A 62,917-nucleotide genomic window follows, 5' to 3' on the forward strand; every position below is an offset into this window, starting at 1 on the left:
GATTAACAGTCATGATGATCTACCCACAATCCTCTCTGATGAGCTCCTGTACGCGTCTGTCAGTTTCCAGAAGCATGAAGAGTCTCTCAGTGAAGCTTCAGTCGCTGTCAGTAAGAATGAGATTTACTGTGATTACGCCACGGTCATTTACCACACGAGACTCAACTAACTCACTTATAACTGATCACAGATCAGCACACATTACAACAGACCAGTATTTGCTTATGTTTACAGTAAGTTGATAAAATTCTCCTTATAATCCATAGTTTAGTGTAATGTTTTATAGACCAGGGTCATTCAGTCTGTTAAATCACGAGGTATTTTAAAGTTTCCACTGCAGAACATGTTGCTTCTTTCACACGTTCCAAATGTGTCAGATGGTGAATGGTGTGCATAAAGAGTTTGTCTCTGTTCATCTCAGTTTATGTGTGACAAAAACAGGAAATACAAGCCTGAAGTGACACAAAATGTTATGTAAAGTTTCCACTCCAGATGCAAAGATTTGTATAATAAATGCAGCTCTTGGAAACTCTTTAATAGCAGCTCAAGTTCAAAAAGGTTCACAGCAAAATCCCCAGTTAAATTAACACTGATCAGTGTTTATATGAGTCCACACTCATAGAGTTACACTAAGCAGTAATAACGTTAATGAGATAATTAAGTGATTAATTAAGTGATGATTGAGCATTAGTGATGAACACCTGCTGTTAACAAGCAGAATCACTGAAGGAAAGAGAAACTCAAGAACTACAACTGACTTCAACCACAGCCTTAGGCTATGTTTACACGGAAACGATCTATAGAGAACGCAAAAGTGGCGTTGCGTTATCACTTTTTATTCTGCGTTTAGACGAGCATTATGGGGGGGAAATCTGCGTGCATATGGTGACGCAAAAGTGTGTGAAATTGGATGTAGCGTGTGGCTCGCGATGGTGGAGCGTTTTTAAGATTTCCACTCTGGAGGGTGGTTTCCACATCCACCAGTGTTGCTTTTTTGTATATTTTACTGTAGAATCCTTTTTTTTTTTATTCCCAGAAAATTTTATATTTTATGAATGCAGGTTTTTGTTTTTTTACAGGCTGTTTTTGTTTTTCGTCCAGCTCAAAGCCACAGAAACGGGTGAAGGTTGAGGGTCTCAGTTCAGTTTAGTTAAACACACTTACTCAGGAAACCCACAGAGAGACACACGAGACTGAACAGAGAGACAGAAGATGAACAGAAGACAATAAAGACTAACAGATGATCATTCAGTAATTTGATATTACCTGTGAGATTCTCATCTACAGCAAACAGATGAAACATGGTGATATGATGAGTCTGTATAGTTGTGTTAGAATGTTTACATGAATATTTTAACGAGCAAACATCATTTTGATAAATTAATGATAAAGATTCTAGGAAAGAGACTTGCTTTATAGATTGGTGTGCTTTAAATCAACAGCTATAAGTGCTCTTCCGCTTGTGGTTTTCTTGTGCTCTATGTATCTTTGAGTTTTTTTTATCACACCTGCACCTGATAAAAAAAAAGAAAAAGAAAAAGATATATATATATGTAAAGATGGGCACCAACTTTCCACTCCATAAAAAGGTGTGAATTTGTTTGTTGTATAAAACATTATAATAATTTAATTTGAATCTGTGATGAAAAGATGTAAACATTGTCTGTAAACAACATTCTGAATAAATAATGAAACCTATTTGCATCTGATTTTCGTCTGACTTGGTCTATTTCACCCACGGTTGCCTTCAGTTCTTGTTCTAGATTCTGAATATTCAAATATTGTGCGACAAAGACTCGAGAGCCAATTAGGTTAAGGTGTAGTTTCAACTCCTCCCTTTTCTCCTTATATCGCGCTGACCGTCCGTTTGAATGTAAATAAAGTTTGCTGGTGAATCTCATATGAACAGATCAGAGAGTAGCCTGGGAAAACCCAGACCACTCTCAGTTGTAACTGAGTAAGGGTCTGGCAAAGCTCCATAGACAATTCATTTCCACAGGGGCGTCACCAACGGACGTCGGATAGATCTAAAACCAATCAGAGCGATGAATGACATGACGTATGCAGAGCGACGGAGAAACATCTCGAGACTCTCAGCAATTCTCTGTTTGTGTTAACGAAAATGACAATTTTAAATCGCTTGAAACAGACGCGATAGCTGATTCGAACGAGTGATGTTGTGATGTTCCACGGCGGCATCCATCTCTGTAATGTACAAAATCTGCGTCACCGTCTCTGCTCTGTCGTCATCGTGTAAAGCCCGCCCCAACGTTTCTGATTGGTGCCGCGATTTCGACGGATTGGAAATGGGTTTCAATGGGCTCTTTGCCAGACCCACTTGCAGAGCAAATCTAAATTTGCCGGAAGTGGTCTGGGTTTTCCCAGGCTAATCAGAGAGAGGAATATGAAAAAAAAATCTAATACATTTAGACCTGTTTTTTACATAAAGCTGTTGTATGTCTTTAATACTTGAATTGTGAACCTTGAAGCGTATTAAAGACTTTTATGGTACTTTATTTTTATTTTTTTATGGCACTTTATTTGCGCTGAGGCTCGTGAATGTCACGATATCTTCACAAATTCAAGAAACACTGTTACATGACTGATAAATTCTGAAATGCCTCATCATACAATATACATTACTATATTAAAGATTTCTTGTGACAATAAAGTTGTATTGTACTCTGAAACTTAAAAAAATTAATATCAAACACAAAATGACAGGCCAACACTCTAAAAAAAATAATTCTGTGGCTTAGTAAATATTACAGAAATATTTAACTTTATTAACTTAATAAAATCTCTTAAAATCGTTTACTTGATTGTTTGAGTTAAACATACCAAAATAATTGAGTAAAAATCCAACAGTTAATTTTATCTAAAATTTACAGTTATATTGATTTTTTTTTCACTAAAATAATGTAGTATTTTCCTAACCAATTATTTATTTATAATACACTTAATATATTTATATATTCAAGTCAGGATTTTTGACTAATTTCTGTGACGAGTAAGAGCCCATTTTTCCTGAGACACAAATGTCTTATTCAGACCTCTGGCTCCATCTTGCTGCAAACATGTGTTAATGACTGTTAAACACAGTATCTTGGTTTTAGGTATTGTATAGGTTTATGGTATGGTATTTGATAGAGTAGATGCATTGAATGTAGAGAAAAAGGAAAGGAAGCAGATAAAGTCAAGTTTCAGCATTTCACTCTTTGTCCAGTTTGTGTTGTTAAACTGTCGTCTGTGATGCTGGAGTTTGATTGACAGCTGCTGTCAGTGATGCTGGAGTTTGATTGACAGCTGCTGTCAGTGATGCTGGAGTTTGATTGACAGCTGCTGTCAGTGATGCTGGAGTTTGATTGACAGCTGCTGTCAGTGATGCTGGAGTTTGATTGACAGCTGCTGTCAGTGATGCTGGAGTTTGATTGACAGCTGCTGTCCGTGATGCTGGAGTTTGATTGACAGCTGCTGCCCGTGATGCTGACTCCACACATGTCTGTTAAAGTGACAGAAGCATCATCAGACTCAGACTTCAGCTGATGACCCTCTGATGATCTGAGGAGAGACAGAGAGAAACACTGTATATGTTCAGATTAGAAAGCATTTGCCTTCTTATAACACACAGGTCTGAGCCTCTGTACCTCAACATGTAAACCTCCTGATGTATTAAGTATTGTGGTTGCATATATATCTTACATTTTTAAAATATTCCCTTGACTTAATGTTAACCTTTTACTTTGAACTGTTTTATTTGAATTTATTTGAATTGTTTGTGTTGAATCTGCGTTGTAGGTTGACTGAGAGTCCTGATATTTTACTACTGGAGTCTTTACTGTAAACATCACTGATCTGAGAGAAGAGGATTCTGGGAAATACTGGTGTGGATCTCACATCATCACTAAAGTCTCAGTATTTAAACAGGTACGATATGTCCTTGTGTTGTATTGTAATTAACATAAAGGTAATCACACTTGGTGCAGAACTTGGAGAAAAAGATTACGTGTCTTTTGACAAAGTTCAAGATGCCACAAAATCAACTGAGAACAGTAATTGTCAGCGTATGAATCTCAACAATGGTGACAAACAGCATATTCAGATAAACAGATCACTAAAAGGTCACATAAAAAATGATGGGAACCATGAATGAGTTTTGATTTGCGGCACCCAGAATGCACTGCAACATGCTTTTTGATGGTCACCACTGTTGAGATGGTCACAGGCTGTTGTGTCTAAATAAACTTCAACAGTCCAAACAAAATCCAATATTAAAAGGTCAAGGGTCAAGAGCCAAACTAAAGCAAACACCGCTCACCATAATGGCGAGGGAGGAGTTCGATCCCACTTGCATCAAAGCCAAAACAGCGGTATTGCTACAAAACCTGAGATTCGGGACATGGGTGAAAAGACACTTCAAGAGGCCATTCACACCTCACAGTAGCACATCACTACACAAGTATGGCTGCCCAGTGTAGAACTGGAACTAAATTATGCAACACAATTGTTATAGATTAGACTCCACCCATCTCCTGGACATAAACACTGAACACACACCTCCATCACCCTCACAACATCATCACCTGTTGAACACTACACATCATAGAAGACAAAGATTGTTTAGATTCCAAAACTGTAACTTTACTAAATGTCTATAGTCCATCTTCACACTGACAGATCTACATAGCTTCACACACATAGGGACAGGGAAAGTGAACGCCTCTAAGTCAGAATCCCGCCTAGAAGGAACGATACCGCAGCGCCGCGGGACTTTGATTGGCCCCGGATAGCCGGCCTCCGGGCCGGTGAGGAAGGCCGTCCGTGACCGGAACCGGGGGGCGGCCGAAAGAGCGTCGCCCCTCTCCCCCTTATCGCACCTCAAGTTTGTGGAGAATCCGGTGCTAAATGACTCGTAGACGACCTGATTCTGTCCCATCCCATTATGACAGTCTAAAAAAGACAAATGGCATACTCTATTTACAACCCTCTGCAAATTCATGGGAAAACACTGTAATATACATATGCATGGCTACACTCACAAGTCGGTGATGCCAAATTATTTAGTATCAGACATGGTAACCTCCACTAGGTGGCGCTCTTTCAGTGTGATGAATGTAATATTCAGTCAGTGCTGATGGTGGGAGGAGCCAGTAAAGCTGATCATTACTGATAAAGAGCTGAAGAAAGAGGAACTAAAGCACACAGATGTAGAGACAGAGAGATTCACACAGAGAACATTCAGCATAAAGAAGACTGAACTCAACTCACAATGAAGATCCTCCTCATCTTCTTCACTTTCTCCCTGATCTCAGGTCAGAGCTTTTCTCTTTCATCACTGCAGTAATGATGCTGTTTTCTGTTCATGAGCTTTCTGATCACAGTATCAATCTGATTGACAGGTGCAGTGAGATGCGTCAGTGTCACTGGATATTCTGGAGGAAGTCTTCTGCTTGATTCTGGGGAACGTTGGTTCAGTTACTCCGCTAAATATATGGCCAAATTACCTGAGTGGAGAATAATAATAAATTATAAGAAACATGATAAATGGATTAATGAAGGACGGTTCACACTGTTTAAAAACAATGATGGAAAACTCATGATCTACATCAGAGAACTGAACCAACAAGATGCTGGAAGATACTGGATTAGAGTTATTGGCCAGCAGTACATTGATATGACTTTGAAAGTGGAAGAAGGTTGGTCAATTTAAGATAAATGTATTTGTTTAGTGAAACTATGGATAATTTAAAAGTTTGTATATGTGTGAAATCTATTTCTTTATTATGTGAATTACAGATTCATGTTGTAACGTGTCAAAGAGAGTGATGGTGAATATTGGAGAAACTGCAACCTTCAGTTGTGAATATTCACAGAATCATAGTAATGATTTCAAGATCATATTCAAAGAAGGAGAAGACTCTATTGAGACGATTTACAGCACCTCGAAGAAGACCGAAAGATTCAGTGTTTCTGATGACAGACAGAAAAATGTATTCACTGTGAGAATTACTGCTGTGACTCCAGATGATGGAGGAGTTTATTTATGTGGAGTTTGGTTCAGAGAACAATCATACAGTTACTCCATTATTAAAACAGTTCATTTGCACATAATGAGTGAGTAGAGGAAAAAAAATAATCAATAAAACATATTTGTCATTGTTACCTTTCAAAAGCTACTCTCAATGCTGTGCTTGATTTAAGCGCTATGGGAAAACCTCTTTGTTTGACCGGTTGTGAACACGTGTGAAAAACATGCCAAATAATTTGGCTTAAACAAACTCTGATGAAATTTTTTTTTTTTTTAAGTTAAAAAAAATATAGAGAGAATCATGTCGAGAGAATGGCGAACGCAAGCCCTGTGAGTTGCTCTACATGAGTGAGTCTGATCTATATCTAGCTGCATTTAGTTCTGTGAAATGATTTAATATTCATCTGATGAAAAATTTGATGTTTGTATTAATATTTTGTCTGGCTGTTATATTTAATTCTGAGGAATTAAATGGCAAAGTATCCATCTGGAGATGGACCTTCCGGCAATGATAAAGTGCATGAGGAGTTACTCTAGGTGGTCACTCGTGCAGAGGCCAGATTACAGCTAGACTGACCACAGGAGAGATTAGCAAGCGCTCTGAGTTAGAGCAGATTTCTGTCCAGCGACAGGGGCCTCAACAACAGTCTCTTGCCTTCTCCATGTGTCTTTGTGCCCTCGATGACGACTTATTTGACTATCGTGGGTGCAATGGCACATGGTTATCTTAAAGTGAGCAATCCCCACTAAGCTGTGCTGAACAACATTCACGCTCGTAGGGAAGGCGCTTCAGTCAGCGGGTCATGCTTCTGCTGCTCTCCACACTATGGCAGGCATACCAGGCTAACCTACCTCATGACACCGCTGTTCTACAATTGGTGTTTCGGGGAGCAGTGGTTTCCAGCGAAATGTTAAATATTCAATTGCTTCCTGCCGTTCCCCAGGACACGGGCTATTTAACATTACCCCATTAAGACGTTGCGTTACCAGCGATTAACTCACAAGACACTGCGTGTCACAGATGCTGCATGTAAATTAGTGCCCCTTTCTGAGAAGTCGGCAGCGTGGAAACTACTGCCAACCATATAGAATATATAGAATACATTGCGCACTGTCCTCTGCGTTTCAACGCCGTGATGTCGACTACTGGGACTTGCTGATACAAGAACTGCAACTCTGCTATACAAAGGATTGTCACAATTGAACTCAAGGACTCATATTTTCATATAGAAATTCTGCCATGACACAGGAAGGTTTGGCTTCGGGGGCGAAGCTTTCCAATATCAGGTTATTATATTCGGCCTAGCCTTGTTGCCCCGCACATACACAATCCATGGATGCAGTTCTGGCTCTGTTGCAAGTCCAGGGCATACACAAGCTCAGTCTCAAGAGCTTGTGCGTCGACATCGTATGGCGTCCTCGCTCATTAAGTATCTCTGGGGTTGAGATTCAATGGCAAGAAAAGTGTTCTCTCTCCTGCCCAGAGGACAAGGTATTTAGGGGGACTCCATGTGGGCACAGCTGTCCCCCACATGTGTCAAGTTCATCTTAAACACCCTGAGTAATATTAGGCTAGGTCAGGAAATTACTTTCCATCACTTTCAAAGAGTTGGAAAGTAATGACTGGCACATCTGTTGCCTCAAATTGATGGCTATATTTCTGACCCTGAAGAACTTCCTGAATAACCTCCGCCAGTTAAGAGGCTACCTTTTCCTGGTGCGGTTGGACAACATTGAGTCACTTATATACATTGCCAGGGTGGACTGTGATTGGGCGAACGCCTTTTGGACAAACTAGCACAGTAGTTTCTGCTTTTGACTCAGGATAAGTTCCTGTCCCTCAGGGTGATTCACATTCCCGGAAGCATGAATGTGGGAGCAGATTTATTGTCCAGACGCAAGGTCACACATGGGGATTGGAAGCTCCATCCTGATGTGGTCAGTTAGAACTGGGAAAAGATTTTCCGCCACAAAGCAGACTATGTCACATTGGGTGAGGGATGCCATTGCCCTAGCCTATAAGGCACACAGTCAAGCGTCGCCTCTAGGCGTTAGGGCTCATTCTACCACCAGGGGGCTTGCATCATCCAGGGCTTTAGCAAGAGGTGCCCCCTTTCAGCAAGTATGTGATGTGGCAGGCTGGTCCTCTACGCACACATTTATTCGATTTTATAGTTTGGAGCCTCATGTTACTCCGGGTTCACATGTCCTTGAGTCGACATCCCAAGCTCATGCCTGAGGCCTTTCTTGTGTTTGTGCGTGTACACTACACAATCTTGAGGGGTCTAGACACTTCCAGTGTGGCAGCTTTGGTATTCGCGTTCCCATAGCGCTTAAATCAAGCGCAGCATTAAGAGTAGCTTTTGAAAGGGAACGTCTCTGGTTGCTTGACTGTAACCCTGTTCCCTGAAAAAGCAGGAACGAGATGCTGCGCTTCATTACCACACTAAGGGCATGTTCAGGACGTTCTTCAGTCAAAAAGACCTTATTAGCGCACCTGTCACACCTTATAGCCTCTGAAGTGTGCATTCCGATGATCTCATCATCAGAGGTTATTTATGCTAAACTCTTTGATTTGTTCACAACTAGTCAAACAAAGAGGTTTTCCCATAGCGTTTAAATCAAGTGAAGCATCTCTTTTTCCGCTTTTTCAGGGAACAGGCTTCAGTCAAGTAACCCGAGATGTTTTCCTTGTTTCATGTTTTTATTAAGTTCTCCCAGTTTACAGATTAATACTTTGAATGTTTACAGATTCGTGTTGCGGAGCGTCAAAAACAGTGAATGTAAACAATACAGAAACTGCTTTCAGCTGTGAATATTCTTGGGATCAAAGGTATGATGGGAAAACCATATTCAAAACAGGAAATTACACCATTGATGAGATGATCTCCACTACTAAATCACAGGATGAGAAAGAAAGATTGAGCATTTCTGATGACAGACATAAAAACTTCTTCAATGTGAGAATTACTGAATTGACTCCAGATGATGGAGGAGTTTATTTATGTGGAGTTTGGATCAACGGACACTCGTACAGTTACTCCATTATTAATACTGTTCATCTATATATCACCAGTAAGTGGAAATAACTCATTCAAATCTGGTTTTAAAGTTTATATAATCTTTGTGAAAAAAAAATATTAGAAGTGGTATTTGTGATTGACAGGTAAAGTGGGCGTGTCTAGAGCGACTGGCCACTCAGGAGGTCGTATGATGATCAAGTGTGAACATCCTCAACACAAAACCAAGCCAAAATACGTCTGTAAAGAACCAGATGGATGTTCAGAGAGGAAGAATCCAGGAGTTCAGGATAAATGGATGGAGAATGGAGATGTTTCTTTATATGACGACACCAGAGCAGGAGTCTTGATGGTGTTTTTTAGAGAGCTGAAAGCTGCAGATGCAGGAACATACAGATGTGGAGTGAATGTGTCTCACTATACTGAGAGCTTCACTGAACTTCAGCTGGACGTCACAGACGGTGAGGAACCAAAAATACTTTATCTGGCATACATGAAGTATGTGTGATTTTTATGTAGGCCTAATTTATCTTTATTTACAGATGTAATGTTTGTGACTGAATCTGCTCATCTTGGTGAAGAAGTCAACATCACCTGTCAGATCCCAGAGGAACATAAAGTTCATTTCTGCAAAGAGGATGATGATCACATCTGTCAAAACATCAGCACATCTGCAGTGACAGAAACGAGTCCTTCATCTGAGAGAAATGAAGAGAGAGTGTTTACAGTGAGCATCAGTAATGTGAGCGTGAGAGATGCTGGAGTTTACTGGTGTGGAGCAGAAACCAGAGACACACATTTGACTTTCATCTCCCTGACCACCAAAATTCAGCTCGACCTCTTCAGTGAGTGAATTCAGATGTTTATTGCTGTAAATACAGTATATTCAGAATCATGTGTGTTAAATGTGTGTGTTTGTTTGCAGTGGCTCCAATAGTGAGACGTGAAGGAGAATCTGCTGAGATCTTCTGCCCTTATGATTCAATCTATAAATCAAAGTCAAAGTCTCTCTGTAAGGGGAAGTGCTCCACTAGAGATAGAAATACTCTCAATGAGACTGTGAGAGAAGAGAAAGAGACCAAGACTGACCGACTGACTCTGAATGATGACGTCACTGCAAGTGTCTTCACTGGGACCATCACTGGACTGACAGCAGAGGATGCTGGGAAATACTGGTGTGCAGTGACATTAGAGAGAGACGTGAATTATCTTTACACTCATCTGATCGTCATCATGAACGAGGGTGAGGAAGGTTTATACATCTGAATATGTGAAACTATGGCTGTGGATTGATGTTCTTATATTTCTAATATTTCCAGAGCTGAACTTGACTAAGTATGAAGGAGACGACATGTCAATCCAGTGCAAACATCATGATGAACATCAGAAATGCTTCTGCAAAGCACATGAACCCTCCATGTGTGTGAAGGATGGAGTTTCATTGGAGACGATCAGAGATGATCGATTCTCTTTCAGTGATGAAGCTTCTTCTGGAGTCTTTACTGTAAACATCACTGATCTGAGAGAAGAGGATTCTGGGATATACTGGTGTGGATCTCACATCATCACTAAAGTCAACCTCACTGTTAAACAGGGTAAGATATATGTTTGTATTATTTTGTATTAAAATGTAAGATTATCTTACTGTTTGCAGAAATATTAGATATGCACTTAAACTGTCTCAATGGCATTGAACAGCACACGCACTTGTCAGAGCATGTGACGGCAATTATTTATTATTTATTAATATTAATGATTTTATCAATTACAGTAGTTGTGCCTGTAATGAACAGCAACATCAGCAGCTTCAATAAAATACTGCATTTTTAATTCATTCACAACTGTGTATTTTCTATGAATTCTGAATGTTTTTTTATTAGATGTTTAAATGTATTAGAATTATTGAATTAGAATTTCTCTCTAATCTTGACTGTATGTGTTTATGTATTTTCAGATTTCTCTTTGATCAACATTATTTCTTTGTGTTTGACTCTGCTGCTGATTGGAGGATTTACTGTGACTGAGTGTTTATTAAGATGAGGTGATGCTGTCCTTCACAAATACACACACACACGCACGCACGCGCACGCGCACACACACACACACACACACACACACACACACGCACACACACACACACGCACGCACGCACACACACGCACACACACACACACACAAGAACATATCATAGACTACTGGGGCCAGTTGCCTAAACACCCATTATGTTAAAGCGGTGGTAAAATGCCCTTTTCACAAGATGTAAAATACATCTCTGATGTCCCCAGAGTGTGTGTGTGTGTGTGAAGTTTTAGCTCAAAATACCTCACAGATATTTTTAAATAGCATGTTAAAGTTGTCACGTTTTGAGGGTGAGCAAAAACACACTGTTTAAATGCAAATTAGCTGCTGCTCCCGACACAGAGGGCGGGGTTTCAAGAGCTTGTGTGTGTTAGCAGCTGCGATTACCTCACGCCTCACATCACACACTAAAAAATGACAGAAACTGTTCTGCCTTTAATGTTAAAACGGAGTCAGACAAAGATGGAGTGCCTTCGTCTTCAGGCGGGACACGCAGATTCCGTACCCTCTGAATGCGAGTTACAAACAGGGCCTACGCCAAAAGAACATGATGCTTGGTGAGCTTCTAAATAAATGGTTATTGTTACAAAATCAATTATCCCGAGTCTTTCTGGTAGAACTGTTCTTCTAACCACTGATCTAATTTGCTTTTAATCTTCATTTTAATCTTCAAAGCCTTTAGATATATTTCGTACAAAGTGTTTATTAGAATGAATATTTTTTCATTTATGATGACAAAACAAAAATGTTTTGTTACTATATTGAAAGACTTTTAATTGCAAGATTGATGGGTTTTTTTTTTTTTTGTGTGTGTGTGTGTGTGTGTGTGTGTGTGTGTGTGTGTGTGTGTGTGTGTGTGTGTGTTTGCGTGATGAACAGGCTGTTCTTTCCATCCAGCTAAAAGCCACATGAAACATGTGAAGGTTGAGGGTCTCAGTTCAGTTTAATTTAACAGAATTACTCAGGAAACCCACAGAAAGACACACGACACTGAACAGAGAGACAGAAGACAATAAAGACTAACAGATGATCATTCAGTAATTCACCTCACAAGCGTTTATGATCAGCAAATTGTTTTGACTCGACTATTTTGACTTAAAAACAAATCAAACAAAATAAAAATAATGAGCCCCAAAAAATCAGTGATAGAATGGTAAAAAATCCTATAATTATTACAACTTTTTAGTTTATGTACATTCATGTCAGTACCACTTTAAACAAGAAACATCTCCAGGTTTTATTGTAAATTTCACTGGAGTTTTCAACATTATTATCATCATTATCCCTGTAAAATCGTTACATCAAAAAAACGTTACGGCTAAATTCGACAAAAGCGTATCTCTACATGGTAGTAATAGCAAAAGTCTAGAGAATAAAACATAATTGTCAATCTATACAGAAATGTAACAGAATTACTGAATGTGAATTGGCACTTTCTAAAGTTGTGTTGTGATGTTATGGGGGAGATCATCAGACAGATTAATATTTTTTTTTTGTGAATATAAAGTATAAACCCAGTAGTTTTAACTAAGTGACTTGGTTGTAAAAGTCCTTAGTGTTTGCAGGGTTGTTTGATACTGAGGTCAGTGTGATAAAGATCTAGGCCTACATGAAATGCTTGTGGTATTCTTATGCTCCATTTATGTTCTTTGAGTCAAACCCAGAAGCCCTTCAGCCTTCTGCAGATGATAAGAACAAGATGTTTATCTTAATGATGAACGCAGACTTTCCACTCCTTAAAACGATGCTGTGAATTTGTTTAATATATGAAAAATACAAATATTATTTATAAAATATCCCAGATCTTCCTCCAAAAGGTTTTAGTCAGGTCATCTGAAATATTTGCTAGAGAGAAGTGCAATCTCAAAACAGCAGTCCTATCAACCGCAGTCATACATAAGTGTGCATTATAATGCACAATAATGCATTATAGAATAATATCTGCTTGCTTATAAATGTTTAAAGTCCAGCTGTTCAGCTCCTATTTGACATTGCTTTGCACTGGCGTTCAGCTTTATTCTGTGATGAAAAGACACAAAGCTCCTCATGGAAGTCAGTGTAAATTGATAATGAGACATAAAATCTGTGTCTGACTGAATCTCATCCATGTTCACTCATATAAAAGTTCATATTTAGATTTATGAATATTCAAAATATGGCACGACGAAGATACACACGAGAGCCAATGAGGATTAAGCAGAGTTTTTACTCCTCCTCCCTTTATCCTTATATGGGGCTGTGCTTCCGTTGAATGAAAACAAAGTTCACGGGTGAAACGTGATGTGAAAGATCATAGAGAGGAAGATTTTCTGTGAGTAATCAATTTAATTTATACCTATTTCTCAAACAAAGCTGTTTTATGTCTTCATAAGACTTTCAGTTACACACAAAGTGTATTGTAATGTCTGAAGAACGACAGACAAGGGAGGCTCTGTTTCTGAACTTTTAATCGGAACGCAAGAGCAACTGTACACAAACGCACCAGCCTAACTCACACTCTTGTTTCTCTATACCCGGCCTTTTTGAACTCCCCCCACTACCCTCCCCTTAAGAGACAACTGTCCCAGTGTCCATAAAATAACTCAGTAGCGCACAGTAGCTTTCAGTTGCAACAACTTTAGTCCTTGATCTGTACTTACATACAGGCAACTTCACAGACGTAGTCTTGTAAGGATCCTGGCTATCCCCGTTGTCCCAAATCCCAAACTCTGTCCGTAAAACTCAAAACCCAAACTCTGTGGAGTAAAGTCTTTGTTGTTACTGTGGACACCGTATGCCCGCTTCTGTCTTGCTGATGCAGCTCCCTGACGGTCCCGGGATCCCTCATGTGCTGTTCCGCAGCTTTTGCAAATACTCCAACCCCCGGCCCTCTGGGGATCTCTGGTTCAGATGGGGGGCCAAAAGACCAGTTTCACAGGTCCATAGTTCCAGGCCAAACATGACAGCGGCTGGCCTGCACCTCGTAGACTCTTGAACTGCTGTTCAGTAGGCCTAGGGGATCAGGGGTATGTGTTGGTCACGTTGGTGCTCACTCTTTAGGACGGCTAGATGGGTGGTCAGGGTACGGTTGAAGCGTTTCACCAATCAATTTCTCTGCGGAAGAAGGGGAGTTGTGCGCATCTTGTGTATCCCCAGTAGTCGTCTCAATTCTTGGAACACTTCGGCCTCGAAATTATGTCCCTGGTCGCTGTGAATCTCGTTAGAGGCTCACTAACTGCACTAACCCCGTTTGTCCGCAGTTCTCGTCTCGTGCCGCAAAGACATCCTCGTTGCGTTTCAGCACTTCCCACAACTGTTGACGCTGGCCAATGGTAAGTGCCAGTGCCTTTTTATGGGGAGGGCACTTGCACGGATAACTGGGCCGGCGTGGTGCTGACATCAACGGGGGTCATTTTCCATGCAGGTCTTCGATTATACTGCCCAGGTGCATCCCCTCTTGCTTGGCCCGAGGGCACATCAGGGATGACTATCTAGAACACTGTGCACGTAAAAACCCTGGGTGTGGCCCAGGGCCATTTTCCATGGAGGGATGTAGACTGTGGTGGGAGTGGCCGTCCCTCCGCCCGACCACCCACTCCTAGTTTTCCGGAAATTCAGGATAACGGGGCAAAGGCTCAGGGGAGGGATAGTTACGGGCTACGTGTCCCGCATCCCCGCGAAGGTAACATAGGTCCCATTGAGTAGAATGCCCTCGCCGGTTCAGGCGCCATTCTCTGCTCTCGCCTTGTTGCATTAGGTCACCCTTATGAAATATTCCTTCAGCATCTTTGACCTCAGTAAGCTCGGCCTGGCGTACTCCGGCAGGAGTGTGGTAAAAGGGAGCCGCTGCTCGTTTCGTCATGAATACGGACTCTGCTCGCTCTGACAATGCTTGAGCCAGTGCTCATTGGGCAGACAAGCATACATACTGACGAAGCTTCTCCGGAAGCAGCGCTTGCAGGAATGCGTGGAGAGCCAGCTCCTCCTGTGCAGCTGCTGTGCACTGCGGGTTCCCTCCCCGCTCATAGAACCGCACATCCACGGCCAAAGCACCCAGTCTTTCCCCTTCTATCCTCCGTCTACCAGCAAGCTGTTACCGTCTTTGATCTGCTGTCTGCCACGCCTCAAACTGCTGTTCAAAGTAAGTGTATCTCTCTGCTCTGCTTGTGTGAGATCAAGCAGCACTTGTAATGCTGGCCTTTCCAGCGCCAATGCCAGCTGAGCCGATGAATCTTCCAAAATATGGCTTGGGGGACACAGATTCGTCATACCTGGGCAGCTTAACATGAACCCACACCAGACTGAGCCAGACTCAACCTCGTCCACCTCTCTTCCAGGCAGAATTTCCATTGCTGCACCCACACTTCCATTTATGGGAGGATAGCACTTCCTCAACCATTCGAAACCAGCATGTTTACTCTCACCGGCTGAAGCATTGTCCTCATCCTGGCTCACTTCCAACTCTAAAGAGGCGATTGAGCACTGGCTCCAGCCACTTCTCTCTCTTCCAGCACGGGTGTCCGCATCTCACTAGGCACGGGATTTCCCCCGCCGCGGCGTCGCTCCTCCGTGAGATTGCACAGGACACACTCCAATTCACGCTCCGACCACCTTCTTCTGACACCAGTGTCACGTCTGAAGAATGACAGACAAGGGTGGCTCCGTTTCTGAACTTTTAATCGGAACGCAAGAACAACTGTTCACAAATGCACCAGCCTAACTCTCTCCCAGTCTTTTTAAACTCCCTGCATGAACCCTATAACTACAGGTGCAAAATAAAACAGCAATTTCACAACAATTATAAAGAGTCTGTGCGTTACAGTCTGAATGACTTTTGTGGTACTTATTTGATCTGAGCGCTTTGGCTCGTGAATCGCACAATATCTTTACAGATTAAAAAAATTATGTTAAATGACTATGAATTATGAAAAGGTTCATTATAGAAATTAGTACTAAATATTTTACTCTAAACCTTGCTGTAATATGAAAATGACTCCAATAGTAGTCCTACTCTAAGTTTGTAACTATATGTACATTTTCTGAAAGAAAAAAAAGGACATTTTTTGAAATTCCTTAAGGGATAGTACTGTATATTTTAAGAAGAGTCAACAAAGGAATGGAACATCGTCCAAAAAATATTCATTGAGAGCATCAGCTTGACTGAGACTAAACACAAACACAAATGTCTTGTTGAATCCTCTTGCTCCATCTAGTGGTCAATCTGAGATAATGTCTGTTAAATTTCTTGATTTATTGAAATTATCTTTGTGTAGGTTATGGTATGATAGTTTATAGAGTCGATGCATGTTTCCTACTCTTCTGTTTGGATTAATTAGAAATGACACTGATTTACATGCTCCAGTCAATCTGGAGAAGTTAAACACTGGCATTAATAGTTGTTATATACATGGACCCATGTATACATGTAGATGTTTTAAAAACCAAAGTTTAAGATGAAGCAAAGGAAGCAAATGAAAACAAGTCTCGACATTTCTCTCTTTGTCCAGTTTGTGTTGTTAAACTGTCCATCAGTGATGCTGGAGTTTGATTGACAGCTGCTGTCCGTGATGCTGGAGTTTGATTGACAGCTGCTGTCAGTGATGCTGGAGTTTGATTGACAGCTGCTGTCAGTGATGCTGGAGTTTGATTGACAGCTGCTGTCCGTGATGCTGGAGTTTGATTGACAGCTGCTGTCAGTGATGCTGGAGTTTGATTGACAGCTGCTGTCCGTGATGCTGACTCCACACATGTCTGTTAAAGTGACAGAAGCATCATCAGACTCAGACTTCAGCCGATGATCCTCTGATGATCGGAGGAGAGACAGAGAGAAACACTGTATATGTTCAGATTAGAAAGCGTTTGCCTTCTTATAACACACGGGTCTGAACCTCTGTACCTCAACATGTAAACCTCCTGATGTATTAAGTATTGTGGTTGCATATATATCTTACATTTTTAAAAGATTCCCTTGACTTTATGTTAACCTTTTACTTTGAACTTTTTTTATTTGAATTGTTTGTGTTGAATCTGCCTTGTTGGTTGACTGAGAGTCCTGATATTTTACTACTGGAGTCTTTACTGTAAACATCACTGATCTGAGAGAAGAGGATTCTGGGAAATACTGGTGTGGATCTCACATCATCACTAAAGTCTCAGTATTTAAACAGGTACGATATGTCCTTGTGTTGTTTTGTAATGAACATTAAGGTAATCTCACTTGGTGCAGAACTTGCAGAAAAACATTACGTGTCTTTTGACAAAGTTCAAGATGCCACAAAATCAACTGAGAACAGTAAATGTCAGCGTATGAATCTCAACAATGGTGACAAACAGCATATTCAGATAAACAGATCACTCTGAACATTAGAAAACAAGCTACTAAAAGGTCACATAAAAAATGATGGGAACCATGAATGAGTTTTGCGGCACCCTGAATGCACTGCAACATGCTTTTTGATGGTCACCACTGTTGAGATGGTCACAGGCTGTTGAGTCTAAATAAACTTCAACAGTCCAAACAAAATCCAATATTAAAAGGTCAAGGGTCAAGAGCCAAACTAAAGTAAACACCGCTCACCATAATGCCGAGGGAGGTGTTCGATCCCACTTGCATCAAAGCCAAAACAGCGGTATTGCTACAAAACCTGAGATTCGGGAGATGGGTGAAAAGACACTTCAAGAGGCCATTCACACCTCACAGTAGCACATCACTACACAAGTATGGCTGCCCAGTGTAGAACTGGAACTAAATTATGCAACACAATTGTTATAGATTAGACTCCACCCATCTCCTGGACATAAACACTGAACACACACCTCCATCACCCTCACAACATCATCACCTGTTGAACACTACACATTATAGAAGACAAAGATTGTTTAGATTCCAAAACTGTAACTTTACTAAATGTCTATAGTCCATCTTCACACTGACAGATCTACATAGCTTCACACACATAGGGACAGGGAAAGTTAATCCCATTATGACAGTCTAAAAAAGACAAATGGCATACTCTATTTACAACCCTCTGCAAATTCATGGGAAAACACTGTAATATACATATGCATGGCTACACTCACAAGTCGGTGATGCCAAATTATTTAGTATCAGACATGGTAACCTCCACTAGGTGGCGCTCTTTCAGTGTGATGAATGTAATATTCAGTCAGTGCTGATGGTGGGAGGAGCCAGTAAAGCTGATCATTACTGATAAAGAGCTGAAGAAAGAGGAACTAAAGCACACAGATGTAGAGACAGAGAGATTCACACAGAGAACATTCAGCATAAAGAAGACTGAACTCAACTCACAATGAAGATCCTCCTCATCTTCTTCACTTTCTCCCTGATCTCAGGTCAGAGCTTTTCTCTTTCATCACTGCAGTAATGATGCTGTTTTCTGTTCATGAGCTTTCTGATCACAGTATCAATCTGATTGACAGGTGCAGTGAGATGCGTCAGTGTCACTGGATATTCTGGAGGAAGTCTTCTGGTTGATTCTGGGAAACGTTGGTTCAGTTACTCCGCTAAATATATGGCCAAATTACCTGAGTGGAGAACAATAATAAATTATAAGAAACATGATAAATGGATTAATGAAGGACGGTTCACACTGTTTAAAAACAATGATGGAAAACTCATGATCTACATCAGAGAACTGAACCAACAAGATGCTGGAAGATACTGGATTAGGGTTATTGGCCAGCAGTACATTGATATGACTTTGAAAGTGGAAGAAGGTTGGTCAATTTAAGATAAATGTATTTGTTTAGTAAAACTATGGATAATTTAAAAGTTTGTATATGTGTGTAATCTATTTCTTTATTATGTGAATTACAGATTCATGTTGTAACGTGTCAAAGAGAGTGATGGTGAATATTGGAGAAACTGCAACCTTCAGTTGTGAATATTCACAGAATCATAGTAATGAATTCAAGATCATATTCAAAGAAGGAGAAGACTCTATTAAGACGATTTACAGCACCTCGAAGAAGACCGAAAGATTCAGTGTTTCTGATGAAAGACAGAAAAATGTATTCACTGTGAGAATTACTGATGTGACTCCAGATGATGGAGGAGTTTATTTATGTGGAGTTTGGTTCAGAGAACAATCATACAGTTACTCCATTATTAAAACAGTTCATTTGCACATAATGAGTGAGTAGAGGAAAAAAAAGAATCAATAAAACATATTTGTCATTGTTACCTTTCAAAAGCTACTCTCAATGCTCTGCTTGATTTAAGCGCTATGGGAAAACCTCTTTGTTTGACCGGTTGTGAACACGTGTGAAAAACATGCCAAATAATTTGGCTTAAACAAACTCTGATGAAATTTTTTTTTTTTTAAGTTAAAAAAAATATCGAGAGAATCATGTCGAGAGAATGGCGAACGCAAGCCCTGTGAGTTGCTCTACATGAGTGAGTCTGATCTATATCTAGCTGCATTTAGTTCTGTGAAATTATTTAATATCCATCTGATGAAAAATTTGATGTTTGTATTAATATTTTGTCTGGCTGTTATATTTAATTCTGAGGAATTAAATGGCAAAGTATCCATCTGGAGATGGACCTTCCGGCAATGATAAAGTGCATGAGGAGTTACTCTAGGTGGTCACTCGTGCAGAGGCCAGATTACAGCTAGACTGACCACAGGAGAGATTAGCAAGCGCTCTGAGTTAGAGCAGATTTCTGTCCAGCGACAGGGGCCTCAACAACAGTCTCTTGCCTTCTCCATGTGTCTTTGTGCCCTCGACGACGACTTATTTGACTATCGAGAGTGCAATGGCACATGGTTATCTTAAAGTGAGCAATCCCCACTAAGCTGTGCTGAACAACATTCACGCTCGTAGGGAAGGCGCTTCAGTCAGCGGGTCATGCTTCTGCTGCTCTCCACACTATGGCAGGCATACCAGGCTAACCTACCTCATGATACCGCTGTTCTACAATTGGTGTTTCGGGGAGCAGTGGTTTCCAGCGAAATGTTAAATATTCAATTGCTTCCTGCCGTTCCCCAGGACACGGGCTATTTAACATTACCCCATTAAGACGTTGCGTTACCAGCGATTAACTCACAAGACACTGCGTGTCACAGATGCTGCATGTAAATTAGTGCCCCTTTCTGAGAAGTCGGCAGCGTGGAAACTACTGCCAACCATATAGAATATATAGAATACATTGCGCACTGTCCTCTGCGTTTCAACGCCGTGATGTCGACTACTGGGACTTGCTGATACAAGAACTGCAACTCTGCTATACAAAGGATTGTCACAATTGAACTCAAGGACTCATATTTTCATATAGAAATTCTGCCATGACACAGGAAGGTTTGGCTTCGGGGGCGAAGCTTTCCAATATCAGGTTATTATATTCGGCCTAGCCTTGTTGCCCCGCACATACACAATCCATGGATGCAGTTCTGGCTCTGTTGCAAGTCCAGGGCATACACAAGCTCAGTCTCAAGAGCTTGTGCGTCGACATCGTATGGCGTCCTCGCTCATTAAGTATCTCTGGGGTTGAGATTCAATGGCAAGAAAAGTGTTCTCTCTCCTGCCCAGAGGACAAGGTATTTAGGGGGACTCCATGTGGGCACAGCTGTCCCCCCCCACGTGTCAAGTTCATCTTAAACACCCTGAGTAATATTAGGCTAGGTCAGGAAATTACTTTCCATCACTTTCAAAGAGTTGGAAAGTAATGACTGGCACATCTGTTGCCTCAAATTGATGGCTATATTTCTGACCCTGAAGAACTTCCTGAAGAACCTCCGCCAGTTAAGAGGCTACCTTTTCCTGGTGCGGTTGGACAACATTGAGTCACTTATAGACATTGCCAGGGTGGACTGTGATTGGGCGAACGCCTTTTGGACAAACTAGCACAGTAGTTTCTGCTTTGGACTCAGGATAAGTTCCTGTCCCTCAGGGTGATTCACATTCCCGGAAGCATGAATGTGGGAGCAGATTTATTGTCCAGACGCGAGGTCACACATGGGGATTGGAAGCTCCATCCTGATGTGGTCAGTTAGATCTGGGAAAAGATTTTCCGCCACAAAGCAGACTATGTCACATTGGGTGAGGGATGCCATTGCCCTAGCCTATAAGGCACACAGTCAAGCGTCGCCTCTAGGCGTTAGGGCTCATTCTACCACCAGGGGGCTTGCATCATCCAGGGCTTTAGCAAGAGGTGCCCCCTTTCAGCAAGTATGTGATGTGGCAGGCTGGTCCTCTACGCACACATTTATTCGATTTTATAGTTTGGAGCCTCATGTTACTCCGGGTTCACATGTCCTTGAGTCGACATCCCAAGCTCATGCCTGAGGCCTTTCTTGTGTTTGTGTGTGTACACTACACAATCTTGAGGGGTCTAGACACTTCCAGTGTGGCAGCTTTGGTATTCGCGTTCCCATAGCGCTTAAATCAAGCGCAGCATTAAGAGTAGCTTTTGAAAGGGAACGTCTCTGGTTGCTTGACTGTAACCCTGTTCCCTGAAAAAGCAGGAACGAGATGCTGCGCTTCATTACCTCACTAAGGGCATGTTCAGGACGTTCTTCAGTCAAAAAGACCTTATTAGCGCACCTGTCACACGTCTATTTATAGCCTCTGAAGTGTGCATTCCGATAATCTCATCATCAGAGGTTATTTAAGCTAAACTCTTTGATTTGTTCACAACCAGTCAAACAAAGAGGTTTTCCCATAGCGTTTAAATCAAGTGCAGCATCTCTTTTTCCGCTTTTTCAGGGAACAGGCTTCAGTCAAGTAACCCGAGATGTTTTCCTTGTTTTATATTTTTATTAAGTTCTCCCAGTTTACAGATTAATACTTTGAATGTTTACAGATTCGTGTTGCGGAACGTCAAAAACAGTGAATGTAAACAGTACAGAAACTGCTTTCAGCTGTGAATATTCTTGGGATCAAAGGTATGATGGGAAAACCATATTCAAAACAGGAAATGACATCATTGATGAGATGATCTCCACTACTAAATCACAGGATGAGAAAGAAAGATTCAGCATTTCTGATGACAGACATAAAAACTTCTTCAATGTGAGAATTACTGATGTGACTCCAGATGATGGAGGAGTTTATTTATGTGGAGTTTGGATCAACGGACACTCGTACAGTTACTCCATTATTAATAATGTTCATCTACATATCACCAGTAAGTGGAAATAACTCATTCAAATTTGGTTTTAAAGTTTATACAATCTTTGTGAAAAAATGTATTAGAAGTGATATGTGTGATTGACAGCAAAAGTGGGCGTGTCTAGAGTGACTGGCCACTCAGGAGGTCGTATGATGATCAAGTGTGAACATCCTCAACACAAAACCAAGCCAAAATACTTCTGTAAAGAACCAGATGGATGTTCAGAGAGGAAGAATCCAGGAGTTCGGGATGAATGGATGGAGAATGGAGATGTTTCTTTATATGACGACACCAGAGCAGGAGTCTTGATGGTGTTTTTTAGAGAGCTGAAAGCTGCAGATGCAGGAACATACAGATGTGGAGTGAATGTGTCTCACTATACTGAGAGCTTCACTGAACTTCCACTGGACGTCACAGACGGTGAGGAACTGGAAATACTTTTAAAGTATAGATAAAGTATTTGTTCTGATCTTTATGTAAACTGTTTGTTTATAGGTGCAAAATATCCAAAGACAAAGACTGAATCTGCTCATCTTGGTGAAGAAGTCAACATCTCCTGTCAGATCCCAGAGGAACATAAAGTTCATTTCTGCAAAGATGATGATGATCACATCTGTCAAAACATCAGCACATCTGCAGTGACAGAAACGAGTCCTTCGTCTGAGAGAAATGAAGAGAGAGTGTTTACAGTGAGCATCAGTAATGTGAGCGTGAGAGATGCTGGAGTTTACTGGTGTGGAGCAGAAACCAGAGACACACATTTGACTTCCATCTCCCTGACCACCAAAATTCAGCTCGACCTCTTCAGTGAGTGAATTCAGATGTTTATTGCTGTAAATACAGTATATTCAGAATCATGTGTGTTAAATGTCTGTGTTTGTTTGCAGTGGCTCCAGTAGTGAGACGTGAAGGAGAATCTGCTGAGATCTTCTGCCCTTATGATTCAATCTATAAATCAAAGTCAAAGTCTCTCTGTAAGGGGAAGTGCTCCACTAGAGATAGAAATACTCTCAATGAGACTGTGAGAGAAGAGAAAGAGACCAAGACTGACCGACTGACTCTGAATGATGACGTCACTGCAAGTGTCTTCACTGGGACCATCACTGGACTGACAGCAGAGGATGCTGGGAAATACTGGTGTGCAGTGACATTAGAGAGAGACGTGAATTATCTTTACACTCATCTGATCGTCATCATGAACGAGGGTGAGGAAGGTTTATACATCTGAATATGTGAAACTATATGGCTGTGGATTGATGTTCTTATATTTCTAATATTTCCAGAGCTGAACTTGACTAAGTATGAAGGAGACGACATGTCAATCCAGTGCAAACATCATGATGAACATCAGAAATGCTTCTGCAAAGCACATGAACCCTCCATGTGTGTGAAGGATGGAGTTTCATTGGAGACGATCAGAGATGATCGATTCTCTTTCAGTGATGAAGCTTCTTCTGGAGTCTTTACTGTAAACATCACTGATCTGAGAGAAGAGGATTCTGGGATATACTGGTGTGGATCTCATATCACCACTAAAGTCAACCTCACTGTTAAACAGGGTAAGATATATGTTTGTATTATTTTGTATTAATATTTAAGATTATCTTACTGTTTGCAGAAAGATTAGATATGCACTTAAACTGTGTCTCAATGGCATTGAACAGCACACGCACCTGTCAGAGCATGTGACGGCAATTATTTATTATTTATTAATATTAATGATTTTATCAATTACAATAGTTGTGCCTGTAATGAACAGCAACATCAGAACAGCTTTAATAAAATACTACATTTTTAATTAATTCACAACTGTGTATTTTCTATGAATTCTGAATGTTTGTTTACTATATGTTTAAATGTACATCCCCATTTCTCTCTAATCTCCACTGTGTGTGTTTATGTATTTTCAGATTTCTCTTTGATCAACATTATATCTTTGTGTTTGACTCTGCTGCTGATTGGAGGATTTACTGTGACTGAATGTTTATTAAGATGAGGTGATACTGTCCGTCGCAAATACACACACACACACACACACACACACACACACACACACACACACACACACACACACACACACACACACACACGAACATATCATAGACTACTGGGGCCAGTTGCCTACACCCATTATGTTAAAGCGGTGGTAAAATGCCCTTTTCACAAGATGTAAAATAAATCTCTGATGTCCCCAGAGTGTGTGTGTGTGTGTGAAGTTTTACCTCACAGATATTTTTAAATAGCATGTTAAAGTTGTCACGTTTTGAGGGTGAGCAAAAACACACTGTTTAAATGCAAATTAGCTGCTGCTCCCGGCACAGAGGGCGGGGTTTCAAGAGCTTGTGTGTGTTAGCAGCTGCGATTACCTCACGCCTCACATCCAGTGTTTGGGAAAGTTACTTTTAAAAGTAATGCATTACAATATTGCGTTACTCCCTTAAAAAGTAACTAATTGCATTACTTAGTTACTTTTTTAGAAAAGTAATGTGTTACGTTACTTTTGCGTTACTTTTTTTCCCCACCTGGGCTGGGCTTGTTTTTTTATGAGACAAAAGTTATATTTTTGGGCAAATGTAAAGATCCTTTCACAGCAAAAGTGAAATAATAATCCTCAGGCTGAAGGAAATGTGTACAGAAGAGGAAAGCAAACAATCTATAGTCCTTTCTATCTATAGTCATTTTTGCTTATTTAACTGAATCATCGAAGGTCAGAAGCAAGTACATTAGTAAAGTGAGATTAAATTCATAAAAACTTATGTTTTATTTAACATATTAAGTTATTGGAGGTTTGCATAGTATTCTGATTCTGCATTTTTGATTCATTTTTCACTGATTTGATTCATTTTGAGGAATATTGAATAGTTTTTGTCTCTGCACTTTGATTTGTCTCAACATTAAATGGGAAAACAAAGTAACTTGCGGTACTTATTTGAAAAAGTAACTCAGATATTTTGTTGTAAATTTTAAAAGTATTGCGTTACTTTACTAGTTACTTGAAAAAGTAATCTGATTACGTAACTCAAGTTACTTGTAATGCATTTCCCCCGACACTGCGGTCACATCACACACTAAAATGTCTGAAACTGTTCTGCCTTTAATGTTAAAATGGAGTCAGACAAAGATGGAGAGACTCAAGAAGAAGTGAGGCTGCGCCCCTGCCTTCGTCTTCAGGCGGGACACGCAGATTCCGTACCCTCTGAATGCGAGTTACGAACGGGGCCTACGCCAAAGAACCTTATGCTTGCTGAGCTTCTAAATAAATGGTTATTGTTACAAAATCAATTCTCCCGAGTCTTTCTGGTAGAACTGTTCTTCTAACCACAGATCTAATTTGCTTTTAATCTTCATTTTAATCTTCAAAGCAACAGCCTTTAGATATATTTGGTACAAAGTGTTTATTAGAATGACTATTTTTAATTTATAAAAATGTTTTGTTACTATATTGAAAGACTTTAAATTGCAAGTGTGTGTGTGTGTGTGTATGTGTGTGTGTGTGTGTGTGTGTGTGTGTGTGTGTGTGTGTGTGTGTGTGTGTGTGTGTGTGTGTTTGCGTGATGAACAGGCTGTTTTTTCCGTCCAGCTAAAAGCCACAGAGAACATGTGAAGGTTGAGGGTCTCAGTTCAGTTTGATTTAACAGAATTACTCAGGAAACCCACAGAAAGACACACGACACTGAACAGAGAGACAGAAGACAATGAAGACTAACAGATGATCATTCAGTAATTCACCTCACAAGCATTTATGATCAGCAAATTGTTTTGACTCGACTATTTTGACTTAAAAACAAATCAAACAAAATAAAAATAATGAGCCCCAAAAAATCAGTGACAGAATGGTTAAAAATCCTATAATTATTATTACTGTTTTAGTTTATGTACATTCATGTCAGTACCACTTTAAACAAGAAACATCTCCAGGTTTTATTGGAAAGTTCACTGGAGTTTTCAACATTATTATGATAATTATCCCTGTAAAATCGTTAAATCAAAAAAACGTTACGGCTAAATTCGACAAAAGCGTATCTCTACATGGTAGTAATAGCAAAAGTCTAGAGAATAAAACATAATTGTCAATCTATACAGAAATGTAACAGGATTACTGAATGTGAATTGGCACTTTCTAAAGTTGTGTTGTGATGTTATGGGGGAGATCATCAGACAGATGAATATATGTTTTGAGAATATAAAGTATAAACCCAGTAGTTTTAACTAAGTGACTTGGTTGTAAACGTCCTTTGTGTTTGCAGGGTTGTTTGATACTGAGGTCAGTGTGATAAAGATCTACATGAAATGCTTGTGGTATTCTTATGCTCCATTTATGTTCTTTGAGTCAAACCCAGAAGCCCTTCAGCCTTCTGCAGATGATAAGAACAAGATGTTTATCTTAACGATGGACGCAGACTTTCCACTCCTTAAACCGATGCTGTGAATTTGTTTAATATATGAAAAATACAAATATTATTTATAAAATATCCCAGATCTTCCTCCAAAAGGTTTTAGTCAGGTCATCTGAAATATTTGCTAGAGAGAAGTGCAATCTCAAAACAGCAGTCCAATCAACCGCAGTCATACATAAGTGTGCATTATAAAATAATGCACAATAATAATAATATCTGCTTGCTTTTAAATGTTTAAAGTCCAGCTGTTCAGCTCCTATTTTACATTGCTTTGTTTGCACTGGCATTCAGCTTTATTCTGTGATGAAAAGACACAAAGCTCCTCATAGAAGTCAGTGTAAATTGATAATGAGACATAAAATCTGTGTCTGACTGAATCTCATCCATGTTCACTCATATAAAAGTTCATATTTAGATTTATGATTATTCAAATATGGCACGACGAAGATACACACGAGAGCCAATGAGGATTAAGCAGAGTTTTTACTCCTCCTCCCTTTATCCTTATATGGGGCTGTGCTTCCGTTGTATGAAAACAAAGTTCACGGGTGAAACGTGATGTGAAAGATCATACATCTGTGAGTAATCAATTTAATTTATACCTATTTCTCAAACAAAGCTGTTTTATGTCTTCATAAGACTTTCAGTTACACACCACAAAGTGTATTGTAACGTCTGAAGAACGACAGACAAGGGAGGCTCTGTTTCTGAACTTTTAATCGGAACGCAAGAACAACTGTACACCAGCCTAACTCACTCTCTTGTTTATCTCTACCCAGCCTTTTTGAACTCCCCGCATTAAACTTAAGGTGAAAAATACACGCCGCGTTACCCTCCCCTTAAGAGACAACTGTCCCAGTGTCCATAAAATAACTCAGTAGCGCACAGTAACTTCCAGTTGCAACAACTTTAGTCCTTTATCTCTACTTACATACAGGCAACTTCACAGACGTAGTCTTGTAAGGATCCTGGCTATCCCTGTTGTCCCAAAACCCAAACTCTGTGGAGTAAAGTCTTTGTTGTTACTGTGGACACCGTATGCCCGCTTCTGTCTGGCTGATGCAGCTCCCTGACAGTCCCGGGATCCCTCATGTGCTGTTCCGCAGCTTTTGCAAATACTCCAACCCCCGGCCCCCTGGGGATCTCTGGTTCAGATGGGGGGCCAAAAGACCAGTTCCACAGGTCCATAGTTCCAGGCCAAACATGACAGCGGCTGGCCTGCACCTCGTAGACTCTTGAACTGCTGTTCAGTAGGCCTAGAGGATCAGGGGTATGTGTTGGTCACGTTGGTGCTCACTGTTTAGGACGACTAGCTGGGTGGTCAGGGTACGGTTGAAGCGTTTCACCAATCCATTTCTCTGTGGAAGAAGGGGAGTCGTGCGCATCTTGTGTATCCCAAGTAGTCGTCTCAATTATTGGAACACTTCGGCCTCGAATTTATGTCCCTGGTCGCTGTGAATCTCGTTAGAGGCTCACTAACTGCACTAACCCCGTTTGTCCGCAGTTCTCGTCTCGTGCCGCAAAGACATCGTCGTTGCGTTTCAGCACTTCCCACAACTGTTGACGCTGGCCAATGGTAAGTGCCAGTGCCTTTTTATGGGGAGGGCACTTGTGCGGGTAACTGGGCCGGCGTGGTGCTGACATCAACGGGGGTAACTTTCCATGCAGGTCTTATACTGCCCAGCTGCATCCCCTCTTGCTTGGCCCGAGGGCACATCAGGGATGACTATCTAGAACACAGTGCACGTAAAAACCCTGGGTGTGGCCCAGGGCCATTTTCCATGGAGGGATGTAGACTGTGGTGGGAGTAGACTTGCAGGAATGCGTGGAGAGCCAGCTCCTCCTGTGCAGCTGCTGTGCACTGCGGGTTCCCTCACCGCTCATAGAACCGCACATCCACGGCCAAAGCACCCAATCTTTCCCCTTCTATCCTCCGTCTACCAGCAAGCTGTTACCGTCTTTGATCTGCTGTCTGCCGCGCCTCAAACCGCTGTTCAAAGTAAGTGTATCTCTCTGCTCTGCTTGTGTGAGATCAAGCAGCACTTGTAATGCTGGCCTTTCCAGCGCCAATGCCAGCTGAGCCGATGAATCTTCCTGACTCCACCCAACCCGCCAGACTGTCAGGTTGGGTAGTCAGCTATACTTGAGCAAAATATGGCATGGGGGACACAGATCCATCATACCTGGGCAGCTTAACATGAACCCACACCAGACTGAGCCAGACTCAACCTCGTCCACCTCTCTTCCAGGCAGAATTTCCATTGCTGCACCCACACTTCCATTTATGGGAGGATAGCACTTCCTCAACCATTCAAAACCAGCATGTTTACTCTCACCGGCTGAAGCATTGTCCTCATCCTGGCTCACTTCCAACTCTAAAGAGGCGATTGAGCACTGGCTCCAGCCACTTCTCTCTCTCCCAGCACGGGTGTCCGCATCTCACTAGGCACGGGATTTCCACGGGATTTTCTGAACTTTTAATCGGAACGCAAGAACAACTGTACACAAACGCACCAGCCTAACTCACTCCCGGCCTTTTTGAACTCCCTGCATGATCCCTATAACTACAGGTGCAAAATAAAACAGCAATTTCACAACAATTAGAAAGAGTCAGTATGTGCGTTACAGTATGAATGACTTTTGTGGTACTTATTTGATCTGAGCGCTGAGGCTCGTGAATCCCACAATATCTTTACAGATTTAAAAAACGATGTTAAAAGAATATGAATTATGAAATGGTTCATTATAGAAATTAGTACTAAATATTTGACTCTAAAGCTTCACTGTAAAAAAAATCCCGTATTTTTTACGGAATAATGCTGGCAACTTTGGTTGCCAGAACAATTCTGTAAAAAATACATTAAAACTGTAATCACCTTTACGGAGCAGCATGTAAGTTTTACATTTTAAACTGGTATATTTAACAATGGATTTCAGTAATATTGACATGGCCATAAAGTTATTGAACAAATTCCTTCAGTAAGAATTGAAGACACCTGATGTTAACAAGCAGAATCACTGAAGGAGAAAACCATAATTAAAGTCACCATTATGGAGATCAGTGTGTGTTTTAGTTGGGCTCTTTACCCTTAAATTATTACTTTAAGTTTTTGTTTGGCTGTTGTACATGAGTTATAACAGCAGATGATGAACAAATAGAAAAGGTGATCTGATGGTGTTGGTTGTGTTTTAACATAATCATCATTTCACAATCATTTAACCTGAATCACTGAACTCATATGAGTTAGGTTTATTTTATTAATTTTAGCTGCATAATATGTTTAGCCTTTTCAATGAAATTCAAATAATCAAATCAATAAAAATACAAATAAAAAAATATGTATTCATATTAAAAAATGTTTTGGCAACACAGACATATCAAGAGTTAGCGTATGAATCTCAGCAATGGTGACAAACAGATCACCTCTGATCATAAGCTCATTATTTATTCATGCAGCAATGCATGATGGGAGCCATGAATGAGTTTTGATTGGTAAAACCCAAAATGCACTGCAACATGCTTTATAAATGTCACCATTGTTGAGATCCACAGGCTGATTATTGATGTCTGTGTGTCTCTTTTTTGAACAAGAGAAACTTTTTAGAAATTATTTGGATTACATTGTAAAAGTTAATAGTATTATGGTGTTCAATGACGGTACCACTATAGATAATAAAGTAACCTAACTCATGAATTGGACTCTATATGAGTTCAGTGATTCAGGTCAAATGATTGTGAAATAATGATTATGTTAGAACACAACCAACACCATCAGATCACATTTTCTCTTTGTTCATCATCTGCTATTATAACTCATGTACAACAGCCAAACAAAACTTAATGTTAATAATTTAAGGGTAAAGAGCCCAACTAAAACACACACCGATCTCCATAATGGTTCTCCTTCAGTGATTCTGCTTGTTAACATCAGGTGTCTTCAATTCTTACTGAAGGAATTTGTTCAATAACTTTATGGCCATGTCAATATTGCTGAAATCCATTGTTAAATATACCAGTTTAAAATGTAAAACTTACATGCTGCTCCGTAAAGGTGATTACAGTTTTAATGTATTTTTTACAGAATTGTTCTGGCAACCAAAGTTGCCAGCATTATTCCGTAAAAAATACGGGATTTTTTTTTACAGTGTTGCTGTAATATGAAAATGACTCCAATAGTAGTCCTACTCTAAGTTTGTAACTATATGTACATTTTCTGAAAGAAAAAAAAGGACATTTTTTGAAATTCCTTAAGGGATTGTACTATATATTTTAAGAAGAGTCAACAAAGGAATGGAACATCGTCCAAAAATATTAATTGAGAGCATCAGCTTGACTGAGACTAAACACAAACACAAATGTCTTGTTGAATCCTCTTGCTCCATCTAGTGGTCAATCTGAGATAATGTCTGTTAAATTTATTGATTTATTGAAATTATCTTTGTGTAGGTTATGGTATGATAGTTTATAGAGTCGATGCATGTTTCCTACTCTTCTGTTTGGATTAATTAGAAATGACACTGATTTACATGCTCCAGTCAATCTGGAGAAGTTAAACACTGGCATTAATAGTTGTTATATACATGGACCCATGTATACATGTAGATGTTTTAAAAACCAAAGTTTAAGATGAAGCAAAGGAAGCAAATGAAAACAAGTCTCGACATTTCTCTCTTTGTCCAGTTTGTGTTGTTAAACTGTCCATCAGTGATGCTGGAGTTTGATTGACAGCTGCTGTCCGTGATGCTGGAGTTTGATTGACAGCTGCTGTCCGTGATGCTGACTCCACAGCTGCCTGTTAAAGTGACAGAAGCATCATCAGACTCAGACTTCATCTGATGATCCTCTGATGATCGGAGGAGAGACAGACCAGAAACACTGTAGACAGAATGAGATGTTCAGATCTGATGACATTTGCCTTCTTATAACACACAATATAGCACAAATATCTTATAGCACAAAATATAGCACAAATATCTTATAGCACAAAAAAAGTAAAAAAAAATGTATGGAAGTTCATATGACAATAATTGTTTTTTGGATCAATGTAAAGTATGATGATATTTATTTGTATAGGCATAATGTATTTATCCTGCAAGTCAGATAATGTCTGTTTCCTAATGTATTCCAGCTGATAAAGATGTCAAAAACTCAAAGTATAAATGACAAAAGTATCAGATGCATTTTTGATTTCCTAGGGAGGAAGGAAGATGAAACTATTAAATAAAGCCTTATAATGTTCTTTGTATATGAGAGTGGATCAGCCTTTGTGACTCAACATGTACATTTCCTGGTGTGTGAATTATGTCAGTTGTATGTGGTATATTTACTACATCTTGTGTTTTGGCATTTTAATTATGTCTTGTAACTTTTGTAAAGTTTGGGGCCCCCTGTACTATATACTGTTTTAAAAATGCCTATGAATTATGTTCAGTGTCATTTGTCCTTCTAGAGAAGATGAAGCCAGTATGAGCTCTCAGTGTCAGACACTGTAACCTCCACTAGGTGGCGCTCTTTCAGTGTGATGAATGTAATATTCAGTCAGTGCTGATGGTGGGAGGAGCCAGTAAAGCTGATCATTACTGATAAAGAGCTGAAGAAAGAGGAACTAAAGCACACAGATGTAGAGACAGAGAGATTCACACAGAGAACATTCAGCATAAAGAAGACTGAACTCAACTCACAATGAAGATCCTCCTCATCTTCTTCACTTTCTCCCTGATCTCAGGTCAGAGCTTTTCTCTTTCATCACTGCAGTAATGATGCTGTTTTCTGTTCATGAGCTTTCTGATCACAGTATCAATCTGATTGACAGGTGCAGTGAGATGCGTCAATGTCACTGGATATTCTGGAGGAAGTCTTCTGCTTGATTCTGGGAAACGTTGGTTCAGTTACTCCGCTAAATATATGGCCAAATCATCTGAGTGGAGAATAATAATAAATGATAGGAAACATGATAAATGGATTAATGAAGGAAGATTCACTTTATTTTGCAATGAATACGGAGGCCTCATGATATACATTAGGGAACTGAACCCAAAAGATGCTGGAACTTACCGGATTCAGGTTGATGGCATGTGGGTAATTAATATGGCTTTGAATGTAGAAGAAGGTAAGTCATTTTAAGATCAGAGTCGTTGTTTAGTAACTACTGGTCATTTATAAATATATTTCTTTATCATGTGAATTACAGATTCATGTTGTAACGTGTTAAAGAGAGTGATGGTGAATATTGGAGAAACTGCAACCTTCAGCTGTGAATATTCTCACAATCATATTAATGATCCTAAGATCATATTCAAAGAAGGAGAAGACTCTATTGAGACGATTTACAGCACCTCGAAGAAGACCGAAAGATTCAGTGTTTCTGATGACAGACATAAAAATATATTCAGTGTGAGAATTACTGCTGTGACTCCAAGTCAAGTCAAGTCAAGTCATCTTTATTTATATAGCGCTTTTTACAATACAGATTGTATCAAAGCAGCTTCACAGTTATAAAAAGAAAATACAAAAAAAAAAAAAAAAAAAAAAAAGATCCTTTGGAGTTTGGATCAACAGACACTCGTACAGTTACTCCATTATTAATACTGTGCATCTACATGTTGTCAGTAAGTCGAACAAACTCTCAATCTAATCTGGTATAAAAGTTTACAAGTTTGCTGCTAAATTTATTAGAAGTGATATTTGTGATTGACAGCTAAAGTGGGCGTGTCTAGAGCCACTGGCCACTCAGGAGGTCGTATGATGATCAAGTGTGAACATCCTCAACACAAAACCAAGCCAAAATACTTCTGTAAAGAACCAGATGGATGTTCAGAGAGCAAGAATCCAGGAGTTCAGGATGAATGGATGGAGAATGGAGATGTTTCTTTATATGACGACACCAGAGCAGGAGTCTTGATGGTGTTTTTTAGAGAGCTGAAAGCTGCAGATGCAGGAACATACAGATGTGGAGTGAATGTGTCTCACTATACTGAGAGCTTCACTGAACTTCAGCTGGACGTCACAGACGGTGAGGAACTGGATATACTTTATCTGGCATACATGAAGTATTGGTGATTTTTATGTAATTTATCTTTATTTACAGATGTAATGTTTGTGACTGAATCTGCTCATCTTGGTGAAGAAGTCAACATCTCCTGTCAGATCCCAGAGGAACATGAAGTTCATTTCTGCAAAGAGGATGATGATCACATCTGTCAAAACATCAGCACATCTGCAGTGACAGAAACGAGTCCTTCATCTGAGAGAAATGAAGAGAGAGTGTTTACAGTGAGCATCAGTAATGTGAGCGTGAGAGATGCTGGAGTTTACTGGTGTGGAGCAGAAACCAGAGACACACATTTGACTTCCATCTCCCTGACCACCAAAATTCAGCTCGACCTCTTCAGTGAGTGAATTCAGATGTTTATTGCTGTAAATACAGTATATTCAGAATCATGTGTGTTAAATGTGTGTGTTTGTTTGCAGTGTCTCCAGTAGTGAGACGTGAAGGAGAATCTGCTGAGATCTTCTGCCCTTATGATTCAATCTATAAATCAAAGTCAAAGTCTCTCTGTAAGGGGAAGTGCTCCACTAGAGATATAAATACTCTCAATGAGACTGTGAGAGAAGAGAAAGAGACCAAGACTGACCGACTGACTCTGAATGATGACGTCACTGCAAGTGTCTTCACTGGGACCATCACTGGACTGACAGCAGAGGATGCTGGGAAATACTGGTGTGCAGTGACATTAGAGAGAGACGTGAATTATCTTTACACACATCTGATCGTCATCATGAACGAGGTTGAGGAAGGTTTATACATCTGAATATATTAAACTATGGCTGAGACACATGAAAATCAACAGAGGCATATAAAGTAGAATGTTTATGTGTAAGTATGCAGAAGAGAGATTAACATACTGTAATGTTTCGCTACTAGTACACATCAAAATCCCCAGAGTTAAATTAAATCTGCTCAGAGTAGAATTGGTCGCTCTCTACAGAGAGTTAAAGTAACTCTGAATCAGAGTTAAACTTAATGAGATAAGTGATTAATTAAGTGATTGAGCATTATTGATGAACACCTGCTGTCAACAAGCAGAATCATTGAAGGAAAGAGAAACACAAGAACTACAACTGACTTCACCTTCGTGTTTTTCAGGTGCGTAAGGGTTTGTGTATTATGCAATGCCCACGATAGTCATACCATTTGTGTAGATTTTATGTTATGTGTTTCTCTTGATTTCTCTTTCTATATTTCTATTTTCAGGTTTCTCCATGATCATCATTATGTGTGTGTGTGTGAGTCTGCTGCTGATTGGTGGATTCACTCTGACTGTGTGTAAAGTAAGACACAAGAGACAAGGTTTGATCATTTATTCTGTTCATGTATTTTATTCTGTTAAAACAAATGAATAATTCTAGTTATTTGAAAGTCTCTTCAATCAGCAGAAGTAAAACCTCAATGAGTTTCTGTCTCAGATGCTGCTGTATGTCTCCAGTTTGACACTTGATGTAGATCTGATTCATGTGATTCTCTCACAGATCCTGGATCAGCTCAGATTAACAGTCATGATGATCTACCCACAATCCTCTCTGATGAGCTCCTGTACGCGTCTGTCAGTTTCCAGAAGCATGAAGAGTCTCTCAGTGAAGCTTCAGTCGCTGTCAGTAAGAACGAGATTTACTGTGATTACGCCACGGTCAGTCGCCGCATGAGACTCAACTAACTCACTTATAACTGATCACAGATCAGCACACATTACCCCAGACCAGTATTTGCTTATGTTTACAGTTAGTTGATACAATTTTCCTTATAATCCATAGTTTAGCGTAATGTTTTATAGACCAGGGTCATTCAGTCTGTTAAATCATGAGGTATTTTAAAGTTTCCACTGCAGAACATGTTGCTTCTTTCACACGTTCCAAATGTGTCAGATGGTGATTGGTGTGCATAAAGAGTTTCTCAGTTCATCTCAGTTTATGTGTGACAAAAACAGGAAATACAAGCCTGAAGTGACACAAAACATATTGTAAAGTTTCCACTAGAGATGTAAAGATGTGTATATTAAATGCAACTCGTGGGCCTCGTTTACACGTAGATGGTTTTTTAGAAAAACTGAGACATTTCCCTTCAGTTGTGCCCCTCGTTTACACACAAACGGAGAATTCTCATCTGAAAACGATTATTTCTAAAAACTGCGGTCAGAGTGGAGATTTGCATGTTTGCATGTAAACTGAGAAAACCGACGTCACAGTATGCGACAGAACTTGCACTTGCGTCAACAGTGAAACCTTTATTTTCTGGATTCTGATTGGCTAACGTGGGCTTGAGCTTCTCGTTACACTGCCACCTATAGGTTTGGCATGCTCTTGACAGCATATATAAACGGGTTCGTGTAAACGAGCACTTTTCTGAAAACTGACAGGTGTGCACAATGTTATTTTTGAAAACGAAGAGGGTGAAATGTCCATTTATGAAAATAGCCGGCAACGTGTAAAAACAGCCTTGGCACATCTTTAATAGCAGCTCAAGTTCAAAAAGGTTCACAGCAAATTTCCCAGTGTTAAATTAACACTGATCAGTGTTTATGCACACTCAGGCCCTGTTTACACGAGAACGCTCGCGAGTGAAAACGTAAAAATATTTTATCGGATGTGCCTACACGGCGACGGCATTTTTGAGGCTTAAAAACGCAAAAAAGTGAAACCCCCCTCCAGAGTGGAAATCTTAAAAACGCTCCAGCATCGCGTTCCCGTCTAAAGGGTAAAAATAGTAAAAACGCAAAAGTCTGCTAGACAGTGTCGCGTACGTGTTTACGTCACTGGCATTTCCCCCCCCCCATAACGCTCCTCTAAATGCAGAATAAAAAGTGATAATGCAACGCCACTTATGCGTTTTCTCTTCAGATCGTTTACGTGAAAACATAGCCTCAGAGTGTTATAAGTTTCACTGAAGCAGTGTTAAAGTTAATGAGATAATGAAGTGATTGAGCATTAGTGATGAGTCTTTGCTTTAGTTGGGCTCTTGACTCTGGGCATTTACATGTTTGTTTGTTTGAGGTCTTTAAAAAAAAAATTGATGAATGCAGGTCTTTTTTTTATGAACAGATAGGCTACTTTTTTCGTCCAGCTCAAAGCCACAGAAACTGGTGAAGGTCGAGGGTCTCAGTTCAGTTTAGTTAAACACACTTACTCAGGAAACCCACAGAGAGACACACGACACTGAACAGAGAGACAGAAGATGAACAGAAGACAATAAAGACTAACAGATGCTCATTCAGTAATTCACCTTGCATTTATTGTGTTAACATAACATAATACATTGATGTCAAAACTAATTTAAACAAGCAACATCTAGAGCTTTTTTTTCTGTAAATGTGTCTGTTATTTTTCATAATTTTCAATATTATCTCTCTGGCTAATATCTTGCAGTAATTGTATGAGTTGTATGTTACTTTGCTTTTCTGAATTCAACGAGATAAAGATAGAAACACAGTTGTAAGTATAGAGCAGGGGTGTCCAGACGTGGTCCTGGAGGGTCACTGTCCTGCAGAGTTTGGCTTTAACTTGCCTCAACACACATGCATGGACATTTCTAAGATAAGAGCTTGATTTGCCGGTGTACGTGTGTTTAATCCGGGTTAGAGCTGAACTTTGGTTGGACACCCCTAGAGATGTTACAGAATTACTGAATGTGAAATGTCTGTTTCTGATGTTGTGTTTGTGATGTTATGTATGAGATCATCATCATCAGACAGCAAACAGATGATAAACAGTGAAGTGATGAGTCATTTGAACATTTTACTAGAATCTTTGAAATAAAAAAACAGAAGTTTGATTTAATTAAAAAATATATAGGGGTGTAATTTCAGAAATAAACATTATCTTTTTTGAACAAAAATTTGATTAAGATAAAGAGAATTGTTTGTAGAGTCTCAGTGCTGTGTGTTTGCAGGGTGGTTTGATGTTGAGGTCAGTGTGATACACATCATGAGGTGTTCTTCAGCTTGTGGTTTTCTTTTGCTCTGTGTATCTTCTTTGAGTCAAACCAAGAAGCCCTTCATCCGCCTGAAAGTGTGATAAATACAGAATATAGTTTTTCATTACCAATGGCTATAGATTGTCCACTCCATACAAAGATGCTGTAAATTGTGTTATATATGGAAAATAAAAAATCTTGTATTTGAAAACGGAAATCAAAAGTCATTTTTGTATCTGTACTGTCATCCACATTGGCACAAAGAATCTACATATTCAAATATGACACAACAACATACATGCGAGAGCCAAAAAGGTTTAAGCACCGTTTTGACTCCTCCCTTTTCTCCTTATATGGCGCTGTGTGAACCGACAGATCAGAGTTATTTCTGAAAGATTTTCTGAGTAATGAATAAAATGTACAGCCATTCGTGAATTACTAAAAATATCTTTACAAACTTAAACAACACCATTAAATGGATATGATAAATAGTCAAGTCAAGTCAAGTCATCTTTATTTATATAGCACTTTTTACAATACAGATTGTATCAAAGCAGCTTCACAGTGATAACATGAAAATAATACAAAAAATAATTTTATCATCGTCCACCTTTAAGGCAGATCTATAATATTGTTGAATATTAAATGTCCCCAACTAAGCAAGCCAGAAGGAAGGCAACAGCAGCAAGAAACCAAAACTCCATCAGGGACAGAATGGAGAAAAAAACCTTGGGAGAACCCAGGCTCAGTCGGGGGCCAGTTCTCCTCTGGCCAATGAGTGAACAGTGGATGATTATGATTGAAGACTGAAAATTGACTGTTTAATGTTTTTTTTTAGTATTATTTTTCTTTATTAATTTTCTTTATAATTTCATAATGTATTTTGTGAAGTCAGACTATGTTTGTACATGTGTACTGAACAGAGAGCTGGTAGAGCTATATTTTGCTTGGAGGTATGTGTGCTATGTAACATGTTCTTTGCAGGGAAAGGAATGTTTCCACTGATGCAAGTATATCACCAAAGTAAACAACAAGGATGACGTGTACAAATGACATATACGTTCCAATTTTAAGAAGCTCAAAGCAACGTTTTGTTACCTTACATGGAAGTTGTAAGTCTCTCTGTGATGTATATAAGCTAGATCTTACTGCACCACTTCAGAGAAGCATTAAGGCATGATGAGGGGTGAGAGGAAGGAGGAAACAGAGATTATGGGGTAAGGGAGGAGAAACCATTTACATCTAGTATGATGGGGTGAGAAGATAGATAATGGGGAATAGAGAAATCTAGAATGAAGACCTTCTCTCATGTAGCCTAATTCTTATATGCCTGTGTTTCTCTCTGTCTGACATATGACACATGTCCAAATAATAAATCTCTTGGCAAGATATCAGGTGTAGCTTCCGTGATTCAACAATTATGGGGGAAGCACGATTTTTAGAATCTACAATGATTCAGGAGCATTACAGGTCAGAAGTTCAGAATGAATCAGAGTATTCCAGTTCCGGTTGGTTGAAGTCGGAGAGGAGAGGAGGAGAGACTGGTTGACACTTCAGGTCAGCGTCGTCGTCGTGTCCTGGCGCTGGTCCTTCATCAGATCTGGATACGGCCTGGTTCCGATGGACAGCGGTAAACCTCGGGATAGACAGAGAGACTAATATTAGCGTAGACGCCATCCTTCTTATGATGTACCAAGTACATCAGGATTACGGGAAGTGTTCCCGGTCCCGGCTGTTCTAAACTATGCAGCCTAATTATATAAGTCTATAATGTGTTATGTGTATGCTAGGCTGAAGAGATGTGTTTTTAGTCTAGATTTGAACTGACAGAGTGTGTCTGCTTCCCGGACAATGTTAGGAAGACTGTTCCAAAGTTTTGGTGCTAAATAGGAAAAGGATCTACCGGCAGCAGTCGATTTTGATATTCTAGGTATTATTAACTGGCCGGAATTTTGAGATCGCAGTAGACGTGAAGGACTATAATGCGTTAAGAGCTCGCTCAAGTACTGCGGAGCTAAACCATTTAGTGCTTTGTAAGTGATAAGCAATATTTTAAAATTTATACGATGTTTAATAGGCAGCCAATGCAGTGTTGACAGAACAGGGCTAATATGGTCATACTTCCTGGTTCTAGTAAGAACTCGAATAATGAACATACATAATTGTACACTATACTATTAATCACCATTCTCTAAAATATGCTGGGATGTCAAATTGACCAACTTTAGACAATATATTAAACTAGATTTGTACATTTTCAGAAGAGTGAATACTGCATGTTTGTTCAAAACTCGCCCCACAATGCAATTGAGTTGTTGCCAGGTTTTAATAGAAAAATGGGGAATTAATTTATCCCAAACGCTGCTTTATTGAACAAGATCCTTTCATAATAAATAAGCAGGATGCACACAATTATTGTGTGAAAATCATTTAGGGATTAATGTAAGGAAAGACGTTGAACGGTATAAAGATCCTGTGAGACATCAACTTGGTCTAGATTGTAAACATGAATTTACAGTGTTTTATGTTTATGCTTTTAAGTTTCTTCTTGTAAGCTGTGTGGTCTCATTTAGTGTTTGTGATTTTCTGTTCATGGTTTTTGTTTTGTAGCACCTAATCACAATCAGAAGTGTTATTAAAACCTCTGGCTCCATCTAGAGGCAAAGATGAGTTCATGTAAAATTTCTGTGAGTAAACTGTTACTTTTATTGAAAGTAGTTGAATTGTGTTTGTTTATGAAGAACTTATTTCTTTATAAATTATTTATAAATTAAACTTGGTTTCCTTGCCTCTTGTATGTTTGAAAAGAAAGAGGGGATGAAAGGCGAGTGAAACTTTGGCCTAATATTTAATGATTACCAGATATTGTTTATGCAGATGTTTTTTTACGACCACAGTCACAGTGAAGGAAGAAGAGGAACAGAAGTTCCAGCATTTTGCTGCTGAATCCACACCAATCTTTGATATTATTTGTGCATAAAGTATCCAAACAAATCCAGTCAAATATGGTTCTGTTTGCTCCTTATAGCTGTTATTGTCCAAAGTATTGGATGCATTTTTATTTAAGAGTGTTGTATATGTTGTAGCAAATTCAAAGTTCACAGATCAGGTCTCAAATAAATCTCTCAGAGTCGAAGTTTCAAGTCTCAGAAGAATCAACTGTATTGGACAAGCAACAAATACCAGCTGATACCAGATACCAGCTGGCCATCCTGACTCGCAATGGCCAGACTACAGGTTTTTATACCTTTCTCTTATTGCTCAATCGCTCAAAGCACCCAATGGGCAGCCGTATCGTCATCCAGACATCGCCACTATTAGATTTATTGTCCCATCTCTGCACCTGCAGTGTCCAGTATCATCCATCATCCTGGACATCTTACATAACAGTTGTATTTCAGTATCCCCCCTCACCTATCATCATACATCTTCCCATATGATAACTGTACAGAGTTGGGTAATTTTTTTCATCCTTACAATTCTCGTTGATCAGTTGACACTCTAGACATTCTTGGCATTACTGTACATCATACAGACTTTGCATGAGACAGCGGAAATTCTCCAACATTTTATACAGGCTCTAGTCTAGGGAGTGAGTTTACATGTACATTTACTGTCGCCCTCTAGAGGAATATTTATATAATGCAGAACAGTGTCATTTGTCCTTCTAGAGTAGTGGTTCTCAACGGGGGCGGTTTTTTTTGTGTTAATTTCTATTACATTAAAATTGAAAACAGTAGTCTATCAATAATGTCAAAAATATGATGTGCAGTCAAGTTCGGGTGTGTGTGCGGTTTAAATGAGTGTTCTCACCGATACGCTTGTTGTGATTCGCTGAGTTTTGACAAGTTGTATAGACTTGATATTATTTCTTACCAGCAGCCGCATCCTAAAACATCTTCCCGCTCCCCTGCCAAAGATCCAGGCAAGACAAGATTAAACATGTTTACTTGCAAAATAATTGCCCAACATTCTAAAATCTGCCAGTTTAATGCGACATGCAAGTTTCTTTTGCAATATTATTTGTCCAGTCATAGATCTAGCGCTCAAGCACGGACTAGAATCACACAGCGGAGGAATGGAAAGTTGACAAGCCATTAAAAAGTATTGACTTAGTTAAGAAACACTTATATATTTTCAAATATTTTAAATAAATCATGTTCCTGTTAGGGAGTATGAATGATGGAAGACCAGGGCGGAGTGCAGTTTACAGTCTTTGATGAATAAAGGAAGATAGTCCTCAATGAAGAAACAGAACACATACTCAGGCATTAATCAGCGCCAGAACAGAAACTGCCAGATCACTGGATAACAGGGTAACACAAACTCCCACGAGGACGACGGTCCGGAAACAGAGAGACGCTGAGCCAGTCAGGACTAGTGATGACAGCATAGAGGATGACCAGCCGAGAGCAGACGCTGAACAGGTATTTCTGCAAACAGGCACAGCTGGACAATACACAGTCTGAAGGTAGCGAAACTCACAGTTGAATAAACAGTATCACTTCTAGCTGATAGCACAGGACAGGACAGGACAGGACAGGACAGGACAGGACAGGACAGGACAGGAAGTGCGAGCACAGACGTTTCACACGTGAAGACATCGAATAATCTGACAACAAGACAGGGCTAGGAAGAGGGAATAAGAGACTGAGATAATCAAGAGGAAAAGAGGGAACAGGTAGGAGACAGGAACGAAAGGGGAAACAGCTGTAGGGGATAATGAGCGAAGGAGAAGATGAGTGTGCGTGTGTGAGTGAGTGTGTGACCACAAGAGGGAGACAGAGAAAGAAGAGAGAACCCAGGATCATCACAGTTCCCATTCACTCCGGCAACACATTTTTAAATGAATATGAATTAAACTAAATTCTATTTATAAGGTAAAACTTTTACATTTTTAGGCATTAACTAATGCCAATGCCTAATGCCAAAATGTTTTATTTATTCACCAAGTAGTTTACTGGTCAGGCATTATTGTTAACTCAAGACAGAAAGGAGAAAATGACAATTTGATGGATGATTTAAATATATTCTGTAATCACATTATGGTGTTGTATTAATTCCGCCGGCATATCCAAGTGTTAAACTTGGATAGTTTCAAGATGGTTAAAAATAATTAATAATACATTAATAATTTAATTGTTCATATTGTGTTTATTCTTTATTTTTTTATTTTTTTACTGATTATGAACACAAATTAATCATGACAATCCAAATTAATTGTAATTGTATTTATTTTAACATTGATGAAAACAAGCTGATACCAAGGTATTTTAGGCCTATACAATTCTAACATAAATGTTCATGAAAAATCATGATTGTATTTTTTTAAAGTAAGGTTGTAAGCAGCTTCTTGCAATTCTCTACTAAATGCGTAATAACCCAAGTGCAAACATTACCGCTTTAATGGCGTCCTTTATTTTTAATAATTATGTAGTAGTGTAATGTAGACAGACACAACTAAAAGAGGTTTGAGTTTTTCTTTGTTTAATTTGCACACTGAATATGGGTTGGAGCTTTTAATTTTGAACTCTCAAAGTGCACCAGATTGATGAATTTAACATTAAAATGCACAAAATTTTCTTACGAACCCCCCTAGAGGGACAGAGGAACACCCACCACAGTTTTACCAAAGATCCTGTGGAAAACACTGGAATTGATAAGCCAATGCAGCTTATAGCTTGTTTTTTGGATTAACTAATATGGAGTATAGTTCAATTGTATTATTAATACAGTACTAAAATATGACGATTTTGTAATGATTTCATCTGTTAACTCTCACTTGTTCCTGCTCACTCATTACATGGCATTAGTGTAGTGTGGTGTGTGTGTGGTGTGTGCGTGGGGTGGGGGGTGGGGGGGGTCAGGGACCTGGATATTGGATAGGGGGCGCTGGCCCAAGAAAGGTTGAGAACCACTGTTCTATAGAGAAGATGAAGCCAGTATGAGCTCTCAGTGTCAGACACCATAACCTCCACTAGGTGGCGCTCTTTCAGTGTGATGAATGTAATATTCAGTCAGTGCCGATGGTGGGAGGAGCCAGTAAAGCTGATCATTACTGATAAAGAGCTGAAGAAAGAGGAACTAAAGCACACAGATGTAGAGACAGAGAGATTCACACAGAGAACATTCAGCATAAAGAAGACTGAACTCAACTCACAATGAAGATCCTCCTCATCTTCTTCACTTTCTCCCTGATCTCAGGTCAGAGCTTTTCTCTTTCATCACTGCAGTAATGATGCTGTTTTCTGTTCATGAGCTTTCTGATCACAGTATCAATCTGATTGACAGGTGCAGTGAGATGCGTCAGTGTCACTGGATATTCTGGAGGAAGTCTTCTGCTTGATTCTGGGAAACGTTGGTTCAGTAACTCCGCTAAATATATGGCCAAATTACCTGAGTGGAGAACAATAATAAATGATACGAAACATGATAAATGGATTAATGAAGGACGGTTCACACTGTTTAAAAACAATGATGGAAAACTCATGATCTTCATCAGAGAACTGAACCAACAAGATGCTGGAAGATACGCAATTGAAGTCCTTCACAAGTGGCGTATATATATGACTTTGAATTTGGAAGGTCAGTCATTTTTTTAAAGTCTTTGAGTAGAAAAAACAATTCAAAGTTTTGATATTCATAAAATATTTGTATTTTTTGAATGACAGATTCATGTTGTAAAGTGTCAAAGAGAGTGATGGTGAATATTGGAGAAACTGCAACCTTCAGTTGTGAATATTCACAGAATCATATTAATGATCCCAAGATCATATTCAAAGAAGGAGAAGACTCTATTGAGACGATTTACAGCACCTCGAAGAAGACCGAAAGATTCAGTGTTTCTGATGACAGACAGAAAAATATATTCACTGTGAGAATTACTGATGTGACTCCAGATGATGGAGGAGTTTATTTATGTGGAGTTTGGATCAACAGACACTCGTACAGTTACTCCATTATTAATACTGTTCATCTATATATTATTAGTAAGTAGAATAAGCTCTCAATCAAATCTAGCAACAACAAAAAAACATAATTATATAACATATAAAACATATAAATAGTAAAAATATTATTATGTAATATATAATTTATCAAACTATAATTACATCATTTGTCTTTGAGGTTTAATTATATTTGTGATTGACAGCTAAAGTGGGCGTGTCTAGAGTGACTGGCCACTCAGGAGGTCGTATGATGATCAAGTGTGAACATCCTCAACACAAAACCAAGCCAAAATACTTCTGTAAAGAACCAGATGGATGTTCAGAGAGCAAGAATCCAGGAGTTCAGGATGAATGGATGGAGAATGGAGATGTTTCTCTATATGACGACACCAGAGCAGGAGTCTTGATGGTGTTTTTTAGAGAGCTGAAAGCTGCAGATGCAGGCACATACAGATGTGGAGTGAATGTGTCTCACTATGCTGAGAGCTCCACTGAACTTCAGCTGGACGTCAGAGACGGTGAGGAACCGGATATTTTTTTTTCTAGCATTTATGAAGTATTTGATCTGATTTTTATGTAATTTCACAGCAAAATCCCCAGTGTTAAATTAACACTGCTCAGTGTTTATATGAGTCCACACTCAGAGAGTGTTAAATGAACACTGAAGCAGTGTTAAAGTTAATGAGATAATTAAGTGATTAATTGAGTTATGATTGAGCATTATTGAAGACACCTGATGATAACACGCATTTTGCAGTGCATTCTGGATGCCACCAATCAAATCTCATTCATGGCTCCCATAATGCATTGCTGAATGAATTAATAATGAGCTTATGTTCAGAGGTGATCTGTTTGTCACCATTGTTGAGATTCATACGCTAATTCTTGATTTCTGTGTGTGCCTACCTTGAAATACTTTTAGGAAGGTTTTTTTTTTGTAATTTATTTGTTCATTTGGATTTAATTGAAAAGGCTAAAAAAGGCTTACTCTACAAGGACAGTGCTGCTATAATCCATAAGATAACCTTAATTTACAAATGATGCTCTCAATGAGTTCAGTGCTTCAGGCCAACTGTTGATTATGTTAAAACACAATCAACACCATCAGATCACCTCTTCTCTTTGTTCATCTGACTGTTATAACTGAATTACAGCAGCTAAACAAATTATACAGTTAAGAAAGTAAGGGTCAAGAGCCCAACTAAACAAAACAATGATCTCCATAGTGGTGACCATTTTACATTAATTTTCTCCTTCAGTGATTCTGCTTGTTATCATCAGGTGTCTTCAATAATGCTCAATCCTAACTCAATTAATAACTTAATTATCTCATTAACTTTAACACTGCTTCAGTGTTCATTTAACACTCTCTGAGTGTGGACTCATATAAACACTGAGCAGTGTTAATTTAACACTGGGGATTTTGCTGTGTTAATTATCTTTGTTTACAGATGCAACGTTTGTGACTGAATCTGCTCATCTTGGTGAAGAAGTCAACATCACCTGTCAGATCCCAGAGGAACATAACGTTCATTTCTGCAAAGAGGATGATGATCACATCTGTCAAAACATCAGCACATCTGCAGTGACAGAAACGAGTCCTTCATCTGAGAGAAATGAAGAGAGAGTGTTTACAGTGAGCATCAGTAATGTGAGCGTGAGAGATGCTGGAGTTTACTGGTGTGGAGCAGAAACCAGAGACACACATTTGACTTCCATCTCCCTGACCACCAAAATTCAGCTCGACCTCTTCAGTGAGTGAATTCAGATGTTTATTGCTGTAAATACAGTATATTCAGAATCATGTGGCGTAAAGGACTAATTCACTTAAAATGTTTAATTCGGTCGTCATTTTCTCACCCTTAAGTTGTTCTAAACCTGTATACACTTCTTTCTTCTGCTGAACATAAATAAGTAATTTTGAAGAATGTTAGCAATCAGCAGAGATGTATAGTCCAGGGGTCAGAAAGTAGAAGTCCTGCCATAGTTTATTCCACCCATAAACTCAGTCAGATGATTTCACTAATTAGTTCTCTCTCCTGTCTGAATTAGCAAATCCAGGTGATTGGAAATAAATACTGAGGAGGACTTTTACTTTCTGAACCTGGGGCCTCATTTCTAAAGCTTGCGTACGCACAAAACGGGGCTGAAAACATGCGTACGCCAGTTCCTGCGCAAAAGGTGGGATTTATAAAGAAAAACTTGACGTGAAAATATGCGCACCTCCACGCAAACTCTGACCCATGCGTACGCACATTTTGAAGACAAAGCAGTTTGGCAACACTGATGGTGAGTTGAGGAATTGACTGCGGATAAAGGGAATTAACCCTTTCCAAAATGGCAAAATTAAGTTTGACATATTTCAATATTTACAATATTTACAAGTTGCTCATAGGTCCCGGTTACAACAAAAAATACAAACTAGAAACTACAAACTTGTTGAGACAAACTTTAAGTTGGCTTGAGAAAGCCGGACCAGAGAGTTTGAAGAAGTTTAAAGTAGTTTGATGTTTAAAGTAGGTTAAAGTTTGATAGATAGATAGATAGATTTAGAATGGTAGTTTAATTGAATCTAGGGCTTCAGGGAGTTTATATTTGAGTTTTTGGCTTGTACACTAATGGCCCACCGTAGTCTTGGCTCAATTTGAGCACTCTGCAATGTAAGTCTATGGGATTTTTATGATTTTTAATATTAAAGTAACACTAGGTTACTTTTCTTTTTTTTGCTCTCGGGGTCCCCCTACAGTTGGGAAACAGTATTGTCCTCTACTACTGTCGTAAACTCTGTCATGCACGTGCATTTGTTGACAACCATGATACACTGTAAAAAATAAAACATAGATTTCATTTAAATTTAATTAATTAAAATGAGGCAACAGATTACAAGCAATATTATTAATTAAATTTTACAAATTAGAATTGAGTAATAATTAATCAAATTAATTCCTTAAATGTTAACCATTTAAAATGAGTAAAATTTACAAAATATATGTTATTGCCAACATTGAAGACACCTGATGTTAACAAGCAGAATCACTAAAGGAGAAAACCATAATTAAAGTCACCATTATGGAGATGAGTGTGTGTTTTAGTTGGGCTCTTGACCCTTAAAATAATAACTTTAAGTTTTGTGTGGCTGCTGTACATGAGTTATAACAGCCAGATGAACAAAAAGAAATGTTGATCTGATGGTGTTGGTTGTGTTTCATAATTTCACAATCATTTGACTTGAATCACTGATCTCATGTAGAGTCCAATTTATGAGTTAAATTTATTTTATTAATTCTAGCTGCATAATATTATTATCCTTTTCAATGGAATCCAAATGATCAAATTAATAATAATAAAAAATATATCTGTTTTTTTTTAGGTGCACACAGACATCAAGATTTAGCGTATGAATCTCAGCAATGGTGACAACCTCTGAGCTCATTATTTATTCATGCAGCAATACATGATGGGAGCCATGAATGAGTTGTGATTGGTACAAACCAGAATGCACTGCAACATGCTTTATAAATGTCACCATTGTTGAGATGCACAGGCTGATTCATCATGTCTGTTTGTTTGTTTTTTGTACAAGAGAAACTTTTTAGAAATTATTTGAATTACATTGTAAAAGATAAAAATATTATGGTGTACAAGGCCAGAACTTCTATAGTTAACAAAGTTAACTTAAGTCACAAATTGTACTCCATTTGAGTTCAGTGATTCAGGTCAAATGATTGTGAAATAATGATTATGTTAAAACACAACCAACACCATCAGATCACCGTTTGTTCATCTGGCTGTTATAACTCATGTACAGCAGCCAAACAAAAACTTAAAGTTAATAATTTAAGGGTGAAGAGCCCAACTAAAACACACACTCATCTCCATAATGGTGACTTTAATTATGGTTTTCTCCTTCAGTGATTCTGCTTGTTAACATCAGGTGTCTTCAATGTTGGCAATAACATATATTTTGTAAAATTTACTCATTTTAAATGGTTAACATTTAAGGAATTAATTTGATTAATTATTACTCAATTCTAATTTGTAAAATTTAATTAATAATATTGCTTGTAATCTGTTGCCTCATTTTAATTAATTAAATTTAAATTAAATCTATGTTTTATTTTTTACAGTGTAACATTTAAGGAATTAATTTGATTAATTATTACTCAATTCTAATTTGTTAAATTTAATTAATAATATTGCTTGTAATCTGTTGCCTCATTTTTATTAATTAAATATAAATAACATCTATGTTTTATTTTTTACAGTGTAACATTTAAGGAATTAATTTGATTAATTATTACTCAATTCTAATTTGTAAAATTGAATTAATAATATTGCTTGTAATCTGTTGCCTCATTTTAATTAATTAAATATAAATGAAATCTATGTTTTATTTTTTACAGTGATAGCCCTGAACACTGTAGGAGTTCACATGCAGGTGTTCTGCTTGCGTCGCGTGTGAAATGTCTTCATCCAGGTACAGTGGCATATATTTCAGCATGTCATGATATGAATATAATTTCATGGGTTTTATTTTTTTTTCAAACGACAAATGATCGCGATGCTCACGTTTACAAGCCAGCGTCATTATAGTAGCCTAGTCTATTGGTTACCGTTTTACTGAATCTATATGATACTTCAATGCAATGTTTGAGTGGTAGATATAATAACCATATCGTCAATATTATAATATCAAGCTACCGATGAATCTGCAAATTTTACAAATCGATTTGCATTATAGCTTGAGGCAAGACAAATAAACAAATATCACAGACATGTTAGGTATCCTAAAATATTATTTTGTACATCTTATATATTTACTTGCAAGAATGTAGCCCCTACCAAACTTGTACACGCCCTTTAGACATAGGCTTTCATTTGATATTTGAAAGTCTGCATCGGTCAAGCATAGGGTTGCCACCTTTGATTTGTGAAAAACCGGGACACTCAGATTATTATTATTTGTTGGGGTCTGAGTCTGAGTTGTAGGTTGTAAATAGTATTTTCTTTGACACTGGTGGCTCATCCGACTTTGTTGTGTTATCCTCATAGACAGTGGTTATCCTCCTCGTCCGTCTCTCTCCCCATTTCACACAATAGATGTAAATAGACAGTTTTTAAAAAGCTAGCTAGCAACTAAACTCACACTGTATCATCTTTGGATGTGTGTTGATGCGCGCGCGCGACCGACCGACCGACAGCACAGCCAGTTGCTAGGCGATAAGTTGAGCTTCCAATCAAATAAAAGTAAACGCCTGGCATTGGCCAATCCACTGTTTTACCCGTTTTTACCATGGTTTTTACCCGTTTACGGACACAGGATTGGATGTACTGTACACAACTATGAAGAAAACATAGTAACAGTAGACGGAAACGGTTTAATTTGAAACCAGGAAATTCTACTTTAGAAGTACATTTTCACAAAAAAACTGGACAATTCGTGTCCCGGGAAAGAATATGAATTTTCTGGGACTGTCGCTCAAAAAAGAGAATAATCCCTGGAAAACCGGGACGGGTGGCATCGGGCACCCCTCCTCCTCCTTCAGCTCACGCCAGCGAGAAACAATGTTGATCCTCGTTCTGCCTTTAATGCGATCACTTTCTCGTTTCCTCTTGTTGCTTTCCTCCGACAAAACCTTTGCTTTCTTGCTTTTCTGTGCTGCTTCGGCCATGACTATAACATTTGGCAAACAAACGCTAGTTTGGCTCGCACGTCCGATTTTAAGGAAGTGGGGGTGGTGGTGAAAGTGACGTATATGCCGTAAAGCAGTCGAATTTTGTAGTTCTCTTTGTTCGCCGGTTACTACCCGAAACCCGAAGTTTAAAAGTACGATTAAAAACGCTACATACCCCGTCAGGCTATGGCAGACGTGTCATTCAACCTATTGCAAGTCGATGTACCATCACAAGAGACTTGGAAATATATTATTAAGGTTGAAAAGTTACCTGGTGCTGCTTTAATTTTTAAGAAAACTGAAAGTCAAATTAGTTTGAAAAGATATAGCACACCAAGTCAGAACAGTCTGAAGGTCTGACCCGAGTTTGGAGTTTGTAGAATTAAAGCTCTAGGAGGAGTTAGAGTTGTACATTTTTAGTAAGAAGAATAATAATAAAAAGTTTAAATAAATTTCAGTAAGTTGGCTTTCTCAAGCCAACTTAATAACATTAAATCACCATTATGGGTCCTAAAGATACATACATCCATGTTTAGTTTAAAGACATAAAAGGAACTATATGCTGAAAGTACGTAAATTTAATTTCTTTCACTTCTATTCTTAAATGGATGTAGGCCTATCACTCATTATGTTTTAAAAAACACAAATTTCCTTGCTCCTTTAATATATGCATGGCTAATGAGGTAATTTGCATTGTCTATATATGGTTGAATGTGGGCGGAGAAAGGGCGTTAAATGATTTTTTTTTGCGTGTGCAAATTATCAGTTAGGCTGTGATTTATAAAGTGAAAATTGCGTGCAGGTGTGCGTACGCACGGTTTTATAAATCTGATATTTTTTTTGCGTACGCCATTTTTGGCTTTTGTGCGTACGTACACTTTTAGTAAGGTTCCTATGCACAGTTTTATAAATGAGGCCCCTGGACCTTATCTGAGCCACAAAACCTGTGTATATTAAATATGGAGTCATCTCAGTATTAATAAGCCTGTTAACAAGCAGAATCACTGAAGGAAAGAAGATAACAGAAAAAGAGACGAGCAGAAACACAAGAACTACAACTGACTTCAGACACAGTCTTAGATGAAATCCACTGAAGAGAAAAGAAGACATTAAATCTGTGAAGATCTCAGCAGAGGAGGAATAAACAACTCCACAAACAGCATTACCAGCTTCACTTATTACTAACCAGACTGACTTTATTTCTGTCAGACATCTACAGAAGTTTTTATTGAGAAGGTTTTGTGGCTCAGATAAGGTCCAGTTCTGGATTATTTATTTTGCTTTTGGATGACATGTGGCCAGAGGTGTAAAGTCCAGATTCAGAAAGTAAAAGTCCTCCTCAGTATTTTGTTCCAATCACCTGGATTTGCTAATTCAGACAGGAGAGAGAACTAATTAGTGATATCATCTGACTGAGTTTGAATAAACTATGGCAGGACTTCTACTTTCTGACCCCTGGACTATACACCTCTGGCAATCAGACAGTTGATGGACCCAATTGACTTTCAAAAAAATACTACGGAAGTCAGTCTGGTTGAGAAATGATGACAGAATTGTATTTTTTTAAGTGAACTACTGTATTCCTTTAAATGTCTGTGTTTGTTTGCCGTGGCTCCAGTAGCGAGACGTGAAGGAGGATCTAAAGTGCATTTAAGCATCAACAAAGGTAAGACAGTTTATTTTATTTGCATCTTCTTTCATATCAAAATCACTTTATTAATCAGTTATGGGCGAGTACCGATGTGAGCGGAGCTGCGAGAAAAAGCATTTCCACTCCATCGTTTGGTTTTATGCTATTTAAATATGCACACAGTGTTGTCAGATTCATGAACAAATGACTCTTGTGAACCAATTCATTTGAGTAAATCAAGAACATACAGTGCAAGTAGTGTTGTCAGATTCATGAACAAGTGACTCTTACAAGCCAGTCATAATAAAGAATCGTTCAAAAGACTCACAAACAGAGTGCGATTTGAATAATTCAGTGAACAAACTCAGAGAAGTTACTGAATTAATGTCCATCCACTGCCACTAACTGAACTGTAAGATATGAATAACTTCTCACTAAGATATGAATAACTTCTCACTAAGTCAATATTTAAAAAAAAAATGAAATAATCCTGTGCAGATTGTCTGAGTTATGTTGTTATTTTTTCTCTCTGTGTTTGTGATGAACAGGCTTTTTAATACCAGATCAAACCACAGAAATGAGCTGAAGGTTCAGAGTCTGTTTAATTTAGCTGTGGAGAATTACAGTCTTTATTCAGAAACCCACAGTGAGACACACGAGACTCAGAGACAGACGAGAGACTGAAATACACTCATGTGACTGTAGAGTAGTTCAGCTTCACAGATCACACATTAACACTGAGATCTGTTAGCTGTGTTTTTACTCAGCCTCCGTCAAATGTATTTAACATTCATAAGTGTTGAAACAGACATTCATGTTGGGGCTGAAAATTTTATTATATTTGTGTTATTCATCTCTGGGATATGTTTGTGTGTTTTATTTTCAGCCATGATCATCATTATGTGTGTGTGTGTGAGTCTGCTGCTGATTGGTGGATTCACTCTGACTGTGTGTAAAGTAAGACACAAGAGACGAGGTTTGATCATTTATTATCTGTTGAAACACATTAATAATTTAAGTTATTTTAATGTCTCTGTTCTGCTTCAATGAGCAGCAGTAAAACCTCAATGTGTTTCTGTCTCAGATTCTGCTGTTCGTCTCCAGTTTGATCTAGTTTGTCTATGTTGTACTAATTGATTCATTTTGTTTTGGGTAATTAGGAACAACCGTAACATCAGAAAAGAGAAAGAGTAAAAATACATTGGTGAGTCGTGTGTGTGTGTGTGTGTGTGTGTGTGTTCTCCTTTTAATGTACATTTTATCTCTATTTTCCATGTGCAGTCATCATGTGCAGGCAGCAGACGTGATTCTCTCACAGATCCTGGATCAGCTCAGATTAACAGTCATGATGATCTACCCACAATCCTCTCTGATGAGCTCCTGTACGCGTCTGTCAGTTTCCAGAAGCATGAAGAGTCTCTCAGTGAAGCTTCAGTCGCTGTCAGTAAGAACGAGATCGACTGTGATTACACCACGGTCAGTCGCCGCATGAGACTCAACTAACTCACTTATAACTGATCACAGATCAGCACACATTACACAAGTATTGCTTATGTTTACAGTTAGTTGATAAAAAATCTCTTTATAATCCATAAATTATTGTTAAAGAGTTGTTTTATTGATCAGGGTCGTTCAGTACAGACTGTTGAATCATGAGACACTTTAAAGTTTGCTCATGTTTCTTCTTTCACATGTTTAAAATAGCAGTTGTGTCAGAGGTTTATTGGTGTGTGTAAAGAGTTTGTCATCACAGTTTATCTGAGGGTGTGAATAAAACCGGAAACACAACACCTACGTGACACTTCTATAAAATACTTTAGTTTCCACTCCAGATGCAGAGACATTTTAAAATACAGCTTTAACACATACAACCTCATTAATAGCAGCTCTTAAACATACAAGTGTAAAACTCTTTATGATGAGATGCATCAAACATGAGAATCGGTTAAAATGACAGTTTCCTCTTTCTCATCTCTCTGAATATTGATTATTATCATTGATCTGCTTTAGATTTGTAGTTACAGAAAGATCATGAGAAAGATAATATAACTTAATATTTAATAACTTCATTATTTTGACATTATTTTAACACATTGAACACTTATCAATGCCTTATGCATTAACTTGCTGATCAATACTTTTGCTGATGTAGTTTTCAGTTCTTTCTTTTTCTGTTTCTGATGTTACAACTGCTTATACCTTTACTGTAGAATCATATTTTAATTCACTGAAAAATAACAATAAAATTGCTATCATTTCTTGTTTATTGTCCAAATGGATTCTTTTTACACTATATTTGAAATTCAAAACATTGTCACAGCATTACATTGTTTAAAACAGCATTAAAATTTAGTGTGACTTAATCTAGTTTTCATTCTGATGAAATCAATGTTTCCAGATCCCAGAGAAACATCTAAATGATCTGATTATTATCATAAAAGACAAAGTTTATACTCTGCAAAGGAGAACGTCTGAGTCTGAAATCTGAATAATTCGTTATGCATTTTTACTTTCTCACTGTCAGGAGTGATTCAAATATGTAGATATAAACTGATCAATATTCATTTTAAATGCATTGTCATTATTGTATTCAAAGACTTGAAAATTAATTTTAATCTGAGTTTAAGTTTTTGTCGGATAGTTTCTCACGAACGCTGGAGGTGTGTGTGTGTGTGTGTGTGTGTGTGATGAACAGGCTGTTTTTTCCGTCCAGCTCAAAGCGACAGAAACAGGTGAAGGTCGAGGGTCTCAGTTCAGTTTAGTTAAACACACGTACTCAGGAAACCCACAGAGAGACACACGACACTGAACAGAGAGACAGAAGATGAACAGAAGACATATAAAGACTAACAGATGATCCTTCAGTAATTCACCTCAAACATTTACTGAGTTATGAACTGAGAAAAAGACTGAAAAAGTTTCTGATCAACAAATGATGTATGTGTGCTTTAATAAAACAAGCAGCATCTCCAGGTTTACTGTATTGTTGTATGTTTACTAGGTTAAAGACACTAGCTTGTAGAGTCTCAGTGCTGTGTGTTTGCAGGGTGGTTTGATACTGAGGTCAGTGTGATAAACATCATGAGATGATCTTCAGCTTGTGGATTATTTTTGCTCTATTTATATTCCTTCGGTCAAACCACAACTCTTCAGCCTCCTGCAGGGGTGATACAAACAGGAAATGTGTTTTAGCCCTGATGGACACACATTTTTCTTTCCATAAAAAGATGCTTTGTATTTGTGTAAAATCTGTAAAATAAATATTGTTATATCTCAGCTCTTCCAGGTTATCTAAAATAATAGAGGAAGCACATGCTCAAAACTATTTCTCACACTATCTGGCGTTAAGATGCGAGAGCCCTTGAACTCCTTCCACTGACACTACACACATCATTTCCCACAATGCATTGTCTGTCATCTGTGTAATCATGTACAGCTGTTTCCCATCGCCTCTTTATCCCTGTGTCTCTTCCTATATAACCCTGTTCTGTCTCTGTGTTGTGGTTCACATGGGTTACTGAGTGGTTTCCCATTTTCTATTTTTGCCCGTGTCCTGGGTTTCTCGTTCATGTCTTGCTCTCTGGATTTGTTTGTTTGGACTGATTTCTGTTCTCTGACCTTATGTCTGCTTAGTAGACCATGACTTTGGATTGTGTTGTAAACTGCACTTGGATCTTCTCTCATTGTCACTCAGTGTGAGGAGATGGGGTGGTGGAGGAATGCTGAAAGCAGTCGAGGAATATGGGTGAGTCGACTGCGTATATTTCTAGGTTTTACTCGTGCTGATCGAGTGGTCCTGTTGATTACTGATTGCTGACGCTGGTTGGAATGACTTGTTTGATTATTAGAACGTGTTCCTCTCGAAACTTGTTAATAAAACATCATTTGTCAAATGGTAAAAGTCAAACTTCTCAACTTCATTTGCTCTCACTTGTTTTTCGTCGGTGTTCGCCTCTATTCCGTGATTAAAAAACTGCTTCATTATCGTACGCGGTGGATGAAGAGATGAGTAGCATTTACACCTGCGTCTGACTCTGAGAATCTCATCCACAGTTGCACATTGAACCTTCAGTTCTTATTTATCAGAATCATTTATTTGTCATTGTAAAACATTGGTGCTACTCATGGTGCATACACAGCAAAATCCCCAGTGTTAAATCAACACTGCTCGGAGCATATATGGTCCCACTCTGCAGAGTGTTAAAATAACACTGAATCAGTGTTAAAGTTAATGAGATAATTAAGTGATTAATTAAGTGATGATTGAACATTAATGATGAACACCTGCTGTTAACAAGCACAATCACTGAAGAACAGAGAAACACAAGAACTACAACTGACTTTTAGTCACAGCTTTAAATTAAATCAGCTGAAGATAAAAATAAGACATTCAATCTCTAAAGATTTCAGCAGAGGAGGATTAAACAACTCCACAAACAGCATTACCAGCTTCACTAATTACTAACCAGACTGACTTTATTTCTGGTATATGTCTATGGACAAAAGTTTAGATGTCGATGTTTAAAAAAAAAGGTCACCATTATGGTGATCAGTTTTCCCTTCAGTTGGGAAGTTTGACTCATGGCATTTTAAGTACAATTTTGGTCTTTGTAACAATAATACCAAAACTCATAATATGTTACAAAAGAAGCTAAAAATATTAAATGTCCAGGTGTTATCGTTTTCATTATTATAAAGATGAAAGATTCACTAATCTTATCCCTGACAAAAAACAAAAGTTGTTATTAGTTATTAATAAAAGTCACTTTTTTTGACACAGAGCAGTCATCCTGAATTAAAAATTTGATATACATTTCAGATTTTTTTTTTGAAAATTATTATTTTTATATTAGAAACAACAGACATCAAGAATCAGAGTATGAATCTCAACAATGGTGATATGCTTCATGCTGCAATGCATGCTGGGAGCCATGATTTTTATACTATGGTGCCTCCCATAATGCATTGCGGCATAAAGCATGTCACCATTAATGAGATTCATATGGGGATTCTTGATGTCTGTGTGTTTGTCCAAAAATTACTTTCCCAATAATTAAAAATTAAAGATTCAGCTTGATGACTGATCTATAGAAAGAAATGAATGTTATTGAAAATCTATTAATACCAAATAACCATTTTCAGTAAATGATAAACTTTTTTGATTTTTGTACTTGTTGATAACTATAGGCCTATCACCTGACCATCTTTGTTGTTGGCTTTCTTTGCAACCTTTGTGTGTTTTGGTAAACACTGTTACAATGACCATGAAATCAAATAATAAAAAAAGAATCAAATTGCACAACTAAAGGCAACACTGTTCACCATAATGGCGATTTTAAATGGTGACTAAAACATCAACATCTAAACCTCTGTTAATTCTCAATAAAACTTCTGTAGACGTCTGACAGAAATAAAGTCAGTCTGGTTAGTAATAAGTGAAGCTGGTAATGCTGTTTATGGAGTTGTTTAATCGTTCACTGTTGAGATCTTCACAGATTGAATGTCTTATTTTTATTTAATTAAATTAGGAACTCCAAGGCACTCGAAATGTGTGAAAAAAAGTTAAAGTTAAAAAGTTATTTCGAGTGCCTTGGAGTTCCTAATTTAATTAACTAGATTCTGTATCCCATCCAAAGAGCACCGAGATTTTACACCCTGAAGCAGCACTTCTATTTGCATTCTTTGCTTTGATGTCTTATTTTTATCTTCAGCTGATTTAATTTAAAGCTGTGATTAAAAGTCAGTTGTAGTTCTTGTGTTTCTCTTTCCTTCAGTGATTGTGCTTGTTAACAGCAGGTGTTCATCATAATGTTCAATCATCACTTAATTAATCACTTAATTATCTCATTAACTTTAACACTGCTTCAGTGTTATTTTAACACTCTGTAGAGTGGGACCATATATGCTCCGAGCAGTGTTGATTTAACACTGGGGATTTTGCTGTGTAGAAGACTACATTCATACACTCACTCATGTCATACTCTCATGGAAAGTGCAAGGCAGGCAAGATAATCATTCATCATGATAAGGTCCTATTTCTATAAGTGAGTGTTTAGAGTCGTGATGGCTGTAGGGGGAAAGCCGTCTCTGGATGTGCGGGATCTGGCAGACCTGTACGGCCTGATCGTGGCCTGGGTGAGAGGAGTCCTTGATTCTGTTTTTGCTCTGCTGAGGTATCGGGGTGAGGCAATGCTGTCAAGTGTGGGCAGAGAGCAGCCAATGACATTTTGGTTTCACTTTATTTGGATGGTCACTTTAACACATTATGTTGTCTATTAGTAACATTGCCCCTTCGTGTCTACTAACTATCATTAGAGTCTTAGTAGAGCATTAGTAGACTGGTAGGGTTAGAATAAGTTAGCATGTAGTTGCAAAGTTACTTATAGTCAGTAGAGTGTCTGTTGGAGGAGCATCACGATAAAGAGTTTGCAGATATTAAGCAGACAGACTAATACTCTAATGAGAGTTAGTTGACATGTAGTTGCACAGTTACTTATAGTTAACAGAATGTTCAAAAGGGACCATCAAAATAAAGTGTTACCGATATTTTCTGCAGAGCGGATGAGCGCTGAGTGTCTGTTTGAATAAAAACAAAGTTTGCGGGTGAAGCGTCATGAGAACAAGCAGATCAGAGAGAAGGAAGACTGGGCCCTATTTTAACGTTCTGAAATGCAAGTGTCAAAGCGCAAGTAACTCTGTGGGCGGATCCCTGTTGCTATTATACCGGCGGGATAAACGACTCTTGCGCCCGGCGCAAATGTAAAATGTGTTGGTCTGAAGTCGCTTCATTATTCATAGGTGTGGTTTGGGCGTAACGTGAAATAAACCAATCAGAGCGTCCTCTCACATTCCCTTTAAGAGCCGGCGCGCTCGTTCCACGGCGGATCGCTATTATAACGGCGGGTTTGCCAGCGCACGCCAGGAGCGATTCACAGCCGAGGAGACCGACGTTCTCGTCAGGGCCGTAAAACACAGAGAAGTGACATTGTATGAGGATGATGGAGAAACCACACAAATTAGCTTCGGTTAAACAGGCGTATAATAATTTGGGTAAATGTGTAATCTAGATATTATTTTTTTATCTAGATAGATTTTTTTCACATCTTCACGGACACAACAATGATTTCCCTCGTGTGTTAATATTGTTCCTTGTAATAATGTATGATTTGCAAAAATGAAAACTGCTGCGTCTGTCTAGATTAGAGAATCAAAGTGTATGCGCGTTAACACACTGCATTATGGCCAAGCACGCGCCCTTAAAATAGCATATGACTAACGCGCAACGCGCCACTGTCTTTAGACTGGGTTTCTCCTGGTCAGTGGCGGAATTGGTTTCTAAAACTGGAAAATAGCACCAGGGAACTTTTGCGCCGGAACACGCTCCTCTTTTCGCCGAACCGCCCCCCCGAACGCAAGTTCATTCCCTAATTTACCGACGTGCGTCTGTGGAGGAAAAGTCCGCTGTGCGCCGGTGCAAAATAGGAATGATACATGTGTCGGTGTTCAAAGTCAATTGCACTGGGTGCAAGACAGGGCCCTATATTTGAGTAATCAGTTAAATTTAGATATGTTCTTCACACAGATCTGTTTTATGTCTTCAGAAGACTTGCAATTGCACACAATGAAGCGTATGGATGATTTGTATGGTATTTTTGGAGCTTGAGAGCAGTGGCTTGACTAACGGTCGCGCTGAGGCTTGTGAATCACTAAAATATCTTAACAAACTCAAACGACATCTAGCTAAGACAAATTATAAATGTGCCTATAAGTATGCAGTACATTATCAGGGCCGGCCCATGGCATAGGCAAACGCAAGGGGCGCCAAAATGAGTGAACGAGCGATTCTTATTTTTAAGATTTGTTTTTACTAATACAAAACCATTAATTCAAAATACTACAAAATAAAGCAGAAAAACTAAGGCCCCCCGACTCCGGTCAGTTTACTGTTGGTGATTTGTTGTGTAGCGTCGCCCTTCTACATTCAATGTAGTGAGCATTGCTTTTGTTTGAGGGAGCATCACACACTCAAGCACCCCGTAGACATGGGCATGGCAGCTCACGCCAGGTCTAGACACGGTGAAAGTTCCTGATTGTGACGGATGGCCAAATTTACATGACACTTTATAAATTAGCATTATAGTCTGCAATAGATACAGAGCCAAAAAGAAGAGAAGAGGATAAAATGGGATAAAGACAGAGGTAAAGTGATGTAATGAATGAACAGTTTATCTAACTGCACAGTAGTAAGATACTATCATTTAATGGCAGTTATTTTTACCTTAAACTTTATGCTAACAGTTGTTCTGAGTTCTCCAGAGGCACCGGACAGGGTGATTTGTAACAATCATGTCAGTTTTTTAGATGCTTTTACTATCACATTTATTAATTCATGTTTTACTCTACAGTTGTGCAGTTTTGAGGGGGATACATGGCATTTAAAAAAAAAAACAATTGCCAAAATTATTAATGATATTTTATAGGCTACATGTTTATTAAAAGTAGCAACGTTTTATGTAAAATTCACATTAAAGACGACATTTTGCAGTTTAATTCATGGTAAAAACATGAAACGTGCCATAGTTTAAGACTGCAACCATCAACTGGAAAACAAACACTTTTGCTCAATGAATAGTTTGTGCATGAATGACATTTGGACGATGACATCACTGTTATATCCAGAGCTAAATATAGAGTTCATATATAAATGAACTAAATTAATAAATTGTTTACATAAAAAATAAACCATCACTGAACATACTTAAGCTGGATTATGGCACTATTTATTCTAGATCTGCTGTACAGGAGAAGCAAACGTTGTTGCATTATTTTCCTGTTATCACTGTAAAGCTGCCTTGAAATAATCTGTATTGTATAAAGCGCTATAAAAATAAAGGGGACTTGACTTGAATGCTAGATGCAATGCTCTTGCTATTTGTGTTTAGGCTGTAATGTGTGTATATATATATCAGTGAAGAGGCTGAGAAGCTTGGCCTCCAGGTGAGCTGGACGAAAACCAAGTTCATGTATGTCGGTGACAGACCGCATCCACATTCCCTGCGGCTTGGCAAGGACATTGTAGAGCCTGTCAAGAACTTTGTGTATCTGATCCATAGTGACAGACAACGGGACCTAAAACCAGAGATTACTCGCAGAAGAGCCCTGGCTGCGTCGGCCCTGCAGTCTCTCTGGAAACCTCTGGCGGCACCAGACCTTCTCACGCAAGACGAAGCTCCGGATTGACAACTCAGCAGTACTCCCCATCTCTGTGGCTCGGAGACTTGGCCCTTAAATAAGACACTGGCTGCAATATTAGATGGCTTTGATAGCAGGGCTCTCAGAACCATCAAGAACATCAGATGGCCCCAGCGGGTTTCCAATCAAGTGCTTAGAGTCCGCACGTGCCATCTCAGAGCATCCTGCCTTGCAGCACAACGTCGCACCCGCTGGTTCGGCCATGTCCTCTGCCTCCCTCCTGACCATCCGACGAGAGCTATTCTCCAGTTTGATCCGAAGGCTGGAGACGTCCTTGCGGGCGACCTCCAACATGGAGTTGCTGTGGAGGATGCAGAGCAGCTGGCACAAGACCGTCAGCACTGGAAACAACTGGTTCATCTGGTCGGCTCAACGCACAGGGACGGGATGCCCCCCTACTCATCGCAGGAGCCAAAATAGAATATATATATGTATAGGCTACATAATCATGAACACAATGACGGGGTGAAATGGGCTGTGATGCAAGGGGCACCAGGTAAAATCTTGCCTATAGGGGATTAAACACCAACCTCTAAAACATGTTGAGATATCATAATTGATTAGATTTGTATATTTTCAGAAGAAAATGTTAATATAATGTGCTTGTGCAAAACTCCCCCACAATGCAATGGGTTGGTTGCCAGTTCTTCATTGTAAAATTGGGTAAACGTATAATCGGTTTATCCCAAATGTAGTTTTACTAATCAAACTGCAGAATATAAAACAGAAGAACATTCTGTTTTATATATATATATATATATATATATATATATATATATATATATATATATATATATATTAAAATTCTTTGAGGGATAGTGTGATTTAAGGAGACAATAAAGGCATTACATTTTTGAAAGTCTATGAAAAGATGCTGTGAAAACCTCTGGAGAATCTCTCTTTATGATGTCCTGTTCACCATTGCATTATTATAGATTTACAGCACATTCAGTAAAGACACACAAAGCTTTCTTATTGAACTCTCTGGCTCCATCTAGTGGGAGCTATACGTTCATATTCTATTCACATTCATTTTAATGACTAAACATTACATTTATTGGTTTTATGCAGTTGTGTTGTATGGTAGTTGACACAGAACAGAATTTTCTTTGTGTTCTGAAATAATGAAATGTAAATGGCACAGATTTACTCGCCTCCTGTATGTTCAAAAAGAAAGAGTGAATCATTCTAGGGATGAAACTTTGACCTAATTTAATAATTACATGACATACATCATAATGACTAAATCAGAGATGAAAGGAAGCAGAAAAACTCCAGATTAACTGTCATCAGTGATGTGATGTTTATCTGACCGCTGCTGAATCCACATCAAACGTTGATATTATTATATCTTTATGCATAAAGTATCCAAACAAATCCAGATCTGGTATGTTTCCTCCTAAAAGCTGTTAATGTTTCTTACAAGTGAAATCCAAGCCAAGAACCCAAAGTATCAGATGCAATTTTTTTTTTTGCATTTCAACGTTTTTTTTTTTTTTTTATACAGGGAGTGAACTTACATGTAAATCATACTGTCGCCCTCTAGAGGAAGATTTGAATAATGCAGATTTATTATGTTCAGTGTCACATGTCCTTCTATAGAGAAGATGAAGCCAGTATGAGCTCTCAGTGTCAGCCACCATAACCTCCACTAGGTGGCGCTCTTTCAGTGTGATGAATGTAATATTCAGTCAGTGCTGATGGTGGGAGGAGCCAGTAAAGCTGATCATTACTGATAAAGAGCTGAAGAAAGAGGAACTAAAGCACACAGATGTAGAGACAGAGAGATTCACACAGAGAACATTC

At 38.8% G+C, this 62,917-nt stretch overlaps 4 protein-coding genes and 2 long non-coding RNA genes across 7 annotated transcripts in view; all 6 read left to right on the forward strand.

Annotated features, from left to right (window-relative positions):
* Positions 1-1,708, forward strand: part of LOC307000259 (polymeric immunoglobulin receptor-like) — a 6,237-nt gene extending 4,529 nt beyond the window's left edge. The window contains exons 8-9 of one of the 2 annotated variants that reach the window (XM_079615696.1): positions 1-106; positions 1,080-1,708. The exon at positions 1-106 is cut by the window's left edge and continues 16 nt beyond it. In XM_079615696.1, coding sequence (XP_079471822.1) covers positions 1-106; positions 1,080-1,124 — 151 coding nt within the window. In that variant the 3' untranslated portion in view covers positions 1,125-1,708. Of the gene's footprint in view, positions 234-1,079 lie in introns of those variants that run through there. The other variant, XM_079615695.1, reaches the window with a different exon arrangement.
* A 3,487-nt stretch (positions 1,709-5,195) lies between these two features.
* On the forward strand, positions 5,196-6,289 carry LOC306999725. The gene is made up of 3 exons (XR_013797912.1): positions 5,196-5,312; positions 5,400-5,696; positions 5,797-6,289. It is a non-coding gene; the product is annotated as an uncharacterized lncRNA (long non-coding RNA).
* Positions 6,290-8,785: 2,496 nt separating this feature from the next.
* Positions 8,786-53,736, forward strand: LOC306999726 (polymeric immunoglobulin receptor-like). The gene is made up of 9 exons (XM_079614621.1): positions 8,786-9,103; positions 9,195-9,509; positions 22,736-23,047; positions 33,336-33,650; positions 46,006-46,308; positions 51,848-51,895; positions 52,746-52,835; positions 53,020-53,063; positions 53,141-53,736. The coding sequence occupies exons 1-9, from the start codon at positions 8,911-8,913 to the stop codon at positions 53,360-53,362; spliced, it is 1,842 nt and encodes a 613-aa protein (XP_079470747.1). The 5' UTR covers positions 8,786-8,910; the 3' UTR covers positions 53,363-53,736.
* LOC307000238 (polymeric immunoglobulin receptor-like) lies at positions 9,596-14,601 on the forward strand (the record flags this gene model as incomplete). Its single annotated transcript, XM_079615673.1, has 5 exons — positions 9,596-9,893; positions 9,974-10,291; positions 10,368-10,643; positions 14,367-14,438; positions 14,531-14,601. 5 exons carry the CDS (start codon positions 9,596-9,598, stop codon positions 14,599-14,601), a joined length of 1,035 nt encoding a protein of 344 aa, XP_079471799.1.
* LOC306999727 lies at positions 32,251-33,134 on the forward strand. Its single transcript, XR_013797913.1, has 3 exons — positions 32,251-32,363; positions 32,451-32,747; positions 32,829-33,134. It is a non-coding gene; the product is annotated as an uncharacterized lncRNA (long non-coding RNA).
* On the forward strand, positions 43,696-45,633 carry LOC307000239 (polymeric immunoglobulin receptor; the record flags this gene model as incomplete). Its single annotated transcript, XM_079615674.1, has 5 exons — positions 43,696-43,808; positions 43,896-44,189; positions 44,276-44,593; positions 44,758-45,072; positions 45,614-45,633. Exons 1-5 carry the CDS (start codon positions 43,766-43,768, stop codon positions 45,631-45,633), a joined length of 990 nt encoding a protein of 329 aa, XP_079471800.1. The 5' UTR covers positions 43,696-43,765.
* Positions 53,737-62,917: the final 9,181 nt, after the last annotated feature.

This window comes from Phoxinus phoxinus (assembly GCF_949152265.1).
Source record: "Phoxinus phoxinus genome assembly, chromosome: 6".
In the NCBI taxonomy this organism is placed as follows: domain Eukaryota; kingdom Metazoa; phylum Chordata; class Actinopteri; order Cypriniformes; family Leuciscidae; genus Phoxinus; species Phoxinus phoxinus.

Bases quoted from the DNA above. Each gene is read 5' to 3' on its own strand.
- LOC306999726 (XM_079614621.1), top strand. From the start codon at position 8,911: ATGATCTCCACTACTAAATCACAGGATGAGAAAGAAAGATTGAGCATT. The intron at 33,651-46,005 runs GTGAGGAACTGG...CTTTGTTTACAG, and splicing joins TCAGCTGGACGTCACAGACG to ATGCAACGTTTGTGACTGAA. The intron at 46,309-51,847 runs GTGAGTGAATTC...CCGTGGCTCCAG, and splicing joins AATTCAGCTCGACCTCTTCA to TAGCGAGACGTGAAGGAGGA.